A 72,089-nucleotide genomic window follows, 5' to 3' on the forward strand; every position below is an offset into this window, starting at 1 on the left:
CCAAGCTCCCCTCGATCCTTGCAATACTCTCTACTACAATAGCACAACCCGAGAGGGAAGAATTATTCTTTCCCTAAAAGGAAAAAATTTATTAACCAAAATTTTTCCTATCATAGTAGAAGATACAATGATACACCATATGGTGTGACATATGTGATATTTTGACTTGTGCTTCGACCTATGCATGACAATGAACATCCTTTCTGATTACTCTTCCCCTATAAGTCTCCATGCCAGTGTCATGACATGGTTGTAAATTATAGCACATCAGACCAGGAAGACAACCGTACATCTTCAGCATCTCAAAAACCCACTGGAGCTCATCCATATGGTGTTTTTGATAGAAAAAACAATATTAGTGGATGAAATGTGAACATTTTGGGAACACAATTAGCACTCGCCATCTTTTCCAATACAATTAAAGTTGCATCAACATGGTTCTCTTTGCAAAGAGAAGCAACAAGTGTTTCATAAGTGTGTCTCAAGTGTTTCATAAGTGTGTCTCTTCATATAAATCTCCATCCTCTTGACCATTTCCATAACTTCATTCAAAAAATTGGGATCATCATTACTTACAGTAGCAAATGATAATGTTTCATTAGAATTACTGCAATAATTGGTGAATCTCTGTGACAAGACCCTCTGCAGTGTTTCAAAGTCCCTAGAACATTGACAAGTTTGTCGCAAATTGAGGTGCTATATCGAAACCTTGGTTGTGATTTTGCCCATTGGAAAAATCTCAAATACGAACTAAGGGAACTCATTGTATACAATACCACCTTTACCATTCATGGAGTTACCTGAACAACCAATTGAGTAAGGGTTTCTTCCATGAGGGCATTACCCTTTTCAACGATTTTCCATATTTCCCTTACAACATCCACCAACTTCTATTGTTTTTTTGCTCAAGTTTCATCAATGTTGTTAAACTGGTGTAAAGTATCTTCTCCTTTTCACTGCTTAGGACTTGTGTTTTAGGGTTTTTTTCCTACCTTGAGAGTACTGATTTTCCTCAAGGATTTCATGGGAAATGGATACATCTGTTGGGTAAAATTTATGGCTTGAACAGATTTCTTAGAAACAAGGAAATCTCTTACCATCTTCAAAGGTTTTGTGTCCATATTTTGTTGCCATTCTAGTGATGTGTAGCTTCATTGTCAATTACACGGTTGGATTGTTGAAATTTCTTGCCAAACAAAGACCAGTCCTACATGACGCGCACAAAAATTTTAGGCATAGAATAATGAGGAGGGAAATTCATTAAAACAGAGCATGGCCAATGCCCAATGTGCCTTGATAGATCCAACGATGGAAAACAAAAGTAATAGTGACATTTTTTTGGTCTAACCAACGATGGAAAATGAAAAGGTAAACAATTGTTGGTGATGAACAAATTAAAAAAGAAACACATTTTGTGTAAAAATTAGTGATTAATGTATGTGTTAAAATAATTTTTCAAAATTTATAAGTTAAATAATGAAATAAAATTAGGATGAATACTTAAATATGTTGAAATTGTAAAAATAATGATGATGAAAAATATTTGTTTATGAAATATTTAAACTATACTTATTACTAATATAATTTATATTAATCAAATTTGTAAAATCATTAATTTCTATAATTTCCATAAAAAAGGCTTGGCATGAATAATAAATAAACATGAATGTTTATTTTATGTTTAATTTTATTAATTAAAATTGGTTGTGGTCTTTCAAAGAATCACTAAAGAGATGTTAAGTGAGAGATTCACTGACTAGACAATTAAAAGATAGTTATTCTTCTCCCTAGAGATAAATTATCTCAGTTAGGGAAAAGGGAGCCAAGAGGGTGAGAAGGAAAAATCTGGAAGCAACCTAGAGACTTCAAACCTATTTAGAGGAGGTCCAAGAGAGGAAATGTAAATGATTCCTCAGATAGGATGTTGTTGAAGAAGGGTAGGAAGCTGCTAGAAAAAGAGATTCGTAAGTTGGTTGGCCAGTTGAATTCCTTGTTAGACCTATAAGGTCTGTGAAAAACATAAACAGGTCTAGTGTGCTTAGATAACTCTAGGTGGAACTATTCTAGTCCTTGTCAAAAGAACTATCCCGAAAGTGAACTAGCTCACAGGGTGCCAGTAAAGGTTACTTTAACTCATTGTTTGGGTGGAGCAGTCTTTTCTCCTCAGCAATTTTGTGGTATCCTAACTGATTTGAAAATAGATAAGTAATTTTTCTACTGTGTTATGTTTCCATTAAATGAAAATGGTTTTGTTATGTATTTGTTATATTTATGATGGAAGACAAATATCTATTATGGATGATTCTTAATCATAAATAGAGGAATGTTTCAGTTTTGTATTTGTATATGCCATATAAGTTGACATTAAATAATAATTATAATTAAACAATAACCAGAAAGTGGTCACAAGCAGGTTAATTCCAATCTAGAACAAACCTCAATCTATTAGTCTGGAACAATCCAAAACCCAAGTAGTAGAAACAATGGTCAATCCTAGGGTAGGAACCCGCGAATGTTTCCAAATTTAATATACTGATATAACAATAACTTGTATCAATTAACGAAGTGATATAGGTAATAAACTTAAAATCTTAAAACAAATACAAGAATCATACAGAGTTGCCAACCAAATTTAATATACTGATATATATATAATGAAATGATATTTTAAGGTCCACGAGACTAAAAATAGTCTATGAGACCATTAGTTCCCTGTTTTTCGCTTTTTGCAATTCAATCTTTTTCCAATTCAAATTGATGATGAGCTGGCCCAACCTTCCAACAATCCCCTCGCTAAAAAGACAATGCCAAGAAACTGATGTTAACATGTTCTCATAACTATCTCTGATGTCTTTGAATGCATTGCATTCCAAAATGAAATATTTTTCCAATTCCACAGCCCCAGATGTACAAAATGTACACACCCATTCTTCCCAAGCTTCTTTAGGCCTTTTCCACCGTCCTGTTTCACACCGAAGTTGATGTGAGTTGGTCCTTAATTGAGCAATAAGAATCTTTTCCCTCCACGGAATGCTAGCTCCAATGAAATCTTGTTTTTGATCACACGTAGGGTTGAATTCCTCAATGTAATATTTCTTCTTTCTACCCAACTCTTTTCCCCATACTGAATCGCGATAAATCACATATCGCACATCGCAAGGTGTGGTCGTATAGAATCGGCACTTGGTAGGATCAATTTTCTATTGAAATTGCATATCGCACAGTGCAAAGTCCTGTTGTATATGTAACCCCTCTCTCCGCCGATTGTGATATGTGATGGATCCCGGATGTGATACGGTTATGGGTTTTAGTTGATAGTCCCGTCGGGTCCATCATTTATCACACATCACATATCACTGTGTGAAGAGTCCCATGTACATAGTATTCCCCCTGGTTCCGTGGATTGCGATTTGCGATGGGATATTTGCGCCGATAGATTATTGCACAAATGGTAAAGATGTCGGGTTCAACAGTATACACCGATTATTCCGCCGATTTGAGGTTAAAGAAAAATGGTATGTTCGAACTGTTCAAATGGTTTTCCAATTAAACAAAATGACAATGCTAGAGTTGGGAGGTCGGAGGGATTCGAACCCTGACCTCCCCACTTTTAGTCCTCTGCCAAACCGTCATGCTATAGGTGGCAGCTTTGTAAAGTCCGTCGCCCCACCATAATTTAAACTCGACCTTCAGTGCAACGTAGGGGGAAGGAATGCTGAATGAGAGAAAAAGGTGGAGAAATGTGGAGGTGGAACCATGAGGGCACGCATTTCGAGACAGATTCTTAGAGAATATTCCTTGATCCCTGAAAGATTCCATGGGGAGGTAAAATTTTCATTTTGTCAGAATGATATGAAGTTTACAGTCATTTTAACCAGAATTTCACGGGGAACACGATGGTGAAATCAGAATCACCATGTGAGCAGCAAATTTGCAGATTCCCAGTAGAGCATAATCTTTTGAAGAATCTTGAGGGAATCTTCCAAATTCATTGGAGGCTGAAATTCGCCAGAGTCAAAATGTAACCAACTTTATGTTCAAAAGTATCAGAATCTCGCAAGAATCATGATGGTGATATCAGATTTGTGATTTGAGTTGTAGATCTCCAATCAGCTCAGAGAACAAAATCTTTGGAGAATTACGGGGGGAATTTAAAAGATTCGTACAAGCCTAGATTTTCACGGTGTCGGAATTCGACAAATGGATAGTCGATGATAGAAATTCAATCGTGCAGTCAGTTTTTGCAGCTGTGCCTTCCATTTTTTGGCCAACTTTAGAGGTTAATGTACATGAATTAGTCATTTTATGTTTTCCTTCATAATTGCTGAGATGATATATTATGTTTTGAGATCCCTGTTTGATGTTATGTTGTGGGATCTATTTTGCCACATTATGTGAGATATATTTAGCTTGTCATGCTATGTATTGTTGTGGATATCCCTATGTAACTATGTTGAAGGGATGCTCATTGCCACATTATGTGAGATCATTTTAGTTTGTCATGCTGAGAGGAATCCTTCTTGAGTGATAATTCCTATAAGTGGAACGTCTCGTGGAGAGACAAGCCACTCTTGTTTGAGGGCATGTGACCTTGATATGACAAAGTGTTGTCCATGTACATCATCATCATTTCCATCATTATATGAAGCGACCAACACCATCTTGACACCAGGCCCAGAGACATAGTCCACATTGGATGAACTCCATTATCAAATGTGTTTTGTTCATGATTTGTTGACCGTTGTCATGTTTCCTCTTAAGAATGCACATATGTTCATTTATGCTCTTTAAAATTCAATTCTAACAACATCATAGAAGTAAAAGATCTTGGATGATTCTGGTAGCTAAGGGAACCTGGATCAAGTTTGGTATCAGAGCAGTCTTCTCACTGATGTGAATTGTGAGTGTGAACAATGATTGAACGTGCAACAATGGAGGATGACAAAGACATGTATGAGGCCATGCTCAGGATTTCCAAAATGGTGGACATGTTGTATGAAGCTTATGAGAGACAGGAGAAAGAAGAAGCAGAAAGCAATGCTTCATCCACATCTTCCAGTGTACACTCACTGCCTTCATCATCTTCTTATCATTTGAATGAGGATATCAACCAGAGCCTTCAAGAAGATAACACTGAATTGAAGATGCTTCTACAAGAAGAGAAAGAGGAGAAGCATCGATTGTGGCTACAGTTGCAAGCCACAGAGGCAGCCTTGGAAGAATTGAAGTGAAATGACTGAAGCCTTCAAGCAAAGGATGTTGAATTAAGGAGGCTTCTACAAGAAGAGAAAGAGGAGAAGCAGAGATTGCAGCTTTAGCTACAAGCCACGAAAAATACCTTGGAGGAGTTGAGGTGCGACAAAGGCTTAGAAAAGCCCTCATCACCTGTTTCGAAAGCGAAATCTGAGGTAAACAGTTGTGATTTTTCTTCATATTCATCTTCACATGATGTTATTCTGTTGGGAATGTGGAGATACCAATTATAGGAACTGGTATGAGATTCCTGACCAAGATGGGGTACAAAGGAAGAGGACTTGGTGTTAATGGCCAAGGCATGACTCAGCCATTAGAGGTTGTGCAGAGACCTCGATTCACAGGTTTGGGATACACCGAAGGAGAATGCTCAAAGGTGGCATATGCTTTCGAGACATTGTTGAAATTGTCATGGAAAGATAATGAAAGGAATGCATCACCATCATCCTATGGCAGTGCACATTGTAGGGAAAGAGCTAAGGAAAGCTCTTATCATCAAAATTGCACCAAATACAACTAGGAGAGGTATAACAAGTCTTAGTATTCTCGTGTTCATTTCGATTACAATCATGTTTTTTATGATGAACATAGATCATGGCATCGAAAAACATGTAGTTTTTGTAGTTTACATAACCATGTGTTATCTGAGTGCTAGAAGAGAATGGCAGCACAAAAGAGGATGAGGGGTGAAAGGCCTTCTCCATAGTAGGGAAAGAAGCATGTTAAGGAGATCTGGAGGAAAAAGACTTATTGCAGTCATTGCAATAGAGGTGGTCATCAAAGAGCCACATGTTGGAGGCTCCATCCAGAGCAACGTCTGAAGGACAAAGTGCCTATGCAGAAACCAGTTGAAAGAGTTGATCGACAAGCGAATCTCCCATAGGGGGATGACCCATTCACTTTGATAACTGAGAGATGGTTTTTCTAAATGGTTTTTCTAGATGTGTTAGCTTGTCATGGCCTTATTTTCGTAAATCATGTGTTGCAATGTAAAATGTAAAAGTGATGATGTGTTTTCCATCACTTGTTAAGCAACAATGATATTTTGGCCTTGTTTTCATAGCTGGGGTATTGTTTCCATTTTGATGTAAACTTGACCACAAAGTATGTGTTATAAACTCGTGGCAAGTATGGGATGCTTGGGTCATTATTGGTCATATAGTTAAGCATGTAATTTGCAAAAGATTGTACTATAGGTTTGCAAAGGATGCAGGTGTCGGTTCATCGCTTATGGCTCCGAAGAACAAAGGTGAAGGAGAAGGAAGGGTGACCTATCAGGACACTTGGTGCAGACAATGCACACGACAATTGTAGATTATGTTCATGCTTTTGGAGGACCAAAAGCTCCTTAGTGGGGAGGAATGATCCAGGTGGCTCCAGACACACCTAGAGGTCAAAGAGGGCTTGTAATAGCTCAAAATTAAAAGTGGTCAGATTTCTCTCGAACCAGCACTAGATCGAATTGTTCGTCACCATAATTCCAACGGTGTGAACGACACTCAAATCTGAGCTCGTATGGAGGAGATAGGGCAAGTCAAAGTTCAAGTTTGACTTGGACAGGTGGTAGGAGAAGATGACGTGGAAAAACTCTCAGCAAATGGGGAAGCGACAAGTGGCAGGTCGCCATTGGCCCCGCATTTTGCAGATCGCAGAAGTTAGAGGTTCGCAAATCGGCCCCCAGTATTACCAGGTTGCGATGCAATAATCACAATCGCAGATCACAAGGAATGATGGTTATAAATCGACCCTCGAACAGGGAAGGGGTGCGATGCGATAAATCACATATCGCACATCGCAAGGTGCAGCGGTACAGAAGCGCCCCTGGCAGGATCAGGTTGCGATTGCAATCGCATATCACACAGTGAAAATTCTCGTTATATATGTACCCCTGGCTCCGCCGATTGCGATATGCAATGGATTTCGAATGTGATACAATTATGGGTTTTAGTTGATAGTCCCATTGGGTCCACTATCAACTGAAACCCATAACAATGAGTGACTATGTAGAAGAGAAAGGAAGGTGAGTGACTATGTAGAAGAGAAAGGAAGGTCAAGGATGGATTTGTTTTGGTCATGAGCATTGTCAGATGGAATCTGATGCACATTGGGAGTGCGCCCTGGAACAATGAGCCAATAACAGTTCACTGAGAGGACAAGTGGCACAATATTATAACGCTATACATTGGATGAAGTTTGACTGTGGTAGTGGATTTTGGACTTCCTGGGAAGGAGGTGAATCCTGGAATTACTTTGAGGGTAGAGGTGTGAGCCACTAGATTCCTTTGTTGATTGATATGGGTATCATATACTTTTATTTTATGGTTTAGCAAATGTGCATATGTGTATATGTGGTTATTTTAGATATCGTAATGAGATATGTTATAAAGCTCTAGTAAACGGTATGCTTGTCATGGTGTTTTTATTTTGAGAAGGTCATTAGTTGTAAATACTGAAACGAGCTAAGTTATAAAGCTCCATGGGAAGTATGTTTGTTTTTCCACAATTTTGTTGAGGTCTTGGTGTATTTTAACACCGAGGATAGTGTTCCCTAAGGGGGAGGGTTTTCTAACAGCCCTGGTGAAAATTTCATGTAATAAAAGTTGGTAAAGAAACATAAGACCACAGTTAAGGGACACTTATTCCAAGCTAAATGTTGGTCAAGAATACCCTAGTGGGCATCATTGGATGTGTTTATGGCTAAAGTAAATTGGCAAAGGAAAAGGCATAAAAAGGAGAAAAAAGGCATTTTTGGCACATTTATTTATGAAAATAAAGGGAAATAGGAGAAAAGTAAGGTGAAAGGTCACATGTTACATGTGAGGAGTAAAATGAAGGAAAATAATGGAAATTGAAGAAAATAGAGGCCTCATTGATAAAAAGGCTTCTGAGGATCAGTTGGCAAGCTTTTGGCTTGGGCTTGGTCAATGAGGCTTGGTCAGTGTAAGCTTGGTCAGTGTAGGCTTGGTCAGGGAAGCTTGGTCAATTCAATTTTGGAGCTCTCTCATTATTCTCTCTCTCTCTCTCTTGGACACTTAGAGTTTTCTTGGAAGCACTCTATCCTTGGAGAAAGCAAGGAAAAGCAAGAAAAAGGAAAGGAATGAAAGCAAGGATCAAGCAAGGAAGAGCAGGATTAAGCAGCTTCAGCAGGAATACTTCCATGTAACATATTGCTTGTGTGATTTCCTAGTTGGTTTTGACATGCATGGATTTACATGTTGGTATATGGTTCTCTTGACATCGGTGGTGTGGTTTTGTCGGGTTATGACAAAGGTTTTCAACCTAGCCTTTCCTTTTTCTAGATGCCATGGTGTGTTGGGATGTTGATCTTGGTTTTGAGATTTGGAATTATTGGATGGATTTTGAAATCTGGGGCATAGGTGGTCTCAAGGTTCATTCCCAAAGGCCTAGGAATCCCTTGACCAGTTTTGGTAGGATACACGGTAAAGGCTAAGGGAGATGTCTCGGTTTAGGGCCTAGTGATCTAGGATTAGATTGTGGTAAATCCCGAGAGACAAGGAAACAAAAAACTCCTTAAGGATAGTGATGGATTATGGATGGAATTGCAAGTTCGGTTTGGTTTTGTGATCGGAGCATCGGTTTTGGTGTGATCGTGGTTTGGTGAGGGTGTAGGTGGTTTAACCTCTAGATTCCCTTGGTTGTTTTTGGATTGGTTTTTCTATGAGATCCCACATTCATTCTTGGAATATGGCATGGGGGTGACTGGCTAAAAGAACTATTTGGTTCATCCATGTCTACGATCAGGTGGCACATGGAAGTCCCAAGCCTGGTCGGATTTGCCTATGTTTAATAAAAGCTAAGTTATCTTTCTTTTGTACTTATTAATATGTGGATTTAATGGTTGATATCCCACTGTTGTTTTCATGGTTTTATGCTCGTTATAAGCATGGTTAAGTGACCAGTTCATGTCATGGTTATTTCATGCATTTACTTGTAATTTTTAAAATGATGGATGCAAGACCTAATTGATGTCATAATAGTTCAAGGGAGAAGGTGATGATCCTTCTTGTCATGTCTCGTAAGATTTTTCAGTCATTCATGCTTTGCCTTGTATCCTAGACCTATACATTTTATTGATGGCAAGTGTTTGATAGAATGTCAGTCCCGGTTGGGGGTGGTCAGGCCTAGTACTGAAGTTATTTTTTGGTTTATTAGCCTTTTCATCATGTGTTTAATGGATTCCTAAAGTTACAACAAGTTTTGGGCAGTGGCCAGAATTTTGGGCTTGAAATGTGCCTTAAATCCCACATAATCTACCATGGGTCTACTGGAAATAGTCCTTGGATGCAAGCATGCAGGCTTGTGGGACTGTCTAGAGCTCTCTGGACGTTGGCATTCCCATAGCATGGGATCATCCAAAGGTTTAATAGCTCAAAAACTCAGTGGGACCCATGGGAATGATACCCGTGTGGTTTGGATGGCTCCTAGGAGTGTTGTTGCTAATGTGGAAGGTATGTTTGATGTTTTTCCGTCAATTCCACTTCCTTAAGGACACCTAGGAGGTTGAATCATATCATAGTAGTATCTCGTCACATGTTTACCCCGGTTGGTCGATTACTTGGGTAGATATGGGAGGAGGGTGTTACACTATAGGCCTTAGAGGAGTTGTTGTAGCCAACAAATGTTCCTCTCATGCCTAAAGGATCCAACTTCTTTTATTTTGTCCTTCAGTATATGAGTATAATCAAAGATTCAGAGATGATCTATAGTTGGTTTCTTCCGAGTGAATACTTATTCAGGAGTTTTGTTATCCAGTGACCTGTGGGGACTTCGATTTTTTATGTATACAACTATCTTCGTGGCTTCTCCCCATAGAAATTTTGGTAGATATTGATCATGCAACATTGCTTTTACACTTTATTCAATGGATCGGTTCTTTAGTTCTGCAACTCCATTTTGTTCGGGATTATATGGAACTATTAACTCCCTCTTAATCCTAGACTCCTTATAGAAATCAATAATTTCCTTGGATGTATACTCTCCTCCATTATCGGATCTTAGTACCTTGATTCTTCTTTCTGTAAGGTTCTCTACTTCAGCTTTGAATTCTTGGATCTCATGAAGTAAAACCAAGTTTTTCTTGAATGATCATCTATAAATGTGACATAATATAGATGACCTCCAAGTGCTTTAGGATTCATAAGGCCACAAACATTAGAATGAATAAGATCCAAGATTTCTTTTGACTGTTAATCACTACTTCCAAATGGTCTCTTGGTCTTCTTACCCAATGCACATCCTTTGCATACTCCTTCATGATCTTATTTCAATTCGAGTATTACATCTACTATAGAACTTAGAGTTGGAAGGATTTTGAAATGAAGATGACAAAATCTTCTATGCCAAAGTTCACATGGGTTGATTTCAATGTGAACCAAAGCTTGAGCAAGAGGATACATCAACCTGTAAAGTATTCCTTCACGAATATCAATTACTCTAACATTTTCTATGATGGAGTTATATACTACAATTATTCCATCAATCAAAGCCACTCTATCACCCTTATCTTCTAGACTTGAAATGGAAAGTAAGTTCTTATGCAAACCTGCAATAAGTAAGATTTTTTTGAGATGAATATTTATTCCATTCTCCAGCTCTATTGAAGTTTAGCCAATTCCTCTTACATGATAGCTCTTATTATATCCAAGTTCCACTTAGTAAGAAGATTTTCCTTTTGATAATGTCTTCAATTTCTTTTGAAGACCAATCATGTGTCTAGATGCACCACTATCGATTACCCAAATGTTCTCGTCCTAAAATGTGCCAGTAAGCGTTGAGAAGAGTCCTTCATCCTTTGTCTTGGTTACTTCCTTCTTTGTAGTAAATAGAAGATTCCATGATTCCTTAATGCCTTTCTTGAGATGGATTACGACCTTTGAACACTTCTTGAGGAACTTCTTCAATGTAGTAGAGATATTCATAATTCCCTTAGCGAATCTTAGCTCTGATACCATGTTGAGGAATCTATAAGGCAATGATTAGAGTGATTTCTCTTTACTTGATAAGTGATTGTGATGTATTTTTACTTATTATCTTTGTTACTTATTATTATGTTTTTATATCATCAAATAGCTACCAAAATAAGAAGAGAAAGAACACAGAATATAGGTTGCAAGCCAATGCCAAACCTCTCCACTTGAGAGGAAAACTCGCAAATCTCTTCTCTTCCTTATGGATTCTTCAATTGACAAACTCCAAGACCTTTAAATTGAGACCAATACCAACCTCTCTGGATAATGTGCTAACCTTGATCTAGTCAAATATCTTCCAGTAGCACTACTTCAACCTTCTGTTGTAGAATTTCGGCCTCCACTGCAAACTTGAAATTTTCATCCCTCCTCCAGTTTTTGTTGCCACATGTTTGAGCCTCATTTGGCCTTCCAAGGCTTCCTTAGACCTTATCTTGCCTTTATTTTACTTATGGAGCTTGAGGATGACCTCTGGTGACCTTCGCTTGACCTTGTTGCTTTATTTTCTCCAAGATTGAACTTTTAGATGAAAACCCTAGATTTGCTACAGAAACCCTAGTCCTCCTTTGCGTGTGTGAGAGAGAAATAGCCCAAACAAAATTCTTATTCGTCCTCTTCCTTCTTCATTGCCTTTTTCTTTCTCCTTCTTTTCTAGAATGAGTGATGGATGAACGTGTCTCAAGGAGGTTGAGTTTCCTCCTATATGTAGGCTCTTCGAAGTGGACATGGCTCTTCCTTTCAGGCTAACTTTCCAGATGCTAAGCTGACTTGGTCTTGGAGGGTATTTTGACACTTTTAAAGACAAAAATAATTTTCTTTACAAGTTACAATGTTTCTGATGGGGTCTTCAACTTATGACAATGACTCTTTTGACTTCTTGACCTATGAAAAACCCTAGAAGCACTCAATGGGTGCTTGATCTATAAAATAAAATACCTTGAGCATGAAACCCATGATAAAAAAACAATAATAATAAATTTCTTTCATTTTACAATTTACAAGAATCAAAAGTATATTTCATATTTATGAATATCAGACCTAGTTACACATTTTTCAACAACAACCCATCATTAAGCCTTGTTTTTTTAATTTGAAATATGACTATAATGCTAACATGTGCACTAAATCCATGGATGGAAGATACAATGTGGTTTAAACATTTAATTTTTTATCCTTATGACTATCGACTGAAGGAGGCAAGACCTTTCGAATCCAAATGTCTAAGGGAGCTTGCTTGCTTGCTTGAAAGGCCACAAAACCAACCCTACACATAATCACTAAAGTTAATGAGCCATCTATTGGAATACCTATCCGAGCCAACTTGTTGATAGATAATTATGTGATGCGATTGGAGTTGAACTACTCACTGGGAAATAATTTATGAGATTGGATTAGAGGCAGTGGCAAAGACAGACTAGGATGGTTCCCATTCCCTTAGCGGATGGAGGAGACAATCTTGCTTCCTCTTAGACACATGGAGAGAGGCTAGGAAGAAAGATAAGCACACACAACTAAAGAGGATGGGTTCTCTCTTGAGCGTGGGATATTTTGGTGTTGCCATTGTCAGCAGAATAGTCTTCTAGTCATGTAGTTGATCGCTAACGTGTGTGGACGTGGTTGGGATTTGGTAGTAGAAGAAAGAGTGATTTATGATATGTTTTGAAAATCCACATGTAAGAGTTAAGCCCCTATGAATTTGGGTGAAATTCTTACGAAATATGTGAGGCCACTAGACTATGTTTTCTAGGCTTGTGTGGTCATTGGGAGACTTAGTGGATGACTAGATCACTGTGGTGCTTACTATATAGCTAATAAACCACCTAGACAGGCAATTTTGGGTTAATGTGGTGCTTCCTAAGTAGTTGATACACAACTTGGAAAACAAACTTCATACCCTTGTGGTGCTTGCTATGAAAAGACAACTGATAAACTGTTAGAAAACTATATATTACAGAGCAATGGAACACATAAAATATTGCAGAAATACAAAAACAGAAAACGCATAAAACAAGAGAGACACAGATATACGTGGTTCACCCAGTTTGGGCTACATCCATGGAGAAACAGCCAGTCCTTCCTTTTATATTATCCATCAAACTGAAGAGATACAACCTTCAACAAATCCTCTGTAATTTCCTCTTTGCTCTCAATCTCATCTCTCTTCCTCACTCAGAATACAGATCTACATAGACACAATACAATTCCCTCATATAAAGCGAGGGGTTGCCTTCCAGGGCAAAAAACCCTAAATTAAACATAACTTCTATCGTCAGATCTCCGCCTAATGAACGACCCAGATTGACTACGAAATTACAACATTTTACACGGCAATTTTACATCTATTCTTAGCTTCGAGGGTGTTGCCCCCGATCCCCCCGCCAGGGGGGGCTCCCAAAAGGTCGCAGCTACCCCACCCCTGGACCCCCGCTGTAGCGAATATTTTATGGGCGGCGTTGCTGCCCCATTTCGAACTAGGGTCCAATGCGTCAATACCTTTGAATACGAAAGATAATCAGGCTCCACACCCAACATAAACTGCCTGGATAATGGATTCCAACTTCTGAGATTGAGCAGTGCCCCATATAATCCTTCAGTGAATTCCCATGAATGAACTCAGAGGAAAGAGTGGGTCATTGTGGTGCTTACTTTTAGGAAGAACTAATAAACCACCTTAGTGCTTACTGTAGTTACAACTAAAAACCTTGGTGCTTGTTGTGAGAGGGAAGTTGATAACCACTCACATAGTGGACTCCATATTCTAATTCTTCAACTAAGCATTTGGTGTCAGTTCCCTAGGAAATAACTCTTTAGACGTTAGATATCGCTCAAGGGTGGTCAACTTTAAGAAAGTTGTGGTGTTGTTGGCCTATGGTTAGGTGGAGAGTGCAAGTCCCTCCTTGAGTTTCCAATTAGTTTGATACATATAGATAAATATATTACATTTATATATTCGAATGATGAACCTTGTTGTTCAATGATTTACTTACGACTGGTATGAGTTATGGTATGTCTATGAATGTTAATGAATATCTAGACCGTGTTGTTCAATGTTATGTTCATGATTGATATGAGAAATTAAGTGTTTACGCTCTCTTATGAGAACAAGTTTGATCATATTGCAAGGAAATTGTTGGTAGTTGTTAAGCATTTCGTTGAAATGAAGGAATGAACAATGTCTTTGAAATAATAGGATTTCTTCATAAAATCCATTGTATGACACACAAGGATTAGTTTAATAATATTTTTAATTAAGGCATTTAACCAACGTTGAATCAACGTTGTTTAATAAGTGTTTAAATCTATTGGCCTAAGCATTATAGTACCATGAGATACAGTGCCAGCCCAGGGAGATACAATACATGCCCAAGTATTGTAGGTTTTAACCCCATACAGAAATTACCTGCATACGAATTCTAAACACAGAAAATAAACAATGCGAGAGCATAACACATAAAACACATATACATAGAGATTTTCCCCTCGATCCCAAAACTAGGACTACCAACTTGATTTTTCATTAAGTTCCTTTCAATGTTACAATACATATTTATACATGCCAAAGCATCTAATACCATGGACCGAAAACCATCGTGTCTAAAACCATGGACCGAAAACCATCGCGTCCAAACCATGTGCGTAAATCATGCACAAAACCATAGGTGGGTTTGCCCAACCTAACATAGGGTCCTAAACCAAAATTTTGGGGTTAGTTGCACCCCTCAAACCCCCTGTGAACCCCCACTATGCAATCGGCGCAACGAAGGGGGGGCTCCGCCCCCCCTCTAATCTCTCGATTAACTACGTGGGCTAGTCGTGGAAAGAATACAACACAACTCAACATTCTACCACTTGTTGTTTTCTTTCCACAGGGGGCCATAAGAGAGCTTAGTCATTTATCCAGCCCTGCAATGCCCATTGTTTCTCTACACCAAGACAACTTCTCAAAGCTCACAGATTTTGTCAATGCATCTGCAGTATTCTTCAAAGTTTCCACCTTTACCAGCAACACCTTTTTATCTTCTATCATATCCCTCACAAAGTGATACTGAACACCAATGTGCTTTTTCTTTGAATGATATGCAAGTTTCTTTGCCAAGAAAATTGCACTTTGGCTATCATAATCTATCCTTATACCTCCCTGTACTAACCCCATACTTGAACACAATCTCTGCAACCAAACTGCTTCCTTGCTTACATGAGTGGCTGCCATGTATTCTGCCTCTGTAGTTGATAGTGCCACTATAGATTGTTTCTTACTCATCCAACTGACTGCACCTCCAAATAGGTTAAACACATACCCACTTGTAGATCTTCTCTGATCCAGATCTCCAACCCAGTTAGCATCAACAAAGCCACGAATATCCAACACTCTATCCAATCCTGGTCTTCCTTGGTAGCACAAACCATAATCACTAGTGCCATGCAAATACCTGAAAACCCGCTTCACTGTTGTCCAATGCTCCTTCCCTGGTTTTCACATAAACTTGCTCAATACTCCCACTGCATGTGCAATGTCTGGTCTAGTATAGACCATTGCATACATCAGGCTACAGAATACACTTTCATATGGAACACGGGACATGTCCTCTTCCTCTTCTTGTGTCTTGGGACACTGTTCAACAGATAACCTCACACCTACATGAATAGGAACCTTCACCAGTTTACTATCCTACATATTAAACCTCTGCAATATTGTCTAGACATACTTCCTCTGGTTTAACTAGAGCTTCCTCTTTGCCTGATCTCTTTTAATTTCCATGCCAAAAATATAGTTTGCAGCACCAAGATCTTTCATGTCGAATTTGGAGGACAATTGGGTCTTCAAATTCTGGATAATTTCTTTGTCATTTCCAACTAGCAACATATCATCCACATACAAGACCAGATAAATAACACGGTCACTAATTAATTTAAAATTCACACAGTGATCTACTTTGCTTCTGGTGAAGCCAAGTCCCGTATAAATGTATCAAATTTCTAATACCACATCCTTGGTTACTGTTTTAACCCATATAGAGACTTCTTTAACTTGCATACCAGTTCTTTCTTACCCTTCATCGCAAAGCCTTCAGGTTGCTTCATGTAGATCTCCTCTTCCAGATCTCCATGAAGAAATGTTATCTTCACATCCATCTGTTCTACCTCAAAATCAAAAGCAACAGCAACAGATAAAAGTAATCTAATAGAAGTTACCTTGGCAACAGGAGAAAAAATATCACCAAAATCAATTCCCGACACCCGGGAATAACCTTCTGCTACCAACCAAGCTTTGTATTTCTCCACCCTTCCTTCTGCATTTGTCTTCTTTTTGAACACCCATCTGCTGCCAATGGGTTTCCTTCCAGCTGGCAACTACACTAGATCCCAAGCCTCATTTTTGTGCAAAGATGCCATTTCATTAACCATGGCCTCTTTCCAGAGTTTACCATCCTCTGAATCTACTGCTTCCTTCACAGTTCTGGGATCATCATTAGTAACAGATAAAGAAAAATTTGAACAGAAAGCAGATGGACTATACCTTTCTGGCTGCCTTCTTTCTCGAACTGATCTTCTCACACCCGAAGTTTGTGGCTCTTCATCTTCTGATTCCTCCTCTGCTATAGAGTCTGATTCTTCCTCCTTAAGTGCAGACTCTATCTTCTCAGGTTCCTTTGGTTGGATTTCATGTTTAATAACAACTTTTACCTCTTTGAACACAACATCTCGACTGTACACAACCTTCCTTGATACTGGGTTCCAAAGCTTATAACCCTTTAAACCATCCTTATACCCAATAAAGATGCACTTTTCAGATTTACTATCCAACTTGGTTCGTTTCTCCTTTGGAACATGTACATATGCATCACATCCAAATACCCTCAGATGAGAAAGAGAGGGTTTCTTACCAGTCCATACCTCTTGTGGAGTCTTATCCTCTAACGCTGATGAAGGTGACCTGTTGACTAGGTAACATGTAGTATCCATCGCCTCTACCTAGAATTCCTGTCCTAACCTGACACCACTGAGCATGCTTCTTGCCCTTTCCATCAACGTCTTGTTCATTCTTTCTGCAACTCCATTTTGTTGAGGTGTATATGGAGTAGTCTTTTGTCGTGCTACACCACACTTCTTACAGAATTCTTCAAATTCCTTGTTGCAAAACTCTCCACCATTATCTGTCCTCAGCACCTTTATCTTCTTCTCTGTCTAATTTTCCACTAGAGCCTTAAATTCTATAAACCTATCAAAGACTTCAAATTTCTTCTTAAGGAAATATATCCATGTATTCCTTAAGAAGTCATCTATAAATGATACATAGTACACAGACTTACCTAGTAATGGAACCTTCACAGATCCAAACACATCAATGTGCACAAGCTCTAATATATGTTTCGCCCTTTTACTACCAGAGGAGAAACTCACCCGATTCTACTTCCCATATACAAAATTTTCACATAAATCAAAATCCAGAGAGCTATTACTCATACCTTCTACCATACCTTAACCATGAAGTATTTGAAGGACCTTCTCTCCAATATGTCCAAGCCTTTGATACCAAATCATGGTTTCTCTCCAGGGACCGCTAGATTTTCTACTCCACTTTCAGGAACCAGAGCACTGTTGCACATCAACAACAGTGCTACCTTGTAGCTTGTACAAAGTTCCAATCCGAACTCCCCACATCAATACCAGTGCTCCCTGAACCACCTTGCAGGTATCCTTCTCGAACACTGTTTTTACACCTGCATCATCCATCTTTCTTACAAAAATCAAATTTCTGGCCAATGCAGGATATGCAGAACACACAAAAGTGTTCTAACCCCTCCACCTTGCAACTTCAACTTTACTTTTCCACGACCAATGATTTTAGCCTTCCTATCATCCCCTAAGAAGACATCACCACCATCGTATTTCTCGTACTCGCAGAACCACTCTGTATGGGGAGTGAAGTGAAAGGATGCACCTGAGTCAATCAACCATGCCTCATGATCTACATGTGTACTTGAAGAAGCCAAGTACACATCCCCACCTTCATTTGAGGTGGTTTTCACCTCTGCACAAGGAGCATCATCAGATCCCTTGCCTTTATCAGGAGATTTAGATTTATAGTCCCTTTTGTAGTGCCCTTCCTTTCCGCATTTCCAGCACACCACCTATATAGGCTTTCCTGGAGATTTAGATCTCCCTCTAGATTTAGATCTCCCACTCGATGACTTATTTTTGTTTCTGTTCTGGGACCATCCTCGTATAGACAAGGCATCACCATTCTGGATCTCCATATTTTTCCATCTCATCTCCTCCATCAGCAAGGATGAGACTATTTCATCAAACTTCAAGGCAGTTGCATTGCTACCTATTGCAATAACTAGACTATCCCACAAATCTGGTAGAGAACACAACAAACTGATGCACTTATCTTCATCTGAAATTTTAATATCAACAAATAATAACTGACTTACCACAGTATTAAATGCATTCAGATGCTCTATCACCGAGTCTCCATCTTTCATCCTCAGGTTATACAGCTTTTTCCGCAGGAACAGTTTATTCACCAGAGACTTAGATTGGTACAAAGTCCCTAACTTGTCCCACAAAGCCTTCGTCGTAGCTTCCCCTGATACATTCAACAATACTGAATCTGAGACACACAATCGTATTGTGCTATTTGCCTTCCGATCCAACTTCTTCCATTCTTCATCGGACACTCCTGTTGGTTTAGTACCCGGATCTACCGCGATCCACTGATCTTTATCCACCAACAGATCCTCCATCTTGAGTTTCCACAACTCAAAACTCTGACCATTAAATTTCTCGATCTCTATCTTTCCACTGCTTGCCATCTTCTTTCACCACCATAATTTATCTCACAGAACTCCCATTGAATAGGGTCTACCACAGGCCCGAGCGAAACCCCTCAGCCACAAAGGCATCCCCTTGAAGCCAAAACATCTCCGATACCAAATGTAGGTTTTAACCCCGTACAGAAATTACCTGCATACGAATTCTAAAACACAGAAAATAAAAAATGCGAGAGCATAACACATAAAACCCATATACACAAAAAATTTCCCCTGGATCCCAAAACCGGGACTACCAGTTTGATTTTTCATTATGTTCCTTTCAATGTTACAATACATATTTATACATGCCGAGGCATCCAATACCATGGACCGAAAAACATCGCGTCCAAAACCATGGATCGAAAACCATCACGTCCAAAACCATGTGCGAAAATCATGCACAAAAACATAGGTGGGTCCGCCCAACATAACATAGGGTCCTAAACCAAAATTTTTAGCTGCACCCCTCAAACCCCCTGTGACCCCCCGCTACGCAATCAGTGCAATGAAGGGGGGGGGCTCTGCCCCCCCTCTAACCCCTTGGTTAACTACATGGGCTAGTCGTGGAAAGAATATAACACAACCCAACAAGTATTGTAGTACGGGGGAGATGATATACCATCCCAAGGAAGTAGTACCCGAGGGAAGTAATCCTAGGTAAGTTGAGCTTGTTATTTGTTGTTTTTCTTAGGTGAATCTGAATCAAGCTATTGCAATGGTTCCATGTTATGCTTCATTGCCAAAACAAACTCCAATAGGCATGATATCATCAACATCAAGAATTTTGGGGATGAAGCAAGCAATGTATTGTTGGTGAAAATTGAGGGTGTAGAATTTGGTGATGTCAGCAGAGATGTTTTACATTGGGTAATTTTGTAGAGAAAAATACAATTTAGTTAATCCACTGCATGAGAGGTACTATCAAGAATCTAATGCTAGTTTTCCTTATCTTCATTAATAATATGGTCTTATCCTTGCAAAAGTATTAGATTGAAATATTTTTTAAGTGGATATTGTTATTAATTTTAGTTAGAAACAATGGGTTATACTTTATGTATTTGCATGTGTTTGATGTAACTCTACATGGGTCAGCAGGGCCATGTCACAGACACAACTTTGATGGCAATCTACTACATTGGGATAAATTGCATGTGTATTTGCTTCTTCCCCTTTTCTTCACATTGCCTCTTGACCCTACTCTTACTCCTAAACCTACCGCCACACACTCATGATTTTTTTTTTTATCTCACTTATCTCTTTCCTCCTCATCATTAAAACCTTTTTTAGGTTCCATGCAACATGTATATGAAGGTTTTTTAAACTATTTGTTTTAGTTTGTGCTTACTACAATGAGATGAGCCCATTATTCTCACTGTTTTTTCTAAATTTTATTTGTAAATATGTAGTAGTAACAAAAAAAGAGAATTCGTTTGGCATGAGGTTCTATATAATTGAAATTGGTTGTTCCTTGTTTAAAATATCATCATTTTTGTCATTATCACAGTGTACTTGATGCAATATTTTATCTTTATGGTTGGCAAGAAGAATGCGACATATTATATTTATTGTTGGCATGAAGAATGAAAGTTAATTTTATATTACAAATTGAGGCGACAATTGCTAAGAGCTAGGGTTTACAAAAATTATTCAGGCGTTGAATGCCATGGAGGGGCATAAAGGGGGGAGCTCCACTCCCTCCTACAGTCAGGCAGTCTCCAGCCGAGGCAAGAAACCGCTGGAGGTTGAAAAAGGTCTTTCAGGAGGAGGGAAAGGGAACATCGACGATGCACAGGAGCAGACTAATAAAAGGGAGGAAGACAGATTAAAAGAAAAAGAGGAAGAGGACAAGAAACAGGAAGCAGAAAACAAAAAACAAAAGGGTCCATGTAAGCCTAAGACCGTGGTCACACCCAGAGTGGTATTAAGTGATCCAGCACTGCAGGCACATAGGGATCACATGAGGACTTATGCTATCATTTGTAAATTCATGGGGTTATGGCCCACAGAGAAGGCACTACAGGCATGGATTAAATATCACTGGAAACCTAAAGGGGATATAGACCTACATCTTGGGTCAAAGGGTTTCTTTATTGTAGTCTTTACCAACATTGAGGATAAAGATAGGGTGTTTGAAGGAGGGCCCTACTTCTATGCAGCTGCAGGGCTCTATATGCAGCCTTAGATGATGAATTTTGTCCTGGAGCACAAGGCTTTCACTTCGGTCCCGGTTTGGGTACGACTCTACTCCTTACCTCTATATTACTAGCAACCAGAATCTTTATCAACAATAGGAAATAGATTAGGGCGTTTTATTAAAATATATGAGGCAACTAGAAGGGGAAAGTACACCTCCTTCGCCCGTATATGTGTGGAGATGGATCTCTCTGGAGCTCTACTGGATGAGGTGATCCTGGAAGTTTTTGATGAAGAATGGGTGCAAACAATGGATTATGAACATATTCCTTTTAGATGTCACAAGTGCCATGAACACGGGCATCTATTTAGAGAATGTCCTCTCAACAAAACAGAGAGCAGAAGTAAAGTTACAATCAGGAAAGACATTGAAAGCTTCCAGAAAGTGGGAAATAGAGGAAAGCGAGGTAAAAGGTTGCAAAATAAAAACCACACAGAGGGGCAACAAGCAAGTCCGAATAGGTACAAAGTACTAGAAGAAGAGGAAGAGGTAACAAAGGTAGATCAGGTCATGGAGGGCAGCCCAGGGGAGAAGGAAAAGGAAGAAAATAGTGAGAAGACATATGACATTAACCAGCAAAATGGGACTCTGTTGAGCAACATGGAATTGGAAATGGACCAAGAAATGACCCCGAGTGAGGCGGAAGCAGAGGATCATGAACTGTAGGATATTCTCGAAAAAGAACACCTAGATCTGGAAAGATTCTTGAAACAGGGACCATGGGAGGTGTGGATTCACTACCTCAAGAGGAGTTTAATAGAGTGCAACAACTATTTCTATGGAGAACTCAAGATAAAGGGCTGGGAGGGAAAATAAACCTCGAAAGGTAGGACAATGAAGGGGTGAAAACCATGAAAACCACATCAAGACTCGCTCCTAGAAACCTAGGAAGGAAAAGGGGCAAAAAAAAACAAAATGAGCTACTAATGGAATGTGGAAAACTGATGATAGATTCAAGTAAGATGAAAGATCTAACCAGCTACTCCTTTACAAATCTTTCTTAATGAAGTTCACATCTTGGAATATTAGAGGTCTAGGAAGTAAAAGGAAACAAAGGATTCTTAACAACAAAATGAAACAAGAAACTCCTGATATGATTTTTATCCAGGAAACTAAATGTTCAATTCAAAAAATAAGAGAAATACACAACAAATGGCTCAATAGATATGAATTTCTAGAAGTCAAGGCAGACAAAATAGTAGGAGGCATTCTTACACTTTGGAACCCCCAAAAGATTGGCATAGTGGATGCAGAGGCATCTAGGAATTATTTATCAGTGGTTATTCAACCTGTGGGAGACAGGGAGATTTATTTAATCACAAACATTTATGGCCCTCAGAGACCTAATGATAAACTCAGGCTACTCACTTCTCTAGAGGATCTAAGAGATAGACATTCAGGAATACCATGGATTCTGGGCGAGGACTTTAACATGATCAAATCCCTGTCAGAAAAAAAAAAGGTGGAACCAGAACTATAAGCAGAGACTCTATAGCATTTCAGAATTTTATAGACAACATGAAGCTAGTTGACACAGATACAAGTAATGGCCTCTTTACCTGGAACAACAAAAGAGGAGGAGAGTCTCAAGTAGCCTCAAAGTTAGACAGGTTCATAATCTCAGAGGACCTTATGCTCACAGGCCTTGATATGACAGTGAGAATTCTCCCCTTTGGTGGCTCGGACCATTGGCCTATTCAATTTGAGGTTACTGGCATTGGAACCCCAAAGAATAGACCTTTTAGATTTGAAAATATCTGGCTCACCCATCCATAATTTATTAGCAACATTGAAAAATGGTGGAAAGAAGATCTGTAGATCCAGGGAACGAGAATGTTTCTATTACACAAAATATTGAAACACATCAAGCTCAGGCTCAAAGATTGGAATAAGAATGAGTTTGGCAATATTTTTGAAGCGAAAAAAGTTGTTGAAAGAAAAATGCAGGAACTTAATCAAACCCTTATCACAGATGGCTTTGATGGGGAAAGAAATGAACAAGCCAACAAGCATCAATGGGATTGGGAGGACTTATGTAAACAAGAGGAAATATTTTGGATACAAAAATCAAGAGTTCAATGGCTAAAATAAGGGGAGAGAAACACAAGGTTTTTCCACAGATCTGCAATGGAGCACAGGTCTCACAACAGGATCTCGACAATTAAGGACTTCAGAGGCCAACTTCTCAACACCCATAAAGCTATAGAAGCTGTGCTGGTTCAACATTTTCAAAGCATAGCAGAGGAACCCATCTTAGATAGATCACAATTTATCAGGGACTTCACAAAGCACATTCCTAAGCTAGTAACAAGAGAAGATAATTACAATCTTAATAGGCCAGTGAATGAAGAGGAGGTTAGTGAAGTCATCAAAGAAATGCAGAATGGAAAAGCGCCAGGCCCAGATGGTTTCAATGTAGATTTATTTAAAGCATGCTGGAATATTGTCAAGCAAGATATTCTAAATGTAGTGGAGGACTCCAGGAATAATAGAACCATATTGAAGGTGCTCAATACATCCTTCATCTCCTTGATTCCCAAATAGGACAATGCTATGACTCCAGACAGATTCAGACCTATAGCTTTGTGCAATGTGGTGTATAAGATAATATCCAAAATAATTGCCAATAGACTTAAACCCCTTCTTCCTACTCTAGTTTCTGTGGAGCAAACGGGATATGTGGAGGCAGACAAATTCTCAATAATATCATTCAAGCACATGAGGTGGTTCATTCATTGATGAGTAATAGACAGGCGGGAATGATTATGCAATTGGACCTAGAAAAGGCTTATGATAAGTTAAATTGGACCTATATTAGGAAGGTCCTTCTAGCTTTTGGATTTGACCACAACTGGGTAAGATGGGTAATGGCCCTAGTGACTTCCTCTAGTTATTCAATTCTGGTTAATGGTTCTCCATCTAAGACCTTTAAACCTTCAAGAGGCCTCAGGCAGGGAGATCCTCTCTCCCCCTTTCTCTTTATTCTCATGATGGAAGGACTTGGACGAACCATCAAGTCCGCTAAAGAAGTAGGTAAGATCCAGGGCCTCAAACTTTCCGAGAATGGGCAGGCTTTGACCCATCAACAATTTGTAGATGATACCATGCTACAGGGCATTCCCACGGTCAAAGAAGCACTAGCTTATAAACAAATCCTGAGTGACTTTGCTATGGCGGCGGGTACAGAGGTAAGCCTCTCCAAATCAAAGATTTTCTTTTTTAATACTAACATTGCTATTCAGCGGAATATCTCCAGAATTCTGGGCTTTCAAAGAGATATGCTACCTTCCAAATATTTGGGAGTACCGCTTACAGACAAACCTCTGAACAAGACTGTTTGGGAGCCAGTGATTAATAAGCTGTAGGACAAGACTCGAAAATGGACAATCAAATCTTTGAACTTGGTAGGCCGACTGGTGCTTACAAAAGCTGTCCTTCAAACAATCCCCATATTCATGTTTTCAGCCCTTCCAGCTCCAAAAGGAGTTATGCAACAATGTAGAAATATTCAAAGAGATTTTCTTTGGGGTAAAGGGGAGGAGAGGAAGAAATGGGCCTTGGTAGCTTGGGAAACAATTTGTAAACCTAAAAACCATGGAGGTCTTGGACTGGATGATCCTGAAGTGCTAAACAAAGTTTTAGGGGCAAAATTATGGTGGAGATGGATAAAAGATTTAGATGCTCCATGGGCTCAAATTTGGAAAGAGAAATACGCAAGTAATTGGCAAAACAAGGACCACATAAGGATGTCTGGTACCATAAAAGGCTCCCACATCTAGAATAAATCTTGGGAGAATAGAGGCATAGTTCAAAAGAATAGCTTCTGGGAAATTAGAGCGGGAGACCTGGCATGGTTTTGGGAGGATAAATGGCAACAGGAACCTAAACTGTTAAGAGAGGACTTTGTGGATCTCAAGAATGATACTAACACCAAAGGGTTACTAAGGGTAAAAGATTTTTGGGATCAGACAAATAGTGAAGGAAAATGGAGAACCTGGAAGAAAATGGAATATAGGGATGAGAGCCCCCTGAAAGCAAAGGTTGATGCGCTAATAGAAATTTTGGATCAAAGAAAAATACTGATATCAGCTGATCATGACCAACTTAGATGGGGCAATAACAATGAAGGCACCTTTAACCTTAAAGAGGAAAAGTGCTTAGCCCTGGAGCTTGATTCTACAGAACTGGATTGGGTTTGGAAGAATCTCTGGAAGAACCAAGGATGGATGAAAACCAAATTGTTCATGTGGCTGGTACATCATAAGAAAATTATGACTTGGGAGAACATCTAGAAAAGAGGCGTTTTAGGCCCATCCAGATGCCAGCTATGTGAGTCACAAGAGGAGACAATGGAGCACCTCCTCAACACCTGCATATTTACCTCCACGTTGTGGGATGGCATTGCCTTAATTTTCAGACAAACAGACAGGGACAGAGGAAGCATTACCAATACCCTTAGCAACTGGAGAAGAAACTTCTCTGATTATGAAATGATAAACAGAGCTTGGGCTTTAACTCCAAGCTTCCTAATATGGAATGTCTAGAAAGAGTGCAACAATAGAATCTTCAAAAATAAAAAAAAGTTCCTCCCAGAGCATCATGGAACAGATCTTAAGACAGCTTAAGGAGATAGTTGGGACTTTAGTGCAAACATCCCCTAAAAATCTCCCTTCAAATGCTGATATGCAGATACTTCTTCAGTTGGGTATGCAGGGGCTTATTCCTCAGGGCAAGAACAAGATGGTAAAGCAACCGGTCACTGAGAAAGACTTCTGGCATCCTCCCCCTCAGGGATTTATGAAATGTAACATAGATGGGGCCTCAAAAGGAAATCCAAGTATAGCTGGTTATGGTGGTGTGTTAAGGGATGAAAAGGGTTGCATACAATACATTTTTCATTTCAATTTGGGAAGAGCCACAAACAATATGGCGGAGCTAATGGCACTTGAGCAATGTTTAGAAATCCTGAAGCACGACAATCTTCAGAATATCATAATTGAAGCTGATTCTGAGCTGATCATCAATTCGGTCAAGAGAATCTGTTGTGGTTCGGCTTCGGAAAAGGTCTCGAGACACTGGAGGCTGCTTCGGTATATCAAATAATTCATCTCCACCTTCATAACATGAGATCCTTAAGTTTCACACATGTGCGAAGGATGGCCAATAAATTGGCATACATACTTGCTAATAAAGGGGCTCTCTGCACTAAAATCAGCAATAAATCTAGACGGAAAGAGGTTCCACAAGGCAAATTGAGGGATGATTGTCTCAACCAGGCGAATGAGGACCGAGAGATATATCAGCACAGAGATTGTCAACAGTTGCAGAGGCTGGGTTTAGTCGATACAAATTTAATATGAAGTGGTTGTCTAGAGGTAATTTTGAAAATGGTACGCAGGCCTTTGTTAGCTTTTTCAGCCCAGAATAGCTCAGACACAAAGTTCTTGGGTGGAAGTTGTTCGGCAGCTTGCGGATTTTTGCTAAACTTTCTCCTAATACAGATCATATTGGTTTTGCTCGGTGGGAAGAGGGGATGAAGAGCCTTCAGTTAGAAGGTATAGAAGAGTTCCACCATAGGTACATAATTTTCGGCAATGGTTACAATGAACCAGCGTGGCTGGTCTATAGGTTTTCTGGTGCTTGGACGGCGGGAATCCATCCTGGAATTGATCAAGCGATTGAGGATCAAGGTTGGAGAGTCAAATTGCAGTTCGATGGGTTCAGGCCAGAGTCTTTGCTTCCTCAGCGGATTCGAAACTTTCCTCATAACAACTTGTTGTGTCAATACCGCCCTTAAGGTGGTTTACAGATTATCGGAAACTCTCAATACCGGGAGTGGTTTCACTGATTTGAGCCTGATGCCACTCAACATGCAACACATGGCTATAGTAGGAGAGAAAATACCGCCCTCATCAGACAAGTATTCTCTGGGCTTCTTTTCCATCTGATATGTTCCTCAACCATGGGATCTGTCGAGGCGAATCAACGGCCTAGATGCATCATGCAGGTTGGTGGGTCCAGGTCTAAGGCATGTCTCTCTGTTATTGTCTGTGCTTGTCTAGCTTCGTGGCGGGCATCAAGGAATATCGAGCAGGCCACATACGCATTGTTTATTCCCCTTTTGCGGACCTGAAATCTGAATAGTTGGGGGTTTATTTCCTTTTCGAGTCTGGTTACAGTTCCATCTTGTTTGGTTTTCTTTCACTCCGTTGTAACGAATTATAATGCATATGTTTTGTGAAGGACCCTTTGTTAGGGGAGTGTACCCATGGCACAATGGTTTAGCCTTTGGTTAGTTGCCCCATACCCTAGGGGGCAAAGTAAATTCTATGTCCCCAGTTTCCTCTGGGTTGGTTGTAATTTATGTAATTAGTCCCTTTTGGTTATTTTGAATAGAAGGCACGACTCTTGCATTAGTAAAAAAAGAAATTTAATTTTATATTGTTTTCCATACAAATGTCAATGCTGGTATTTATTTAAATTCTAGTTTAAACAAGTAGAAAACTATGAATTTTAACTTGGAAGCATTGCACAATTACAAAATCTCATCCTTGCCCTTTCATATAGGTATTCTCAACCTTTTGTTTTGTACATAAAATTGCCACTCTTGAAAAAAGTGTTGGTTTTCAATTTTTTTATTTTTTTATTTATTTTTTCTCAACTTATCTTCATATATTGCATTTGAGAATTAATGAGTTCTTATGTGAACTTAATGTTCATAATAATTTCAACCATTTTTTTCATTATCACACTGTGCTTGATGCAATATGCCATCTTTATTGTTGGCAAGAAGAATGCGACATATTATCTTTATTGTTGGCATGAAGAATGAAACTTATTTTACAATGTTTTTCCATACAAATGTCCATGTTGGTATTTATTTAAATTCTAGTTTAAACAAGTAGAAAACTATGAATTGTAACTTGGAAGCATTTCATAGTTACAAAATCTCATCCTTTCCCTTTCATATAGGTATTCTCAACCTTTTATTTTGTACATAAAATTGCCACTCTTGAAAACAATGTTGGTTTTCAAGTTTTTTTATCTCAATTTACCTTCATATATTGCATTTGAGAATTAATGAGTTCTTATGGAAACTTAATATTTATACTAATTTCAACACAAATAGGCTTTGGTGCAGTTCAATGATGTAGATACAACCTCCTCTGCAAGATCTGCTTTTGATGGAAGAATCATTCCAAGGTAAATACATGTGGGGACCTTAAGGCATGGGTTCTAAATTCTATGAGGTCCCATTGTACCAAAGATTAACACTATGTTCTGCAAGTACTACTAAATTATGGTGATAAGAGTCCATAACTTTTTGTTTTACCATAAACATAATTATATGGTAAAACTATTCTTTATTTTAGATTTATAGGCATTTTCTAGCAAAAACATGTTGGACCATGTCACTTGCGAATTTTGTTTTCTGCTCACACTGAAATGAATGTCAATTTCTAGAGTCATCGAAGCAGGTACAAATCCTTGATGAAATCATTCATGTTATTATGGAAGCTCATAAATTTAATAGCTACTATTCCATTTTGGTAATGCGATAGATAGCTTAATACTTTACTTCTTCAAAGGCATTTTAGGTCATAAGATAATCTAATAATGACATATTGATTACAAGCTAAAATATGTCAATGAATGACCCTCATATATTTCATTTTATGAATGGAGACAAGAAGAAAATATTAAAGCTACTTCAGTTGCGGCCCTTCATAATTTCCTTGTGTCGAGTCTCAAAAGAAAATGTCATGAAGGCAATGGAAGTGAATGATTTTAAACTTATCCTATAATTCATATTTTTTGTGTGGAATTATTTGTATAATGTAGATGCTTCTAATAATAATTGTTGCATCTTTCTGTACTATTTGCATTTCTCAACTAGTTCAACTTTGTAATGTATTTCTATAGGGATTATATAAATACAATTTTTTGTGTTGCCTCTTCCACTATAGATGGAATTGGGAAGGTAAAAGAAGTATGCTATGAAAGTGTTTTATGTAAATAACATTGTCATATCAATTTTATTTTAAATTGTTTGGTTCATTATAATTTGGCATTGGGCCTGCTAGACAACTAAGAGAGAAAGAGAGTAATTTTCTTCTTGCATCTATTGAGAACATGCAATATGTTATGATCGTTGATATGATTTTAAATTGTTTGGTTCATTATAATTTGTCATTGGGCCTGCCAGACAAATAAGAGAGAAAGAGAGTAATGTTCTTCTTGCATCTATTGAGAACATGCAATATGTTATGATCATTGATGTTTTGCATATGATATGTTGAAAAACTACAAGGTTTTTTTTTTTTTTGTACAAGTCTCTTTCAAGTTATGATGTTATGTTCACAAAACGTAGTTTGTCTCTCCCTTGAAACACCAAATATTCTTAGCATTTGGTGCAATTCATAAAATTGCAATGTTTGAGAAGAATGTATGATGGCAAGCTTTAATTCAATATGAAAGTATTCTTATAAATCAAGTCATTGAATATATTATGATTTAGTGATGGAGGCTAATTAATAACGATGGATATGCATCATTGTTTTCTCTAAATTTGATTCAGTTTATAAGTTATTTTTGTTAAAGAGATAACGCTATATTAGGTCCAAAATTTGTACAAGTCGTTTGTTGTTTTATGGGTCTCTTCCCTACATTTCTATGATCTAGAATAATGTCTTTATCAACTTGTATGCTTCTCATGCTCTCTAAATGCACTCATTCTTCATGTATGTATGACAAGAAAGCAATCAAGGGAATAACCAAAGTCAGGAACAAAGGGAGACAACAAAGAACCCTAAGGATCTCACTGCATTTGTAAGTTTTTCATTTTGTTTTAAATGAGTTGGGCTTAACTCATATCCCCACCTAGCCACATGCACATTTGAACAACAAGTAGATGGCATGTCATTATCTATAAAAAACAATAATGAAAATGCATAATTTGGCATGTATATTATTTTTTCAATGGGTTATGTTTTTTGGGTTGTTTTTGCATGCCCAATTGTAATGTTGAATATGTGGTCATGATATAGTGTACTGATTTGAGCACACTGAGATTATTTCAAAAGTGGGTCATTTTTTTCTTATGTTTAGCATATCCAATTGCATTGCCAAGAGTGCAATATTATTTCTCTACATTGTTTGCTCAATATGGTGCTTATTTATTCTTTTGGATGACATTTTTCCCATTTTGATGATGCCCCAATATAATTTCAGTCATTTAATTTTATGATTTACTGCTTGCTTTGGTCGAATATTAATGAAGCATGCATTATTTCATTGATACATTTTATAAAAGTAAGATTTCTGCACAAGGATGAAGGCTCATGCATGGATCCTAATTCCATAGTCTTTAGGTTTTGTGTCTAGGGTAGGAATATGCCTTTATGTTTTGTTAGGACTATGCTAGGTTTGTTATGATATTGTTTAGAGTGGCTTCACAAGCACGTTGTTGAGGGTTTTCCCAAGAATGGTTGTTTGATGTAGTACTGAATTACATGGTTCTTGATGTATTTCAAAATTGAGTTCAAGAATCTTGCTCTAGCATACTATATTCAATGATCTTTGGTTTTAATTTATTTTTGCCCACAGTAATAGTAAGATAGGGAGCTTGGATCCATTTCCTAGAACGGGGATGTTGAATTGTTGTGGCCAAATGGAGGTGCACTGCAAATGAACAATGGTTATGAAATTTAAGCTCAAGACGGTAAGTGTAACAAGAAGGATGGGTAGTTGACAACTAGTCAAGGATAAGAATCTAGAATCACAAGATAAAATAAATAAGGACCAAGCTCAGTATGGTAGCGGGCATTAGATTATTGGAACTTTCAATGACATAATGGATTGATGTAATTCCATCTCATACTTTGTTTGGTTCTAAATCTTAGATTTATCCGGGTTTATAGCTCCATATGGCAATGGGCATTCAATTATGGGAACTTTCAATGAAATATTATAATTGTGTAGCTCCAACTCAAGCTTTTTCCAATTCTAATCCTTAGGTCTAGTTCACTTTATAGTATTAATGATATTTGGTTATAAATTAAACTTGTTACTACACATACATAACAATAGACACTATTTATTATCCATTGTTGTGGGTAGGTACTCCATCTACCACGTAGAATTGTTTTATATATTGTAATGAAAATATATGTTTTGTTAGTAATATTAGCAAAGAATTTATTTTATGAATAATTGTGTGGGTTGAGAAATTTTGTGCATAACTGGCTATCAAGGATTTCCCTAAGAGTAGTGGGAAAATTTTGAAGTAGTAATGGGGGAACATGTCTAGATTGGAGAATGAAGTAAGAGAAAAGATAAAAGTGGTCATCAAAGAAGAGTACCATGTACAATGTTTCAAAAATGACATTTGATACTATGACGCAATATAGAGCAAACTTTGATGCTAAAGACTGAAGCCGACAGGATGGTAGAACAAAATCATGATGATGATTGACAAGGACCAGTGACCAAGTGATTTCCAGTGTGGTGAAGTGTGGATAAGACTAGGCACTCTCTACAGGTTACTTGTTGAGCCCCTTGACATCGATAATCATAATTCTTTAAAAGGTGCTAGCTCAATGGAAGAGCGTCTGCGTTATAAATAGGAGGTTGGTGGTTCGATTCCATTGTTCCCTAACATGAATTAATCAATGATATTGTATTTTTTATTTAAATATGTTTATTTATTGATTTATTTCAATGGTGGTATATTTTTCTACATTCATTGTTTTATATTGTCTCTAAAGAGACAAAAGTGATATTGTATTGTCTTTAAATATAATTTTTTATTGTCCTTAGAGATACATAGGTTAGAATTAAGGACATATTGTCTCTTGTCTTGTGAGAGACAATAATGCTTTTGTTATATATTATTTTTATGGAGATTTTTTTTTAAACAATAATTTGAGACACTGAGTTAAAAACAATACTTAAGACAATACACAATCTGTTTTTTGTTTCTTCGAACTACATTCTAACAAACTAACTAACTCCATACTCACTCTCCCATATTTGTTTTTGAATAAAAACTAACTCCATACTTACTCTTCTATTTATTTAACTTTTCAATTTTGGTGTTCTTTCCTCTTCTTCATTACAAAGTTGCAGTTCTTAAATGAAAGTTTTCTCGTGTTCCCAATACATACATACATACATAAACACAATAGAAAACAACATCTTAAATCCGTTCCCACCTACCATTTGCCAGACAACCTCACCTAAAACACTCACAATATATTAAGTAAGACACTCAGAACACATTATATTAATTACTGATATGAAGAAGCTTCCACTTCACGAGTCCTTCACCACTAGAAGCTTCCACTTCTTATAGCGCTCTTAATCCTTCATCATTGGAGGCATCCACTTCTATGAAGGTTTCCACCACTTGTGCTACATATACAAAAAAGGACAAAATATCAAGCGACATGTTAAATCGACTTAGCACATATAATGAAGACGACCTGGCCTAGGACACTCACACTAAATTACATAGCCAGTAGAATATATCATAAAATATAGTTTAAGATATAGTTCAGCAAGGCATGTTTTGATTAAGATATGGTTTTTTATAATATCTTTGTTCATCAAAATATTTCTCTTTAATAAAGAAAAATATTTACAATACTTGTGCATTGAAAATAAGTTGGAGAAATATTTTGATGGAAAAAACCATTATAAATAACCAAATCGTAATAAAGACATGCTTTGATTAAACTATATATTAAAATGAAAAGCATCTAATGGTTGAGGGGTTGGAGAAATCTTTTGATGGACAAAACCATTTGTAAACAAGTATAATATGAGGGGTTTTAAACCATTTGTAAACAAGTATAATATGAGAGGTTTTCTTTGTTGGGTGTTGGAGAAATCTTTTAATGAAGAAAATTATTTGTAAACTAGTGTAATATATTATATAGCATTATTGTTTTGTATCTTTTATGCAAAGGTAATTAATAATTTCATATTTTGTATATAATTTTAGATTAATATAAAATTTTATAAAATTAAAATATTTTAAAATCAAGTACCTATATTTTATGTAAAAGGTAATTTATAATTTTAGCTTAATATGAATAAAAAATTTATAAATAAAATAAACTAATATAGATTTAAAATTTTACAAATAAAATTACATATAAATATAAAAAATATTTCACAATTTTTCATAACTATATGTAAATAAAAAATAATATATTTAATTATTGTCAAAAATTAAAATAAAAAATATTTGTCCCATCTCTTAATAAATAACGTGGAATATAGTAGAGTAAAAGATGTTAAAGTTTCAATAGGAAACTCAATCAGTAATGTACTATTCTCACACATTATGTTGTCTTGTTAATATTTATTTTCAAATTATAATCATGAAAAGCATCCGGAGAAATTTCAAAATTTGAATGATTTAACATCTAAATCACTTTTTCGTAACTTGCAGGTCACGGGATCAAGGTTGGAATTTCAAAACAGTCACTCGTTAAAATTGATTTTTTTTTTACATTTTCTCGACTTGGTTTCTTAATATCAAGTAAAGATCTTGACGGCTTTGCAAAATTTTGAACTGTATTTGACAAACAAATCACCCCATGACGAACAAATTGCCAGTCAAATTCCATCCCTACATGGCACTGTTATTATTTTTTAAAAAATCACATAAATAAATAATAAAAAACCAATTGATTTAGGGAAAAGTACTGCATCATTCATTAATGGTAACTGTTTTAATTAATGGTTGAGAAACTGTTTTAATTAATCGTTGAGAAACTAGTAATTTTTATAAATAATTTTTTTGTCCGATAATTATATGTAAAATTTCATAAAATTTATTAATTTTTGTATAATAATTAATAGAAAATATAAAAATAGAAATAGAAATTTATTTTAAAATTTATTAATTTTTGTATAATAATTAATAGAAAAAATAAAAATTAAAAATTAATTCTTAATTTTTAAAATATTTAATTTAATATTATAATTTTTAATCAATTTTATGGATTGTTTCCATAGTGAAAACTTTTTGACCCTAAAGTGATCACAATATAATCCGATTTTCTTTTCGTGCAGATATAAAAAAAACACCCAAATTGTAATAAAGATATGTGTTGCTAAACTATATATTAAAATGAAAAATACCTGATGGTCGGAGTTTCTTCTGTTGGTGCTGGACTCCACGACCATTTCTCCTAAAATTGCGGCTCCAAGCTAATGACTAAAGTTGATTTCATGTGTGTGTAATTCCAATTTGAAATAATATAAAAGTGGATATTAACTTGGAAGGTGCAACATCTGCACTGCTTTGTTAATTTGAACGTTTTTTTTTGTCATGACAAGCTTAAGAAACCATTGAAACTCGATGGTGGCTCGGGACAACGGAGCATAGAGAGATGCATGGCCGTGGTATAGGTATTGGTGATTGCTTCACCCGAACACACGATGAATTTATTGCGCTGGTAGGGGTTGATGTTTTAGAGAGAATCTTTGGTTTATTCTGCCCATTGTTTTTATCATTTATCATTTTCGTTGTGATGTTTATGGTTGTTTGGATGATTAGGATGTCCCTTGACTGAATTTTGCTCTGCATTTTTGGGGCGGTTATGTGTCTTTGCTCGTGTGGGTCGCATTCTTCTCCCCCTGTATTGACATTTACAAATGCTCCCCCAGAACAATCTTCCTTGCCTTCTGGACATGAATTGACTTCTCTGGTGGAGTCTGATCCTCTTTTGCATCAGTGGTCATTCTGCGAGAAATGTTGCAACCTGCATTGTGTTTGTGGACCTTGCTTTGGTGGTCTTGGTAGTATAGGGTGGCCCTGTGGATGTCGCTGGTGGCGGTGCAGTTTGGGGTGGTTTCGTATATGTGGGATGTGCACTATGTGCACTTGATTCTGGCATATAGTTTTCATTCTGCATATATTACGGGGGGCTGATATAGTGTTTGTTGTTTATTTTCGAGTGGACTTCCCTCTGTTTTGATACGTTCCCCATCGTGCTAGTGGTGGTGTCGAGGCTGGGGTGTAGGCTCATGTGTGATTCTCCGGGGGCTCTCTCTACTATTGGGGTGGTGTGTACACTGTTGGTGGCATCCATTTTTTCTATTGCTTTGCAGGTTTTTCGGGTCGCTTCTAGATTCGTCTACTCCAATTTTCTAGTCATCGATTTTTTCGGGGGGTTCCAGGCTCACTCTCTCGAGGTGCATTTACGATCGTTCTGATGGAGCTCTAACAATTCCATTTTTGGATCTCATCCATGCCTCGATCCTTGTCCTTCCAATATTTGATGAGATTATGCCATTTATGGACTCTCGGGGATATTGGTGTCATCATTGAACATGGCACATTCTCTTAGTAGGAGGGTGTACCGGTACTTGGCCTTTTCGCCAGGGTGGTTGCATGTTCGTAGGATCCCGAGGGTTGACTGACACCATCTTTGGTACGTGTCCTATGGGGTCATTGTTTTTAGGTTGATTTACATCCATTGCGAACTCGTTTTTATCCCTGTTACAAGCCCGAGAAATTCTATTTGTCTCTGGATGGGATTTGGTGGGTGCACATTACCCTATTTGATTGAACGGGGTTTTAATGCTTTTCAGTGGTGGTGGGTAGGATGGGAGATGGCTTTCCACTGGATGGGGTTCTGGTCTGCCTAGACTCGGACGTGGCTGCACAGGAGGCCTTCATTCAGGCCACGTTAGATGCTGAGCATGCACGGGGTGGAGTGCCTCATGTTTGGAGGGTGGTTGATGTGTCGAAGGGTCGGTTGCGGGGGATGGGCGACGTGCTGCATTGGGAATCCACAACACATGCAGACAAACACGATGGTCCACATCTTAGGTCTCCACAATTCGCTTCTCTATCGGCCTCGCCTTCCCTCCCAAAGACCAAGCGCGGGTTACTCGTCCCATCAAGCCGCGTGTTGAGACTAAACTGTTGAGTTTTGGTTATGATGTATTATGGGATCGGGTCACTAGCCTTCAGAAGCGGACTCTTGTGGGGAGGTGGATATTTGCTGACCCAACTGAGTAGGATATCCAGGACTGGGTGAACAGAACTTGGGAAACTATGTTAGGTTATTCTCCTAAGGTGAGTCTGCTGATGAATGCCTAGTTCAGTTTCCATTTCCTCCATAACAATGACTCGAAAGAAATTTTCAAAATCCCCTGGGTACACGGTCGATGTTTCCTTCAGCTTCATCGATGGTACATTGGTTTCAATCCCCTTTTGCATACGCCACAGAATGACATGGTTTGGGCGAAGCTTCCGAGTCCCCCCCCCCCCCCCCCTGGAATTTTGGACTAAGAATGCCTTGACGGCAATTGGCAACTCAATTGGACGATTCATATACTTGGAGCAGGGTATTACGGGCGCTCAGGATAAACAGGTGGCTTATATTCTGGTTGAGGTTGGTTTTGCAGGTGGAATCCCAGAGGATACTGATCTGGAGTGGGGGCCGATTAGATTCTTCTAACGGATTGACTATTGGGGGATCCCTTTCAGATGTCTCTACTACCACTGCACTGGAGATCTTATTAATCGATGCCTGGGTAGACGAAGGCCACGACATCTTGGATGGGGTCACCAAATGAAGTTTTCATATGATACGCTTTGACATGACAATGGATTAACGGGGATTTCCCCCTCGGGTACCTCCCCTTCTATCCCTTCTTTTGCTTTACATGATGCACTATCGACTCCACCACTATTTGGTGTCTGTCTCCTCAGACCCTATCATCTATGTCTCATCCCCATGTCGTGCACACTCCCGAGAGACTGCCAATGAACCTGTCACTATCCCTCACCCTATCCCGAACCTGTTGCAGAAGTCCCCTCGGGCCTCCCTGACGCCCCCATCCACTCCACATTGTCTCCGCTGGCGATTTCACCTTCCATGCCACCCCTTGAGTTGGCTTCTCCCACCCCTCTCAATAGATCGGAGATGGCCTCCTCTCCTCGCAATTCTGTGGACAACGATATTCAGTTTCTTTTGTAAAACTCTGATTTGAACCTCAAATCTCTAACTATTCATAAAGGAAAGGTGCCAGACTCGTCTCCTCTGATTAGCCCCGCCTTTGCCAAGAACATCATCGTCAGAAATACTGATAAAAATGGTAGCCGCCATTTATGGGGTAGACCTCCCCTTTTTCAGGATTCTCCTAACCTTCATGATGTTCCTTTTTTTCCTCTATTGATCCTCGGCCACTTAGAGCTTAGTTGCCCTCTCCGGGTGTCCCATGATGAAGATTTTCTCCTATAATATTAGGGGGTTGGGGGATCACTCCAAAAAATTGGATCTCTACCAGATGATTCGCTTTCTTTGTCCTGCTATCATTTTTATATAAGAAACTTTATCCTCTGTAACTCGAGCTATTACATACTTCCTGGATATTTTCCCGGCATGGAATTTTTCTGGGGTGGATGCCACTGGCAACTCTAGGGGCTTATTAGCTATGTTGGATACATGAAGGGTTGTCTTTCGTGCACATAGCCTCTTTGCTGGTATCCTATTGTCAGGTCGCATCCGTGGCTATATATGTCATTTTCATATTCTTAATTTGTATGCTCGATATAAAAATCGCTCTGATTTTTTGGATCACATACAAAACAGAAACATTCTCAACATTGGTGGACTTATAATGGCGGGGGACTTTAATGCCACCCTACTGGAGCGGGAGAGATGGGGTGTCCATTCTCGGCCGGACCTTATGGCGGCTAGGTTGTTTGGACTTTTTGATGGATATCATATGAGGGATATCTACCCTATCTTGATGTCGCCTACATGGAGCAATTGCAGAGTGGGGAATGAGTATATAGGTAAGTGGCTTGACAGATTTGTCATCAATGAACAACTCGTTGAACAATTGGGGAATCTCAGATCTTGGATTCATAGGACCTATCTCTCTGATCACATGCCTATTATACTACAATAGAGACTAGGGGAACAGAGAATTGGGATTCCTTTCAAGTTCAATCGTATTTGGTTGGAGGATGAGGAATACAGGCTTGTAAGATCGATGTGGAACGAGGTACAGTTTCCGCAAGGGGATACTGCGATGGGATATATGATGGATAGACTTAGACATATCAAAGAAAAGACCAAAGTATGGGAACAAAATAGGAAGAGATAGATGTACATGGACCTGGAACAGATCACAAAAGAGATTGCTAGATTTGGAAAATTGATGGAGCAAAGACATTCGTTGTAGGGAGATTGGGAATATCTCAGTGTTTTAAAGGGTAGAGAAAACAAGATCCTCCACATTTAGGAAGTAACATGGAAGCTTAAGAGTAGGGAAATTTGGTTGCGGGACGGAGACCACAACACCAAATATTTCCATAAATTTGCAAACCACAAAAAGTAGTCTAATTCTATTTGGCATATTAAGGATATGAATGGGGAGATTAAGTACTCTCTGGAAGAGATTTGTGTTGAGGCTACCCGAAATTTTGAAAATTTATACAAACATCGAGAAGGTGAGATTTGAAGACTAGATGTGGGTATTGGAGCCATACCTTCAGATGTTTGATGCAGATTCAAATGAGGAACTATTTTGTCCTGCCAGCCTGGAGGAGGTCTTGGATGTTCTCAAATATTTTACCAAGGACAAGTGCGTGGGACCAGACGGATGGACGGTGGAGTTCTTCCTACATTTCTTTGATATCATGGGACAACACATTTTGGATATAATGGAGGAATCTAGGACTTCAGGTATGATCTCGGGTACTATAAACTCTACATATATGGCACTTATTCCCAAAGTGTCTAATCCCATTAAATTTGGTGATTTTCGACCCATCTCATTATGCAATATTTTATACAAGACGATCTCAAAGCTGATAGCGGGTCGGATAAAAAAAATATTGTATTTACACATTTCTGGAGAACAATTCAGCTGTTTAAGTGACATGCTTATCCATGATGCTATCGCTTTGGCTCAAGAAGTTATTCACACCAGCCATACAAAGAAAAAAGAAGCTCTAGTCATGAATATAGATATCCACAAGGCATATGACTGCGTGGATTGGTCCTATAATCGCCTTTTGTTACACGAGATTGGGTTACAAACTCAAAATGTTGAATAGATCATGGCCTGTATCACTTCTGCACATTTTGTTGTTCTGATCAATGGGTTTCCCTCCCCCTTTTTTCATGCTCGCAGAGGCCTTAGACAAGGATGCCCGCTTTCACCTCTCATCTTCATTTTGGTTCTGGATGGCCCCAGTTTAAAGATCAAGGAGGCAAAAGAATTGGGATTTTTCTAGGGAGTCAACATCACTCGGTAGGTATGCATTACTCATTTGTTTTTTGTTGACATCTTGACATTTGGTATTATTTCCAAATCCCAGTGGATTGTACTTCATTAGATACTTGGCAGATTCGGTGAGGCATTGGGGTTGATTACAAATGGAAGTAAATCCACTTTATATCATTCTAATGGGGATATGCAAGACATTGAATATATTGCTGATCTATTTGATGTTCAGAAGGCTCTTATTCAGATGGGCTGCACATACCTTGGCTTTCGGCTCAAGCCCAACTGTTATTCACCGGAGGATTCGATGAGGTTGGCTGACAAATATAAGAAGAAATTGTGCTCCTGGATAAATCAGTTCCTCTCATTGGGATGCAGATATATCCTCTCTCTCATTGTTTTACAACAACTCGTTGTCTATTGGGCCCATTTATATCACATTCTGGTCTCCATACAAAATCGGCTCCGTTCTATCTTGCACAGTTCCTTTGGGCTGGGAATAGCTCTGTTGTGAAATATCACCTATGCAAATGGGGTGCTCTGAGGATTCCAAAGGACTAGGGGGGATGGGGCTTACTAGACCAATGCATATTTGGGAAGGCACTGCTCATTAAATCTCTGTGGCAAGCAATGTGAGGTAGTGGGATCTCGCGGGAGATTTTCAAACATAAGTACTTGAAGGCCCGTGCCCTAGAACATACTTACAAAGACATGAACATTAGTCTCTCTAGAGGATCATTGATCTGGTGATCTTTTCAAAAAGTCTAGAAACGTTGGCACTTTGGAATGGTGTGGAGTTTTGGAAATGGCTACAAAATCATGATTCGATCAGATCCGGTTATGGGGGTTGCCTCCGGAAATACATTGGGTGAGCAGACTTTGTCTAGGATACATCGTGGGGGGGATTTTATACCTATCACAAATTATACACAAGTGGGAGACTAGATGCCCGATTTGGAAAAATGTTGACTATTTGCATCTGGGGGGTAGCTACATTGTGGAATGGAATACATACATCAATAAATTGAACAACGTTGGGCCTTGTTTTGACAGTGGGGGTGACAATTTACATTGGTTTGGGAGGTTGGAAAAAGGGGCACCCGTTGTGGCTGGTACATACAGGTGGTTGATGACACTAAAAGAAACCCAGTTGGAAAGATCGTGGTTTGGAAAAATATGGAAATGGAAGATCCCCACAAAGGTTATCCTATTTGCCTAGCTGGTTTGTAGAAACAAGATTCTCACTTGGGATAATCTGGGGGAAAGGGGACATATGGGGCCAGATATATGTATTTTGTGTATGGAAGACTCTAAGACAACACATGTTCTTCCGGTATGCTTTTCAATTCACTTTCAAGAGGATGTGCAAGTTTGAAGAGTTCATGATAGATTGGAGGATGTGCAAGTTTGAAGAGTTCATGATAGATTGGATGAATGATCAGAAGAATCATAGGACCCTCCCTCTATTCATCATCTGGGAAATTTGAAGGGCCTAGATAGGGTTCATATATGAGGGACGAAAATTTGATTATTCTTGGATGATACAAAAAATTCTAACTTGGATGAAGGCCACCTCCTATGATACTAAGAAGCTTGTTGATCGATCCTACAGGGTGAGGCCTTTGGCTTATCAGCCCTCTGCTGGATTCTTTGATGGTGTTGCCCAACATGGAGACTGTGGATGCGGTGCGGTGTTGCACATTGACTGGAGTACTAAATATCATTTATGGTGGCATGGAGGTTCTAGGTCCAACACCAAGGCGGAGGCTATGGCTTTATGGGGGTTGCTTTGGTTTGCTATCCATAAGAACATTAACTCTCTGAATATCTATGGTGACTCGAAGGCATTGATTGATGGCATCAAGGGACTTATTGATTTCTGTCCCCCCTTCTCCTTGGGTGGCTCAGGAGGATCAAGCACATCCTTAGCTTGCTTCTCTCATACACCATCTCACATATATACTAGGAAGGTAATTTGAAGGTTGGCAGCCTCTCCAAGGCCGACCTAGGTAACGTTTTTGGTATAGTGATTTTTTTTGCAGTGATTTTGATGACTTCTGGTTTTTAGCTTTTGCTTTTAATGCTTGACTTTATGACATTATCGTAGTTTTTGTTAGATAATATAATTACTTATTTTGATATTAAAGGAAGAAAGGAAAAAAAGAAAAAGTTAAAATCAGACTCTATCACATCTTAGAAATTTAAAAATTAACTTTTAATTTTTAAAATATTTGATTTAATATAAATTTATCTCAATATAACCTGCTTTTCAGACCTGTATAAAATAACCAAATTGGAATAAAAACCAAGTTACCAAATTCCATCCAATTGACCAAAAAAATTGGAAATTCGGGTGTTCAATTCGGTTACGCTACTTCGGAGTTCGATTCGGGCATTGACTTCACGCATCGCATCAACACACGGTGGGTAGGGTAAATTCAGTTCATAGTTAAATTTTTGGTGGATGACGGAAAACCCAATTCATCTTTTTATCAGCATGTGTTTCCGAAATCAGAAAATTGACCTTCAGAAAGCATTCGATGTCTTGGACTGGGGATATCTGCAAAGCCTCCTCGCCAAAATTGGTCTGAATTCGGGCCCCATTCGTTGGATTATGGCTTGTATCGAAAACGTCAACTATGCAGTTTTGATTAATGGTTGTCCTTCTCCTTTCTTTCGGGCGGAAAGAGGCCTTCGACAGGGCTGTCCACTGTCGCCTCTCCTCTTCATTTTGGCCATAGATGCTTTGAGCTTACACATCAACCGTGCAGTGGCGATAAAAGAATATACTCCGGTCAAAATCTGTAAGCAAATCTATATCTCTCATAACCTGTTTGTAGACGACGTTCTGTTATTTGCTATGCTATCCAAGGCAACATGGTTGTGCATTAAGTCTATTCTGGATCGCTTTCAAAAGGCCTCTGGGCTCGCCATCAATAAAGCCAAATCGATCTTGTATCATAATGGCACAGATGAGACTCTGGCTTCTTGGATATCTCAGCTATTCGGAATTGAATCAAGACTTTTGTCTGATGGAATCAAGTACCTCGGGTTTCGCCTAAAAGCAAAGGCATATAGGAAGGATGACTGGCGATGGCTTGTTGAACGATTTTACAGCAAGATCTCACTGTGGGAATTCAGATCATTATCTCTGGGTGGTAGGGTCGTCCTTGCCAAATCTGTCTTGACGCAGTTATCGGTCTATTGGGCTCACCTTTTTCTTCTTCCAGCTAGTATTATCCAGGCCATCAACAGGATCTCTGCCAATTTTATATGGGGGGCAAAAGCTGAAAGAGGAAAAATCCATCTCACAAAACTGGATCTCTTATCTTTGCCAAAAAAATTTGGTGGATGGGGTCTGTTGGACATAAGATTTTTTGGAAAAGCTCTTGTCTGTAAATCCTTATGGAGAGGCATCTTTGACTCAAATCCCTGGAGCGCTATTATCCACCAAAAATATCAAAAAGGAAGAAGCTTGGAATTCTGGTTCAGGTTCGGCTCCATTGGTATCCAGCAGGGGTCTGCTATTTGGCTTAGTTTCAGGCGAATTCAGCAATACTTTCTAAACAATCTCAAATGGAAGATCTTTTCTGGCCGGAAAATCCTCATTGGTTTCGACTCTTTTGCTGGCTTCAGGGGTAATTTACAGGTTCCAGCTCCTCTTCTTTTTTATCTCCACAGATTTGGTATTTTCACTTGGAACAGAGTTATCAAGGAATGGAGAGGGCCCTCTCCTTCGCTCAAGGATGCTGGCGATCTTGGTATTCCGCAGGCCCTGTCTTTCCTATGGGATAACCTCAAAATCTCCCTCGAACTGGGTGGCTTAAAGCGGTCTGGGATTGATGACCATATGGTATGGTCTTTATCTCTCTCTAACTCTCGAGCCATTGTTAAGGACATTTACTTGGACCTCATCTCCAAAAAAATCAGGCTGGCTAGACAGATTTTTCCAGAGTTCTGGTGGAAACTTGGCTGCCCCCTCAAAGTGATTATTTTCTCTTGGTTAGTCTATTACAACAAAAATTTATCTTGGGATACCTTGAGAAAGCGTTCTTGGCACGGACCCAGCAGATGTGTCTTATGCAAAATGGAGGAGGAAACAAACTATCATTTGTTTTTCAAGTGCCTGGTCTCCCAACAAATCTGGTATGAATTAGCTCTGTTTTTTTCTTTTCCGCATCTAAACTTCATCTCTGTTGATGCAGCTTTTGCCTGGTGGGGAAGACAAGAAGCTGATAAGCGACCAATCCTTCCCATCACTATATGGTGCCTTTGGAAGTGGAGGAACTTAAAAATCTTTGAGGATTCAAATATCTCCTCCAAATATGTTCTGTCTTCTATCTCAGCTCTTTTTCCTGCTATCCGATGAATGCAGTATATGTGGAGATTAATTTTGATTTTGTTCTCATCTTTCTGTATTGTGTCCTTAAGGTTTTGTTGCTTCATGTCTCTGACTGATATCATGCTGTATGCTCAAGCGATCTTCTTATGAGATCCATCAAAACATCTTGTATTGTGTCTATTAAGTTTTTGTTGCTTCAGGTCTCCGACTGATATCATGCTGAATGCACAAGCGATCTTCCTATGAGATCCATCAGAACATCTTGTATATATTGCCTCAATATAATATAGTGCTTTTTTTCTTTCTGAAAAAACTAATTGTGAATCATATACATTAATGTATTCCTTGGCAGGATTTAGAAAGCCGGGAAAATAGCGAAAATAGAATTTTACCTTGAAGTTTGAAGTTATAAAGTATTGGAACCTGGGCGTGGGCGAGAAGATTCCATAGAGTATAATTGATTTTTTTAATATATTTTATTAAAGAGGAATTTAAATAAATAAGTTTAGAAATATTTAATTTTTAATTTTTTTTAATTATTAAACCATTCAAAATAAAACTAAGAGAGTTTTTGAAGAAAAGAGACCACTGTATTTTTTTTCTTAATAAATTATAATTTTAAAATTATTTATATTAATAAAATTATTTAAATTTTAAAATGAATAGTGGAAAAAACAAATAAAAAGCATTTTTGTTATTTAAGAAAAATTGTATATATCTGAATGTTTTGGAGATATATTCTCCAATTTTTTTTGGAAGTGAAAAAATTTCATTCAAATTTTTATCTTATCAAATCGAATTCATATCTATATTAAAATTCAAACTTAATAACTATATTAAAAACATGTATTCTTCCATTATAGGTTAAAATGAAAAGTACCTGATGGTCGGAGTTTCTTTTGTTGGCTGGTGGACTCCAGGTCCATCATCTCTGGTAATAGCGGCTCCAAGCTAATCACTGAAGCTGATTTCACTGGTGTGCGTCAATAGTTAAAATCAGAGTCAAATATTCAATTTAATATTTTTTTATGGATTGTTTCAAAAATTTGAGAGGTGAATAAAATTATTTGATCATAAATTTATCATAGTATAACTTGTTTTTCGATCACGTATAAAAATAACAAAACTGTAGTAAAGATATGGACATGGTTGGAATTTCAAAACAGATACCTTAGTTTGTGAGAAAAACTTTTTCTCATAAACTTGATTTGGATCACAGAAGCCTTAATTCAACAGATACACTAATTAAATTTGAGCCTATAGCTTTCTTGTGTACCCCACATGTTGATTATTTGGTATCATGTATTAATGTTTTTGTTTTGGTTTAAAGGATGTGACACTGATTAAAAATTGAACTCAATAACTTAATGATGTGATTAATCCAAAGACATTTATCTACAATGTGGATCACAAAAGTCTCAAATCTAACATTTTTTTATATATTTTTGTTTTTATATCAGCGATTTTATATGCGATATTATAGATTATATAATAGATTTGGAATTTTATTCATCAACTATTTATTTATTTATTTTTATTTCTCAATATATTCTTAAGATTTTTAGATATATATTTGCAAAATATATATAGTGTTTGTTGTTTATTTTTGAGTGGACTTCCCCCCTGTTTTGATACGTTCCCCATCGTGCAGGTGGTGGTGCCGGGGTTGGGGTGTAGGCTCATGTGTGATTGTCCAGGGGCTCTCTCTACTATTAGGGTGGTGTGTACCTTGTTGGTGGCATCCATTTTTTCCGATGCTTTACAGGTTTTCCAGGCTGCTTCTAGATTCGTCTGCTCCAATTTTTTGGTCATCGAATTTTTCGGGGGTTACAGGCTCACTCTCTCGAGGTGCATTTACAATCGTTTTGACAGAGCTCTAACAATTCCATTTTTGGATCTCGTCCACGACTCGATCCTTATCCTTCCCATATTTGATGAGATTATGCCATTTATGGACTCTCGAGGATATTTGTGTCATCATTGAACGTGGCACATTCTCTTAGCAGGTGGGTGTACTAGTACTTCACCTTTTTGCCAAGGTGGTTGCATGTTCGTAGGATCCCGAGGGGCGACTGACACCATCTTTGGTACGTGTCCTACGGGGTCATTGATGTTGGGCTAATATTCCATCCATTGCGGACTCGTTTTTATTCCTGTTAGAAGCCCAAGAAATTCTATTTTCCCCTGGATGGGATTTGGTGGGTGCACATTACCCTATTTGACTGGATGAGGTTTTAATGCTTTTCAGTGGTGGTGGGTAGGATGGGAGATGACCTTCCACTGGATGGGGTTCTGGCCTGCCTGGACTCGGACGTGGTTGCACAGGAGGCCTTCATTCAGGCCACGTTAGATGTTGAGCATGTGCGGGGTGGGGTGCCTCACGTTTAGAGGGTGGTTGACATGTCGAAGGGTCGGCTGCGGGGGGTGGGCGACGTGCTGCATGGGGAATCCACCACACATGCAGACAAACACGACAAGCCACATCTTGGGTCTCCACAATTCGCTTCTCTATCGGCTTGGCCTTCCCTCCCAAAGACCAAGTGGCGGTTACTCGTCCCATCAAGCCGTGTGCTAAGACTAAACTATTGAGTTTTGGTTATGACGTATTGTGGGATCAGGTCACTAGCCTTTAGAAGCAGAATCTTGTGGGGAGGTGGATATTTGCTGACCCAACTCAGCAAGATATCTACGACTGGGTGAATAGAACTTAGGAAACTGTGTTGGGTTATTTGCCTAAGGTGAGTCTACTGATGAATGCCTAGTTCAGTTTCCATTTCCTCCATAACGACGACTCGGGAAAAATTCTCAAGATCCCCTGGGTACACAGTTAATGTTTCCTTTAGCTTCGTCAATGGTACATTGGTTTCAATCCCCTTTTACATACGCCACGAAATGACATGGTTTGGGTGAAGCTTCTGGGTCTCCCCCTAGAATTTTGGACTAAGAATGCCTTAACGGCGATTGGCAACTCGATTGGATGATTCATATACCTAGAGCAGGGTATTGTGGGCGCTCAGGATAAACGAGTGGCTTGGATTCTGGTTGAGGTTGGTTTATCAGATGGAATCCCAGAGGATATTGATCTAGAGTGGGGGTCGATTAGATTCTTCTGACGGATTGAATACTGGGGGATCCCTTTCAGATGTCTCTACTACCACCACACTGGATATCTTATTAATCGATGCCTGGGTAGATGAAGGCTGCGACATCCTAGACGGGGTCACAAGATGAAGTTTTCATATGATACGCTTCGACATGACAATGGATCAACGGTGATTCCCCCCTCAAGTACCTCCCGTCCTATCCCTTCTTCTACTTTAAATGATGCACTATCAACTCCCCATCTATTTGGTGTACGCCCCCTTGTCTCCTCAAACCCTATCATTTCTTTCTCATCCCCATGTCGTGCGCACTCCTGGGAGACTGCTAATGAACATGTCACTATCCCTCACCCTATCCTGAACCTGTTGCAGAAGTCCCCTCGGGCCTCCTTGACACTCCCCATCCACTCCACATTATCGCCGCTGGTAATTTCACCTTCCATGCCACCCCTTGAGTTGCCTTCTCCCACCCCTCTCGATAGACGGAGATGGCCTCCTCTCCTCGTAATTCTGTGGACAGTGATATTGAGTTTCTTTTGCAAAACTTTGATTTGAACCTCAAATATTTGACTATTCAGAAAGGAAAGGCGCCAAACTTGTCTCCTCTCATTAGCCCCACCTCTACCAAGAACATCATCGTCAGAAAGACTAATAAAAAGGGTAGCCGCCATTTCCGGGGCAGACCTTCCTCCAAACCTCCCCTTTTTCAGGACTCTCCTGACCTTCATGATGTTCCTATTTTTTCCTCTATTGATCCTCGAGCACTTAGAGCTTAGTTTCCCTCTCCGGATGTCCCATGAAGAAGATTCTCTCCTATAATATTAGGGGGTTGGGGGATCACTCCAAAAAATTGGATCTCCACGAGATGATTCGCTTTCTTTGTCCTACAATCATTTTTATATAAGAAACTTTATCCTCTGTGGCTCGAGCTATTACATACTTCCTGGATATTTTCCTTGCATGGCATTTTGTTGGGGTGGACACCATAAACCACTCTAGGGGCTTATTAGCTATGTTGGATCTGCGAAGCGCTGTCTTTCGTGCACACAGTCTCTTTGTTGGTATCCTATTGTCGGGTCATATCCATGGTTATATATGTCATTTTCATCTTCTTAATTTGTATGCCCCATATAAAAATCGCTCTGATTTTTTGGATCACATACAAAATAGCAACATTCTCAACATTGGTGGACTTATAATGGCAGGGGACTTTAACGCCACCCTACTAGAGCGGGAGAGATGGGGTGTCCATTCTCGGCCGGACCCTTTGGCGGATAGGTTGTTTGGACTTTTTGATGGATATCATATGAGGGATATATGCCATGTTTCGATTTCGCCTACGTGGAGCAATCGCAGAGTGGGGGATGAGTATATAGGTAAGCGGCTTGACAAATTTATCATCAAGGAACAATTGGCTGAACAATTGGGGAATCTCAGATCTTGGATTCATAGGACCTATCTCTCTGATCACATGCCTATTATACTACAATGGAGACTGGGGGAACGGAGAATTGGCATTCCTTTCAAGTTCAACCGTATTTGGTTGGAGGATGAGGAATACAACAGGCTTGTAAGATCGACGTGGAACGAGGTACAGTTTCTGCAAGGGGATACTACAATGGGATATATGATGGATAAACTTAGACATATAAAAGAAAACACCAAAGTATGGGAACAAAATAGGAAGAAACAGATGTACATGGACCTAGAACAGATCACAAAAGAGATTGCTAGATTTGGAAAATTGATGGAGCAGAGACATTCATCGCAGGAAGATTGGGAATATCTCAGTGTTTTAAAGGGCAGAGAAAACAAGATCCTCCACATTTAGGAAGTAACATGGAAGCTTAAGAGTCGGGCAATCTCGCTGTGGGATGGAGACCGCAACACCAAATATTTCCATAAATTTGCAAACCACAAAAAGCAGTCTAATTCTATTTGGCATATTGAGGATATGAATGGGGAGATTAAGTACACTCCAGAAGAGATTCGTGTTGAGGCTGCCTGATGTTTTGAAAAGTTATACAAACATCGAGAAGGGGTGAGATTTGAAGACCATATGTGGGTATTGGAGCGATACCTTCAGATGTTTGATGCAGATTCAAATGAGGAACTCTTTCGTCCTGCCAGCTTGGAGGAGGTCTTGGATGTTCTCAAATCTTTTACCAAGGACAAGTGCCTGGGACCAAACGGATGGATGGTGGAGTTCTTCCTACATTTATTTGATATCATGGGACATCACATTCTGGGTATATTGGAGGAATCCATGACTTCGGGTATGATCTCGGGTGCTACAAACTCTACATTTATGGTACTTATTCCTAAAGCGTCTAATCCCACTAAATTTGGTGATTTTCGACCCATCTCACGATGCAATACTTTTACAAGATTATCTCAAAGCTGATAATGGGTCGGATAAAAAAATATTGTCTTTACACATTTCTGTAGAACAATTCGGCTTTTTAAGTGACATGCTTATACATGATGCTATCGCTTCGGCTCAGGAAGTTATTCACACCATCCATACAAAGAAAAAATAAGCTCTGGGCATGAAGATATATCTCCACAAGGCATATGACTGCGTGGACTGGTCCTATACTCGCCTTTTGTTACACAAGATTAGGTTACAAACTCAAAATGTTGAATGGATCATGGCCTGTATCACTTCTGCACATTTTGTTGTTCTGATCAATGGGTTTCCTTCCCCCTTTTTTAGTGTTAGCAGAGGCCTCAGAAAAGGATGCTCACTCTCACCTCTCATCTTCATTTTGGTTTTGGATGGCCCTAGTTTAAAGATCAAGGAGGCAAAAGAATTGGGATTTTTCTAGGGAGTCAACATCACTGGGCAGGTATACATTACTCGTTTGTTTTTTGTTGACATCTTGACATTTGGTATTATTTCCAGATCCCAGTGGATTGTACTTCATTAGATACTTGGCAGATTCGGTGATGCATTGGGGTTGATTACAATGGAATTAAATCCACTTTATATCATTCTAATGGGGATTTGCAGGACATTGAATATATTGTTGATCTATTTGATGTTCAGAAGGCTCTTATTTAGACAAGCTTCACATACCTTGGCTTTCGGCTGAAGCCCAATTGTTATTCACCAGAGGATTGGATGTGGTTGGTTGACAAATATAAGAAAAAATTGTGCTCCTAGATAAATCAGTTCCTCTCATTGGGAGGCAGATATATCCTCTCTCTCATTGTATTACAACAACTTGTTGTCTACTGGGCACATTTATATCACATTCTAGTCTCCATACAAAATTGGCTTCGTTCTATCATTGCACAGTTCCTTTGGGCTGGGAATAACTCTGGTGTGAAATACCACCTATGCAAATGGGGTGCTCTGACAATACCAAAGGACTGGGGGGGATGGGGCTTACTAGACCAATGCATATTTGGGAAGGCGATGCTCATTAAATCTTTGTGGCAAGCAATGTGACGTAGTGGGATCTCGTAGGAGATTTTCAAACATAAGTACTTGAAGGCACGTGACTTGGAACACACTTATAGAGACATAAATCTTAGTCTCTCTATAGGATCGTTGATCTGGTGACCTTTTCAAAAATTCTGGAAATGTTGGCACTTTGGGATGGTGTGGAGTTTTGGAAATGGCCACAAAATCATGATTGGCTTAGATTTGGTTATGGGGGTTGCCTCCAGAAATACATTGGGCAAGCAGACTTTGTCTAGGATACATTGTGGGGGGCTTTTTCTACCTATCACAAATTATACACAAGTGGGAGATTGGATGCCCGGTTTGGAAAAAACCTGAGGATTTGCATCTGGCGGGTAGCTACGTTGTGGAATGGAATACATAAGTCAATAAATTGAACAATGTTGTGCTTTGTTTTGACAATGGGGGTGACAATTTACATTGGTTTGGGAGGCTGGAAAAAGGGGCACCCGTTGTGGCTGATACATACAGGTGGTTGATGGCACTAAAAGAAACCGAGTTGGAAAGATTGTGGTTTTGCAGAATATGGAAATGGAAGATCCCCACAAAGATTATCCTATTTGCCTGGCTAGTTTGGAGAAACAAGATTCTCACTTGGGATAATCTGGGAAAAAGGGGACATATGGGGCCAGGTATATGCATTTTGTGTATGGAAGACTCTAAGACAACACAACATATGTTCTTTCGGTGTGATTCTCAGTTCACTTTCAGGGGTATGTGCAATTTTGAAGAGTTCATGATAGACTGGATGAATGGTTAGAAGAATCATAGGACCCTCCCTCTATTCATCATCTGGGAAATTCCGAGGGCCTGGAACGGGTTCATATTTGAGGGACGAAAATTTGATTATTCCTGGATGATACACAAAATTCTAACTTGGATGAAGGCCACCTCCTACGATACTGAGAAGCTTGTTAATTGATCCTACAGGATGAGGCCCTTGGCTTATTAGCCACCTGTTCGTTTCTTTGATGGTGTTGCCCAACACGGAGACTGCAGATGCGGCGCAGTGTTGCGCATTGACTGGAGTACTGAATATCATTTATGGTGCCATGGAGGTTCTGGATCCAACACCAAGGCGGAGGCTATGGCTTTATAGGGATTACTTTCGTTTTCTATCCAAATGAACCTTAACTCTCTGAATATCTATAGTGACTTAAAGGCGTTGATGGATGGCATCGAGGGGACCACTAATTTCTGTCCCCCTTCTCCTGGGGTGGCTCGGGAGGATCAAGCACATCTTGAGCTTGCTTCTCTCATACACCATCTCACATATATACCGGGAAGGTAATTCGAGGGTTGGCTAAGCCTACCCTGAACAACTCGCCTCCCCACGAGTGGGTACTCAGATAATGCTTGACTTTATGTTAATACGGACATTATCATAGTTTTTGTTTGATAATCTAGTTACTTATTTTGTTGTTAAAGAAAGAAAAAAAAGAAGAAAAAGTTAAAATCAGACTCGTCACATTTTAAAAATTTAAAATTAATTTTTAATTTTCAAAATATTTGATTTAATATTATAAGTTTTAATAAACATCAGAGATTATTTCAAAAATTTAAGGAGTGAAGGCTTTTTGACCATAAATTTATCACGATATAACCTGCTTTTCGACGGTATAAAAATAACCAAACTATAATAAAAACCAGAGTTACCAAATTCGGTCCAATATTTCTCCGCTTTCTCATCAAGTTCACGCATCTTTTCGCACCAGCCATTTATAGCAGGATAGACATCTAAACGTGGGAATTCGGAGATCTCATCGATGATTGGCGTGATGCTGGTAACCAGATCTTTCAAGGACGCTACCTCTCTGTTGAAGTGAATCACCATCTTCATGCGGGGAAGAATGCTTTTGGCCGCCCTTTTTAGCACCCCAGTTACCACTTCACGGACGATACCTGCGGGACTGTGCTCTCGATGTTCAGGGACGATACGTGCGGGATGACACATAAGTATGAGCTCCAACTGAATCAAAGGAAACAATTTCAGATGTTTCTCCATCTCTGAAATTTTTTGTTTCATCTTGTTGGTCTCTCGATAACGAGAAACGACATTAATTCTCGCTATATTTGGCTCCTTTGCAGATCCGTCTCCGTGAAGATTCTGCAACTTAACAGCCCATTTCTTGACAGCCGATTCAGCGGAACTTCCTTGACGTTCAATGTCGTCTGAGGGGTACTGTTCCTGCAACAGCGGGATGATAGTCGTGAGGTTCTCCTTTGTAGCTGTAAGAGAGTCCAAGGTTTCCTGATAGCTAAGCACAATGTCGTACTGTTCCTGCAACAGCGGGATGATAGTCGTGAGGTTCTCCTTTGTAGCTGTAAGAGAGTCCAAGGTTTCCTGATAGCTAAGCACAATGTCAACGTACTTAAAAAGATATTCTATCGCCGGGCCGATAGCCAAACCGATAATCACATACACTAAATAAGGAAAACTCACGAATTTCTCAACACCACCCTCCATCAGCTACAAGCTAGTAATATAAACTCCTACCTTACACAAATCCAAGAGCGGACCATCACAGATTTCTACTAAGCTTATGCAGAGTGAATGCCAATTTTGAAGAGCAAGCTCTTGCAGATTTATAGTAGGCCTATGCAGCGTTAATGCCAATTTTCAATGGTTTCTTACGCTTGTAATAAAAAAGTGGATATTAATTTGAATGGTGCTCCATCCATCTGCACTGTAGTGATAGTGTGAACGCTTGAGTTTTTTGTTTTGTTTTTTCATTTGAAAAGATGTGACCGTGATTAAAAAATTTAGCCTATAGCTTTTTGTGTACCCCACTTATTTGGTATTGTGCATTAAGATGTGACCGTGATTAAAAAATTTAGCCTATAGCTTTTTTGTGTACCCCACTTATTTGGTACTGTGCATTAGGATGGGAAAGTAATTAAAAATTAAATTTCATACTGAAAGATATTTACCTACAATATTATAATATGAATCACAAAAGTCTCAAATCTAATATTTTCGTTTTTATATCAACAATTTTATATGCTATATTGAAAAACATTTACCTATCATATTTAAAAATTATAAAAATATTATAATATGAATCACAAAACTCTCAAATCTAATATTTTTGTTTTTATATCAGCAATTTTATATGCTATATTGAAAAACCTTTTACTCGTTTCCACAATCATCTTTCTTGTACCTCGATAACCAAATCCCACATGTACTATCACGAGGAACTGGCTTTCACAATAACAATAAATAAAGGGAAGTCAAATCCACCACATGCCCCACTGAAATAGAAGTCTGAATGGGTATATCATCCGACCCTGTAGCTTCAATCAACACATTGACCGGCCGCATATTCCCGGAAAAATCAATGTCATCCCGGGGCGCCACACTGAAGTTAGCCTCTCACATGCCTTGATCGAAACCATAATAAGGGTCGAAGTTGAGCGAGAGCAGGGTAGCCAGTACTAAGGATTCTGTAGTCGTTCTATGCGAAGATAACATTTACGTACCATATTTAAAAATTAAAAAATATTATAATATGGATCACAAAAATCTCAAATCTAATATTTTTGTTTTTATATCAGCAATTTTATATGCTATATTGAAAGACATTTACCTACCATATTTAATTTTTAAATATGTTTTTCCATTTTCCAATTTTTTAATATTCTCAGCGTGATTTACGGTTCTTCGATGTTTTTATTTGCTTGTAATTCCTGTGCAATTTTTTAATGTTGTATGTATCATTTACGTTTTTATACACTATCTAGTTGTGACTGTTTCAATTCTGTTTTGGTAGAGGTCTCTTTAAGGAGGTTTTAATAGGTTGCATTTTTTTCCCTTTTGGGGAGAGAGGGGCCCGGTAGAGGTCATAAATTGCCTAAAATCACTACAATAAGTTAGATATATCTTATAGTGTGATTTCATTTTCTGGAAACTATGTTGAGAGGTATTTAATTAGAATAATGTTATGGCGGAAGAATTGCCCGGTCAAAAGTGGTTGGAATCCCCGCAAAAAAAATTCAAAAAAACTTGTAGAGGCAGTTTTTGAGTAGTGTTTTTTGATGGTGGAAATGGATTCAACACCATCAAAAACATTTAAGACACCTAATATTTAAAATGTATCATTTACGTTTTTATACACTATCTAGTTGTGAGTGTTCCAATTCTGTTTTGGTAGAGGTCTCTTTAAGGAAGTTTTAATAGGTTGGATTTTTTTTCCTTTTGGGGAGAGACGGGCGCGGTAGAGATCATACATTGACCAAAAACACTACCATAAGTTAGATATATCTTATAGTGTGATTTCATTTTCTGGAAACTAAGTTGAGAGATATTTAATTAGAATAACATTATGGAGTCGTGAGGCAGAGGAATTGCCCGGACGGCCAAATGTGGTTGGAATCCGGGCAACAAAAATTCAAAAAAACTTATAGAGGCAGTTTTTGAATCGTCTTTTTGATGGTGGAAATGGATTCAGCACCATCAAAAACGTTTAGGGCACCCAAAATTTTGAAGTTTAACAACTATAACTTGGATTTACAAAAATCTTTGCCGGATTTTCTCTAAATATGACCGGAATTTCCATAACTTTCGGGACAACTCCTCCGCCTTGTTAAACTAAGCCTAACAATATTCATAAATAAATATTAAATATAACTTTTTATATATTTAATAATTATTTTAATTAAATTTGAAAATTAAAATTATTAAAATTAAAATTTATAAATTTTATTAATAGATTTTATCAAAATATTTGATAGAAATTTTGTTTTTATTTGGTAAAATATAATTCTTTTCACTGAAAATTTGAGGGCAATTTTTTTTTAGGGTTCTTTCCAAAAATTGAAATATCTTATAATTATTTAAAAAATACTTTTATAAATGGTAGAATATTTAGGTTAGTGTTTTATCAATGGAGAATGGATTATAACACATTTTTCTAATCCCCAAGTTTTGTAATTGTAATTAAAATTGATAGTGTTGAGATTGTTAATAGGGATATTTTGATGGACTTCAATTTGATGTAAATATTATTTTTAATTTACTATATTACCAAAATTAAAGAGAGGGGAGCTTCTTTGTAAGGTGGATTTGGGAAGTTTCCTATCTTTCCTAAATTAATGTTCTTATTTTCTTAATTCGGGAATTGAACTGTTCAACTGCCACAAATTATGAGAAGAATGGGGAGATGGTATTGAACTTCTCTAAGAGCATGCACTACTTATCCATATAGGAGACTTCTGATTAACCATTGATTAACCACTTAGCTCAATGAGGGAATCCAAATTCTCATGCTCAACAGTTATGCATGCGAGTTAGAGGAGGAGAGAAGTGGTGTGTGAGATTGAGTATATTGTGACAAGGAGATAGCATCAAAGAGGCAATAGAGTGTGAAGTCTATGTGAACTAGAGAATATGGTCCAATAACCCAATGGAATTCATGAGAAATAATTCAACCACATGTGAGGCTATGAGTGTGACTCTAAAAAGAGGGTTACTGAGAACCCATTGGGTCACAACATACTTATGTGGAATCTGTGATTTTAACTAAATTAGCTAAGAAAATTGGTGAGGAAGTCCTCAACTAGAGTTAGAGAGCTAAGAGGAAAATCTGAGTGGTTGTTTTATTAATGCACATAAGGCACCAGGAAAAAGGAAAAGCACCAAGGGACTATTAAATCAGTGAAGGGATCCATTTTTTGTAATGCAAGCCCATGATGGCCATAATTTGTTGTGCTATTAGCCCCTAAATCAACAGCTAAAGAGAAAAGTCTTGACTCTTGTATGTGAAGGAGAGTAGCCTTCATGGCCTCTACCCTAATTTTGAATTCTTTAAATCCCTAAGCAACTTTCCCTTAATGCATTAGATCTAGCTATAGTATTGCTAGCTATAAGAAATATTCTAGTGTAGCTAAGCATATGGTTGGGTGGAGATTGATTCTCCCTTCTTCAATTTTCAACAAGCTTAAGTGAAACAAACAACGATATCCATTTTCCTGCTAATGAAATGAAATTATTGTTTAGTATTTTATGGTTCATGCTTTATTGAATTTTCATGTATGTGTGTGATGATGAGTTGAAAGTTGTTGTGATATTTTACTAAGTATGTTGTACTGATGAGATGGATCGATGTACATTGTGTTTGGTTACTAGTTGTTATTTCTAATGTGAATGAATTCCATATATAAAGGAATGCCTTGAGTAAAGTTTCTTATGATGAATATGAGATGTATGATTTGTGAAGTATCATGCATAATTGATTTGAGCCTAAGGCTCTTCTTGTACTTTGTTAGTGTGAATGGTCTTTCCCAAGCCAATTGTGGGATAAAAAAAAAGTTGGTTGTATCCCTGTCTTGATGAGAAGACTTAAAGATTATTCTCTGCGTATGGGGACTTTGTTCCTCTGAAATTAAGCCATGATGGGAGCCTCTTTGTTTGTAATTTTTGGAGCTTGAAATGCGAAGTTATAGTACTAAAGCAGTGATAAAAAACTTCCTTCAATTAGGTGAAGTAGGGGTTTTTCCATGGGCTATCTTTGGCCTTATTTAAGAAGTAGCATGGTTGTGGCTAGAAGTTTGGATGCCTTTATAGGCTTTTAAAGACTTATGTATCTTTGAAATCCTTCTAGGAAAATCTTCTTCCTATCAGAGTAATTTTCAATGCTCAGGGAAGGTTATGGAACTCTCTTTTGGAAGGCTATTTTTCCGTGGAAAATTTCTGGGATTGAAGTTTCAAAAATTTGAGGATGGAATTATTTAGCCTCATCCCCTGGTCACACATGACCAAGAGATAGTTAAATTGGCTTTTAGGAATTTGGGCTATCGACTATCAATTTATCAAGTTATCAATCCTTAATTGTTATTAATTCATCAATCTACCATCATGGATCCCTCGATACTAACTATTCCCAAATTGTATACTAACTAATGGAAAATCCCTCCATTCATCCATTAGGTATTACCTATCAAGTATCATCCTATCGGTTATTGTGCTTCGACAAATCATTTACTAGGGGACCACATTGTGCCAAAATCCCTAACATTGATAGAACTTGACAAGTCTGATGATTCCATGAGAATTTCCCATCAATTATTGGTCTTTTGGAGATTAGATATTGAATGAAGTGGTATGAAGAGAATGAGATCTCTATGTTGGGTTTTCCCTCCTAATAATAATGTACCCCAAAAATATTTTTAATTGTAAGAAACTTGTTTTCTGATATAATGACTATGCCATATTGGCTTATCGATTTTTGGGGTATCAGGTGCCAACTATTAAGAGTTTGGGACTTTTCTATTAGAATTTCCTCCTGACACTACTAAAACTTGTAAGGTCTTGATGTGGCATGTTGACATGGTATATCATGTTCTAGAATGCTTGCATGGTAGGTATTGACATGGTGAAATGAGATGGAAAAAGGTCTTGGAAACAATGTCAATACTGAAAAGGGGGTGAATCGGTATTAAGCCTAATTTTAACTTGTATGCTAATTTATATTTACTCATTCAAATTTTGCATCCATTATATGAGAGCAACCATTAACAAACCATAGCAACAACTATTTCAACCAATACAAGCATACCCATCATGAGTAGAAAACACATGAGACATAGAGGTTTAACATGGAAACCCTTCGAGGAGAAAAACCACCAAAACTTGTTTTTGTTATTGATGTAAAAATAAGATCTCCTACTCTATTACATCAATATGTTTGTGATCCACCACTCACAGGAAGCACCAACAAGCTTGCTTCCTCCATAGCCAGCCATACAAAGCCATTAATCAAAGGGGAAGAGAACGGGAATAACCATCTCCCTAAGCTGAGTTGTTCAGATTCAGAGAGTTGTATGCCCACCCATCCATCCAACAGCTCTTCAGCTCTTTCTTTATTGTAAGCCTCCCTCCCAGGCAGTGAAACTGTTTCACGATGGGGGAATTCCCTTCCCCTCGCTGAATATTTGGCTGCCCACCCACCTTGGCATCTAACAAAGAAAATGAGGAACAATAAGACTGATGGTTTAAGTCTTCCTACTGCTGCTGGTGGATCTATTGAAGTAGAGGCGATCGATACCTCGCTTTGGTTGGCCATTTCATTGGCTCCCTCACATTCGTTGGGCACCATTTCACCCCTCCCTTTCCCTTTGGGGGGTTAAGCCAGCTAGGGAGAAGATTGTTTTCTATCACCCACTGGAAGGATGAACCAACTCCCTCCTTTTGCAAACACCTGATTAGCCTACTAGAAGCACCAACTTCATGGATTTGTTGTAGGCACCAACTTGCAGCTCCTTGGATTTATGCAAGCATCAACTTCCAGGAGGCACCAACCCGAAAGCCTTCTCATACACCCACTAGATATGGAAGCACCAACTTCTTGTATGTAAGCTCCAACCCACACTCAAAAGAAAAACTTACTACTCCATGTAATTGGAATCCTCTTTACCTATTTTCAACTCTTTGTTTTGCTCGACATCCTTTTGGCCACACAACACTTTGTCCTTTACACACTCTGTAGCATCCCATTGTTATGCTCAATAGTCTACACTAATACACAACACTCTTTGCACTCTGCCCACTCTGCAACAACACACTCACTTGGGATCTCTGCTCTTGACCTTGTTTCTTCTTAGGCACACATGACCTCTTCTTAGCAGCGCACTCACACTCAGATTTCTCCATACGGCTCACACTCCATAGCATATACTCTACTCTTGGCCCTCTTCTATTCCACAGGCTCTCTTGGCCTCATACATCAGCACCGTCCCACTCAACCCCTTTTTTATGCAACATAGGCACACAAAGACTCTTTTTGCAGCACAGACACACTTGGCCTCTCCTCAGCAACACACTCACACATAGATCTTTCCACATAGCTCATACACCAATAATATATTCCCCTAATTTTCTCTTCTACAATCACATGTTTTGTTCCCCTATCACACAGTGAACGATGCAGTCCCTTACAACCATCAAATTGCTATACATGTAGGTTGAGTGTGTACTCTATGAATGGCTCTCCATACTACTGTACCATCTGAATTTGTGCTACCGTGATCATATTAAATGTGGAGCATGGGATTCTTAGCATTTTCTCTTGCTCTTCTACCCAACAACTACATTTGCAGCATAATCATTTCAAAGAATGGGTTACTGTGTGATTCTCCATGTTGATAATTAAATCGCAGTCAATCTGTACTCCTAGGAGGTTCTTCCATGCTTATTAATTTCTCACAGAGCTTGAAATGTACTTCATCACGACTTCTCTGAACTGTGATAATACCTCTAGTCCCTGAGGCTTTTTTCTTTGTTTAATTCAGTGAAGCGTGCATGGGAGATCAGAGGTAGCTTATCTTAACTCAAGATAGGCCCAATACTCTTCTCTAAAAATCGTGGTCCTTGTCGCCCTTGACTCAGTGATCTTGGCAGTCATTATTTATTCCAGCGACCAACTCTTCTGTGTGAATTTACTCTTATTTGTCGAATCATTTATCCTTCATACACCTGTGTGTTGCAATCTCGAAGCTCCACATCTCATAACTTTATTAAGGTGACTATGTTCTTGGATATTACGAGATCGCAAGATTTCAAGCCTAGTCTTTAGCCCATTTTGCTTCACCTCTTATTATTTTTCCACCATATGATCGGATGTTGTATCTGGAGGCATAACACGTAGGTGTTAAGACCTTTAGGATCCTGTCGGTGACCTATCTCGTGTGTTTCTCTACGCCCTTGGTTCTTTGCGGTCCATGAATAAATTCCAACATCGAAAGTTCCCTGGTATATAAACTTTCTTAACGTGAAATTATAGAGGAGTTACAAAATCTCCGACCTCCGAGATATACATCCAAGATGATATCATGCTCTTGTCATCAACCCCATGTGATGTCTCCATAACACTTAAGTGTTAAGCCCTTTGGGATCCTGTTGGGGCCCTATCTCCTTATTTTCTTGCTCTACGCCCTTGGTTCTTTGGGTTCCATGTCCAAATGCTAATAACATCAGAAGCTCCCTGGTATCAGAACTTTCTCAAAGTGAAATTATAGAGGAGTTACGAAATATCTGACCTTTGAGATATACTTCCAGGATGACATCATGCTCTTGTCATCATCCCCATGTGGTGTCTACTTAGTGGTGACACATGTCTCCAGGATATGCCTAATTAGGCCACTCAATAATATTGAATCTGGTTGCCACGTGTCCTCCATACAACCATGTCATGCTGATGTCATCTACCACCATCAGCTCCTGATGTCCAATCAACCAATGCCATGTGTCCTGCCTGAGAGAGAGAGAAAGGGTCCCTCGATCCTTGGTTTTGAAAATTATTTCCTTTGTAAATCCCTTCTCCCCACAACCCTTGGTGCTTTTAAAAGAATTCATTAATAAGAAGTTACAAGGTTCCGAGGTTCCTAAATTTCGAGGCTCTAATATTCTGACCTTTCGACATCTTGATATTCCGGGTTCTGTAATTTTGGGTTCTAATATTCCGACCTTCAGAGACTTATACCTTCCCTGGTTCCGAGGATCCAAAATTCAGCCTGCTTCCCTGGTTCCGAGTTTCTGAAATTTGGGGTTATGATATTTTGACCTTCTGAGATTTCTACCTTCCTTGGTTTCGAGGTTCTGAGGTTCCGAAATTCACGATTACTGTATTCTGACCTTCCAACGTCCTAAGATTTTGACCCTCCGAAGTTTCAAAGTTCCAAGATTCAGCCTTTTACAGTATTCTGACCTTCCAACGCCTTAAGATTCCGACCCTCCAAGGTCCCAAGACTCTGACCCTTCGAAGTTTCAAAGTTCTAAGATTCAACCTGCTTCCCTAGTTCCAAGGTTCCGAAATTTGGCCTGCTCCTCAGGACTTCAAGGTCCTTACTTTGGCTATCAATACTTTTGATCCAAATATCCATTTATCGACTTCCACATACTGTTGGAAATATTTTTCAAAGAACTTTCTAGTGGAGAATTTTTGATGCAATCCTTGAGCCCATTTTTTACCTGAAACATGGTTGCAAGCTCTATGCCATTCTTTGCACCTTGACTCTTCTTCTTGTGCCTGGAATCTTAGACTCCCAGCCAACACATTCATCTTTTATGGATTTTCCAATAGGACTACTACTATGATGATTCCCTGCCAGAGACGGCAGTAACCATGGGACTAGCCCAAGAACAAACATGCTCACATCAATTCTAACATCTGCTTCTTCTGACCTCAATACTAGTCCGTTTGACATCAATGCCAACATATCAAGTGCCACCAATCAATCAAACAATGTCAATTCTCCAATAAAAGGATTCCACCTATTAAACACATGCTAGCTTATGTGGCATTCTACAATGATGACAAAGGGGGAAAATGATTGCCACATGACAATGGTATGGATGTTAATGTGGCACTTGGAGAACATATTTTCAAATGGGCATAACTTTGTGTCTAGAGATTAAATTTAGATGAAATTTACATTTTTGAAAATCTCTCGATGAGGGGAATAAGATGGTGGTCTCAAAAATAGTTTTAAAGTGATTGAGAAAAGATCAATTTTGATTGCCCCATATCCCTAAATTAACCTTGGAGGTTAGGTATAGATACCTCATATCCTTACTCCAACATTAAGTGATTGAGTACATTTTTATAAGTATCACACTATGGAGTACCCATGTGTTGAAAGTGCTCGATACCACCAACATACAAAGGGTCTCCCCGATGTGAAGTCCCAATTTGACCTCACACTGTTTGGAGTAGGAGCCCCATCCAGAGTATCAGCCCAACCACCATAACACAAAGGTTCATCTTGGTTTCAACGGATAACATAAGAGATTATATACATAAACCTTGAACAAGAATGTAAGTTGACATTATGAAACACTGATTGGAATGTACAAAAGGAGACTTTCACAAGGAGGAGACAAAAAGTGATCCTTTAGAAGAAATTAATAAAAATAACCTAAGAGAGACACACGAGCAAAGAAATATTTTTTAGTTATCTAGCGAAATATTTCACATAGGCACAACGATCATTAAACCACATACAACACACCATCAACAAGATAATTATTGAGGCCGTCGAAATAGTTCAATTTCCTTAGCACATGAACGAAACATATATAGAAAACATCTGAAGAATAGTCCTAAGACATTCACTATAGTGAGGCACTAGTTCCAATAGTGGAACATTAAGTCACTTCTTGCTTCTCCAAAGAATAGTTATTCTCTCCTATGCCAAGTAGAGATGCCAAGACTAGCTCTCTAAAGATTAAGCCTCCAAAATCTTTTTTCTTGAGTTATGAGGATGCTTTTATAACAAGAGGAATGCCCTTTCAAATCCTCATGACTACTAGATTACCCACATGACTCTTGAACTTCTAGTATGTCCTTTGGACTCTAAATAACTCTTGAACTTCTAAATGAATTTTGGAATTCTATACATTTTTTTCTTCCATATATGACTGTGGGACTCTTCATGTTCCACATATGTCTCTTTCACTTCCACACACTACATTTTGTCTTTTCTTGAGAATACATCATTACATTCCACATGATGTGGCACGACACATGGACACAAATTGACCTTTATGATGACACTTGTATGAGTTACAACTTGACAATGATGCCATGGACTTCATGATGGGGTGGCAATGTGAAGTTGTATTCCTTGTTGCTTCATCTTGAATTCTTGATGATACATCTGATCTATGATTCATATTCATGAAGGAACCACTTTGTTTCTTATCTTCACTCTCTAAAGGGCCTTAGATCAACATTGGAATCCTCTAAGTCATCGTGCAATATCTTATTTTTTTTTGGTCCATGATTTGCTTTATGTATCCATGATATCTCTCATTCGTTCTTCTTCTTTGCAGGTGTTTCTTTATACTTCCTCCTTGTTATCTTCTTTGAGAATTACCTTTTCATGCTATGAAGGTACTCTTGTTAATGAAAATCATCCATGATAAAGAAAAATTAGTCTTTAAAACATCTATTCTATCATTACCTAGCTCATGGAATAATAAACTCAGGATAGGCCTGTGAGAGGATTAAAAGAAGAAGGCTTCATTAGGAGGGCACAGTCAAACTCATCAAGGCTCATAAGATGTATTATAGGTGCGCTTGTGCACTAAAATAAAGGAGAGAGAAATCAAGGGTGCAAGGGTGCACTCTGAAGAGACGAAGGAGTGGGGCTTCAAGATTTCAAGGTGTGCTCATGAACTCAAATAAAATAAGAGGGAGCACTCTGAAGAGATGAAGGAGTGAGGCTTCAGGTCTTCGAGCCTTCAAGGTGCACTAATGTGATCAAAGAGAATAAGAGGATGTAATGGCACATGCCGAAGAGATGAAGGAGAAACACTCAAGACTTCAGGATGCGCTCAAGCACTCAAAGAGGGCATAGTTCTTCGTGTCGAAGGAGTACACTTAAGCTTCAGGATTCATGATTGTGCCATGCGTTGAAAGGGGAGGATGAAGCTTCATTATTTGTGACTGTGCCATATCCTCTAAGGTTTTGCGGCCTTATGAGTGTGTCATGCGCTCTAAGATAAGAATGAAGCTTCATGCTTTGTGTGTGTGCCATGTGCTCAAGGAGGGTGTAGTTCTTCAAGTCGAAGAAGTGCACTCATAGTCCCAAAGTGCGCTCTTTTTTATGAAGTGTGCTTAAGCTCTTAGAGTGCACTTTTTAAGGCAAGAAGGTCCTTTTCTGTCCAAAGTGCGCTTTTTAGAGGAGAGAAGGTCCTTGTTCTTCTGAAGTGTGATTTTTCACTAAGCATTTCAAGTGTTCTTCAATGTTTTGAAGTGCGCTTTATTGTCTTGAAGTGTACTTTGTTGTTTTAAAGTGCACTTGGGCTTGGAAGGGTGCAGTTCTCTCCAACAGTAGCTACTTGCTCATTTGGAATGTGATTTTCACTGAGGGAGGCAGCACAAGGTTAGGTGACTTATCCTTAGGAAGTATTGATGTACTGTGAGAGGGAGGAGACCTTAGAAAAGACTTAGTGCACAAGTATGGGAGGAAAGATACATTAATGAGGCTCATGAATAAGTTGCATTTATCACATAGTAAGAGGATTAATGCCTTTAGAACTTTTGTTGGTTTGAAGGACCAAGAAGAGCTCTCACAATGGCTAATTGTGGGACCAACAAAGTAGGAGAAATATCTAACAAGACTAAAATATAGGTCACGCACATAAATTACATCAATACAAGCAAATGGAATGCACATGACTCATGAACAATAATCACACCTTAAAACAAAAACAAAGAGACACCTATTTCTAAGTGTGGCAGTTGAAACGACACATTACAAAACTTAGAACACAAGTTACGCTAGAAGTGATGAGTGTGACCAAAAGGTGTGCCAAGCTGTAGGAATATGTCTAGTGCATATTGAAATGATATGTAGGACCATATAATGTAGAAGAGTGTGCCAGAAATAACTTTGGTGATGTCTGGTCCTTCATTTTGAGAGCTAATTTTTGACTTGTTTTGAGGATGACCACATTTTGACCAGAGGTAACCGTTGGGAAGTCATAGAGAGGACAACTAGAGAAGGAGAAGGGACCTGCCAAAGACTAGTAGTTGTGGAGGACTGGCCATAAAAATCAGGACTCAAGCAGTCACAGCTAAGATGAAAGGAACACTAACAGCTGAGGAAGCAAATGAACCAAGCAATAGAGGCAATCGAAAAAGGAAAAAGGAGGGGCATCCGAGGGAGAAGTAGTAGTCGAAGTGATCACATGGTTTAATAAGGTTGAGGGAAAAGTCGAAGCAGAGAGGAGACGCAAGGAGCACACCAAAATGTTGTTGCGCAGCCTATTGAGCCTGCATTATTATATATTATCTTGCTTATGTATTGTCTTATCACACTAGTTTATGTTATGTCTATGAGGCCTTCGAGCCAGACGTACTTGATGAGCCCCAAAAATGGATAATTATTTGGGCTCATTCAACCTCCTAATTCGAATTAATCCACCATTCTCATTAGTTTATTTCATGTTTTTGATTATATTTATGCTAATAGAGTGAATTGGGTTAGTCATTATGCCAACAAGTCTAATGTGTGCTTTGTGTAGCCTTTTTGGTCAATTTGGAGACAACATTGAAGGTCTTATTGAGCACTTGGCAGCCAAATTCGTGGGAGAACAAGGGAGAGGATTTGTAGGAAGGTGTCCCCTTCATTTATGGGCCCTTACCTCGAATTCTCCACCATCAGCTCGGAGTTCAAGGGCCACCAAATCAATTAGCACAAGGGCAGCCAAGCAAGTCAAGTAGGACTGCTGTTAACTACAAGTTTTGGGCAGCCGAGTCCCTAAAGTTTAGGAGGACTGTCGGGGTCTTCAATTTGTATAAATAAGAAGGCTTAGGGCCTCATTTTGGTTAGCTAGTAGTTAGCCAATGGTTAGTCATTTTGTAGGTAGAAGTTAGCTAGTTTGTATTTCGATTTTTAGGCAATAGATTAGCTTTGCTTTCAGCTCATTTGCAAGTTCTCCTTGTGGATAGTTTTGATGTAACTTTTCATTTCTTGATCAATAAAGATGAATCCAGCTTTGCACCAGCTCTAAATCTCTCTTAGGAGGCTATAGCTCTTGGGGTTGGGCCCATCTCAAGTGTCTAGTACCTCCTTTGTTTATCTTCATGTGTTTTTGTTGCATTCTTAGAATAAGATCTGCTATTTAGATTCAAATATTTTGTTGTTATTTAGGTTGCTTTTGATGGTTAAAAAGGTTTTTCATGTTCAGATTTACTTGATAGGTTAATCACAGGGAATATATTCAGAAAAAGGCTACCAAGTACTTTGGATCTCACCTCCCCTTCAGTGGAATCATGAGCTGGGACCAATGTAACCTTGCTGCCCACAAAAACGTTGTTTTGCTTCACCATGCAAGTATTAGTGTTGGATTCTTAGTTGTCAAACTTGATATCAGTTTCGATTGCATGCTTAGGGTTATGATTGCTTAGTTGCATAGTTATTTCATCTGATTTCGTGCAAATAAACTTCTGTTCATTTCCTTTTGCTGTTAGGTCAGATTAGAGTGAAGTAACTAGGTCATAGGTTTTATAAGTGTTTGTTTGTTCAGTTTGAAAAACCACTTGTAGAGTACCTGTTATCCTTCCTTACCTGCCCATACTCCATCCAACCTACCTGCTTCACCCTTCACTTAGAACCCTTACCTTACATTTGCCTCATTCGCTTACTTTGCCATGATTCTCATCTTCTTGTGCAACATCGTTTCATCCCTCCTTGAACAAATCTCACCATCTACGCCACTCCTCAACTCCATCCTCCAAGTCTTGAACTCCCCTACACCCCTATTTCACCTCCATACTCATTCCTCCACCTTTTTCCCTCCATCCATGCTTCAAAACCCCATTTCTGAACATCCTGTAGAAAAATTACAGAACATCCTGTAGAAATCCTAAACATCCTGTAGAACCCCTGCAGACTTCCTGTAGAAGCTCATAAACGCGGTTTCTTGGCAGCCAAACTTTGTGAAACTCTCTGGAAGGGTGTTAGGGACCCCTTAGGCCCTCTCTGAACCTTCGCGACCTCTTCCAAGCATTCCTCCCCTTGATCTACCCTTGCACAGTAAACAGCCAGTTAGAAGCACATGCATGATAATTCTAATGACTTATTCAAAAATATAAAAAGATGTTTCCTTTAGACAAAGGTAGTGTAGACACATGTATTTCACCTTCATAGAAGTAATGGCATCTCTCTCAGTGGTTTGCATGCTCCCCTTTGCATCAGTAGGACTAGTTGGTAGAATCAGGGTTTGCTAGGGTTTGCGTTTCTTCTTTTGTTTTCAGTTTCTTTTTGCAATTAGATTAGCTTCCTTCGAGTTAGCTTTCATCCATCAATTAAAAAGCTTCTTCTAAGAGCTCATAGAAGTTGGCTTAAGCTCCTAGCAGACTTGTGCCAGCTGACCAAGTGACAGTTGCGGCAAGAGCTAGTACTTGTGCATACAGCACCGTCGCTTCCAAGTTTGTTACGAACTACCGGGTTGATAAAATTAAAGAAGGCAGTTCCAGGAGTTGTAGCATTATTGCTACAATACTGGAGCCCACCAGTACTGTTGTAATGTTGTTGAAATTAATGGAAGAATAAGTTGCAAGGTTATGTGAGAACTTCGGTGTTTGACTTTATGTGGCATTTAAAATTTTTTATTATGACTTTACATCCACAATATACTTTCTCCTCGAATGTTTTAGATTTTATGGTTGTACTAATGTTATTCTAGTTCTAGGTTTATTGGGCACTGTTAACCTCCATGCGGTTCCTCCTGATACTGGATTCCATCCCCTTAACTAAGTAAGGTCATGGGTGGGACACCTTATTCTTCCTGAATGGGGTGAAAATGTTTTCATTGTGCTAGAATACAACGAAGCCTTTGTTTGCCCCGGTGCCTGAACCCATGGTCTCAACATGTTCATCATTTCTTTGCCAACAAATGGTTCCTTTGTCAGGACTTGAAAATTTCTAAAGGGTTCTAAAATATGGTGTCGATGATCTTTAAGAAGGAGTTGCAAGATTGGTGACACAAGCAAAGTAGAGTGATTTCCTTCTCAACAAGCTCAACTCCATCATCGGAGTGTGAAGTGGCTGAAGGAAGAAATCTTGTACGTTGAACCTACAAGAGATCAATATGAGATATTCTGGTGCAAGTTCCCAGAGGAGCTCTACAATTGGTTGCAGAGATTAAAAATAAAAGAAAAGACTAGTGGATAGAGTCGATCTCTTCATACCTAGACTTAAGCAGATCTCATTGAACTACATTGGCTTGACATAGATTTGACCTGAGCTATTGATTTCTAGGTGCAGACCACATTAGTGGGGTACATTATTGAGTTTGTTGCAGAGGGTCACCAATCCTTCTCTAAGGCTGAAGTCATGTTCAAGTCAGGGTTATGGGGAAGACTGTTGAAGGAAATTCGATTTTGGGTTAAGGTTGTAATGGTGGAAGAGAACTTGTTGGTATTCCAGAACCTGCCCATGGAAGCTTAAATCCTCGGTACTAGGGGAAGGACTTAAGGGCATGGATGCTACCTAACTAGGAGCTATGAAAATGTTGAAGAAATGGATGTGGATGACTTCCGCAAGGCCAGAGATTTGAGGGCACGAAGGAGATCAAAAATAGTTGAAGAATGGTAGGGGAGAGAACAGGAGATTGATAGATGGTGAAGGGAGCTACACCAAGAAGGATAGGTGTTAGGTAGTCTAAAGGAATAAGAAAGAGAAATAAGTCGATTGAATTTATGGAGTGGTGGGGATAATGCTAGAGTGGAAGCTGGTCCATTAGGAGAGGTTGAGGCAACCGTAGTGATAGAGGGTCAGAGAAACGGTAGAGACTCCACCCTTCCAACAAAGATGGGAACGCTAGATGGAATGGGATTTGTAGGCCTCGGTGATGACATGCACTTCACCATAAGAAGATTTTTTTCTGAGAATGATGTGTCCCCGTGAGTAGTGATTCGCTTCACAACAGCTCAGGTAGTACCTCCCCCAACCTTCCCCTGGTACTTTATTACAACCTTGACCAATTTTATTCTTTAAAGTTAATTAAAGTCATAAGGGTTCATAGTGTGTGCACCACCTACAAAATTGGTACCATTAGCAGTAGAAATAGAAATAGTAGTACATGTTTCCAAAGATCATCACAAGTTGGTTCTCAAGGATTTACATAAATCCTAAAAGTTCAATCAACCATCACATGATCCTTTACCTAATATCTTGAGTTCTTTGGTAAGGGGAATGAGGACATAGAGCGGAATTGATACCTATGTGAAGCTATATGGAGAGCTTGTTGAACTCCAAATGCTACAAAGTTGATTGAATTTCAAACCACGCTTCAAGAGAGACCATTAAGATGGTTCATCAAATGGTTTTCATTACAACAGAATCCAATAGTAGACGAAGTCAAATGGAAGTTTTTTTAGGAGTTTAAGCTCCCCAGACCAACAAGAAAGAGTTGTCTGAGTTATGGGAAATCAAGAAGCGGGGAGGAGAAACTACCTGGGAGATAATGCAGAGGTTTAAAGATGTGATTGGTAAGTTGAGCTACCCATTGACCTCAATCATCAACGAGATTTTTTCATTAAAGCATTGTTACCACTTACTCGCATGTCATTGACTCAACAAAAGATTGATACTTTGTAGGATACTTTGGAGCAAGAAACTTTAAATGAGGCTATGGTTGGATACCCACACAAATACAGGGGAGGGGCACCTTCCCACGACCCCTCTATCCTAGGACGGGAGCACCAGATCACAGATCTAACAGAGAAGTTGAGGGACCTACAACCACTGCAACCTACGTGACTGCATGTATGGTGTACCAATTTCCATATAGAGGGGAATCATGCCATGGAGTAACCAAGGTTGTGGGACTCGAGCACTCCCTTTGTATCGGCAGGTTTGTCCTCATTATTACCCACTGTTGGATTTCTGCATATTGGTACACATGGTCTATATAAAGAGTTCACTTAGTTCCATGCATTTCCAAAGTAGTAGAGTGCAACACCAACCGAGTATTGTGAAATATGAAAAACATATGGACATCTCCCTCGCCTCTGTCCAATTCTACAGAAGTATTCCAATGTTCCAAACAACACTTTTTTGAATTTTGTGGCTCTCCAACTCACCACACCAATTAGTGTAGAGCATTAGGAACCCTAGCTAATTGGTTGGATTGATTTTCCTATCAAATTAATGAGACTCCTCAAGGATGCGTAGGTGGAGGATTGGGGGGGGGGGGGGGGGATAGGAGGCAGAGGCCTGGTCCATTGCTACAATTTTGATCAAGAGGGGCATGTCGCAAGAGACTGCCCATTACCCAAAAGACCCTAATGCTCCCAGTGCAGGGTCAACACACATGCAACAGAAGACTTTCCAGAGTTGATTGCCAGTTGGGAAGAGCGCAACTGCCAAAGGGGAGAAAATTTAATCAATGATGAACCAAGGGTGCCTGAGATAGCTCCCCTCTCAAACATTGATATAGTCAAATGGAAAGGAAAGAATATTGAAGCTGATTGTGGAGAAACTGAACAACCAAGAGTTATAAATCCGGCCTCAACAAAGCGATTATATGATTTTGATCACCATAAGCAATACAACTAGGAAGCCACGGATACTTTTAACAAATTGAATTTGAGTGATGAACACCAAGGAGAATAGCTCGAGTTTTCACAAGCTATGAGCCCGGACCTATCACAACTCAATAATTGACACATAAAAAAGGTTCAGGTTATTTCTGCAAATTGTGAATGATGATCAAATGCTCATACATTTGCGGGAAAGTCTTAAAGTTGTTTTCAAGGATGGGGCAGCCGAGGAAGAATTCATTTCTTCCAACTTATTTGAAAGACACTCCAGAAGGGTGCATAGGAACAAGAAGAAAATAGGGAGGGAGTTCTGGATCGATACTCATTTTGCAAGTGTTCAGATCAAGGATACAACGCTAGACCTGGGCTCAGATGTGAATATCTTGCCAAGGAAAACCTGGGAAGCCTTGGGGAGGCCTAACTTGGTTTTATCTCTAATTGATCTATGCATGTCGAATCAATATTGTATACTCCTAGTGGGAAGGCTAGAAGATGTAGAATTTGACATAGCAGGGGTAAAAACTTATGCTAACTTTGAAGTAATAGATATTATGGGGGACAAGGACCCCTATCTGACATTGCTTGGAAGAAACTGGGATTTTGAGAATTATGTGATAATTGATCTAAAGAAGGATATAATGACCTTTTATATGGAAGTAAATAGAGTGATCTAACCTCTCGACCCCTACCAATCCCCAAGGTTCACTGAGTCAACAGATGACCGAGAAGAACCTGAGTTGCTATATCAGTTATACCAGTTGATGGCGAGAAGAAGAGAAGACTATATTAATCCAATGGCAGGAGGGTCGATAAGCTAGAGGAGCATTCAAATCTTAAAGGTCGGATCAAAGGCTGCATGGGATGGTTGGAAGCAGGGAAGACACAATATCAACACCAGGCACAATCCATCATATCAAATAGGTTAGTACTAGGGTACACAAATTTCTTGTTTATATTGGCATGGGTTTTGTTAATGATTTACTTTATGAAGTGTATGCAACCGTTTCTAAAGTACAAAAAATTCCCTTACTGGATATTCCCTACAAGTGACACCAACAAGGCATTGTGGATCTCACCACAACCATATTAGAGAATGGAAGGAGATTAAGACAACAATGAGAGTCAAGTTCAGGTATTCATAGGACTACCCACAAAATTTTATTTAGTACTGGGGAAGCTCCAACCCCCAACAACTCTTCTAATATTGTAAGACCAGATGGATCAAAGAAGGGCCTCTAGAGGACTTGTGAGTGCATAGCATTGTACACACCTTGGGGACATTTCTGAAGGCATGGTACATAAAGGAAGAGATAAGAATAAAAACCAGTGACTGGGACTGTATGGAAAATCAAATTATCAATGAATTTTCCTATACAAATAATGATGAAATGATAAAAATTGCTTTGCAAGCCGTCGAAAGGGTTTTTCTCATGGTAGGATAATTGATGGAGGGATGTATAGACCATGACACCTTTGAGCACATATATGAATCCAAATTCCATGAAGTCATAGCTTGTGGAAAGATAAACTGGGAGCTTGATGAATATGACTTGGAGGGATTAATATATCTAACATTTAGGGAAACAGAAGAGGAACGAAATGTTG

At 38.8% G+C, this 72,089-nt stretch overlaps 1 protein-coding gene and 1 long non-coding RNA gene across 2 annotated transcripts; both read right to left on the reverse strand.

Annotated features, from left to right (window-relative positions):
* Positions 1-32,325: 32,325 nt before the first annotated feature.
* Positions 32,326-44,839, reverse strand: LOC149189833 (uncharacterized). Its single transcript, XR_016256437.1, has 2 exons — positions 44,741-44,839; positions 32,326-32,666 (listed from the first exon to the last, which is right to left on the reverse strand). It is a non-coding gene; the product is annotated as an uncharacterized LOC149189833 (long non-coding RNA).
* Positions 44,840-51,976: 7,137 nt separating this feature from the next.
* Positions 51,977-53,058, reverse strand: LOC149189834 (uncharacterized). The gene is made up of 2 exons (XM_089410356.1): positions 52,874-53,058; positions 51,977-52,711 (listed from the first exon to the last, which is right to left on the reverse strand). Exons 1-2 carry the CDS (start codon positions 52,895-52,897, stop codon positions 51,977-51,979), a joined length of 759 nt encoding a protein of 252 aa, XP_089266482.1. The 5' UTR covers positions 52,898-53,058.
* Between the last annotated feature and the right edge of the window lie 19,031 nt (positions 53,059-72,089).

The sequence above is a fragment of the Pinus tabuliformis genome, chromosome 3_1, assembly GCF_031772625.1.
Source record: "Pinus tabuliformis cultivar Carrire ecotype Pingquan chromosome 3_1, CPIR1, whole genome shotgun sequence".
NCBI classification, from domain to species: Eukaryota; Viridiplantae; Streptophyta; class Pinopsida; order Pinales; family Pinaceae; genus Pinus; species Pinus tabuliformis.

Coding starts and splice junctions, on each gene's coding strand:
- LOC149189834 (XM_089410356.1), bottom strand. CDS start 52,897: ATGGAGGGTGGTGTTGAGAAATTC. Junction 52,712..52,873: donor AGGGTGGTGTTGAGAAATTC/GTGAGTTTTCCT, acceptor CCGCTGTTGCAG/GAACAGTACGACATTGTGCT.